The sequence below is a fragment of the Diplotaxodon limnothrissa genome, linkage group LG7 (assembly GCF_057381915.1).
Source record: "Diplotaxodon limnothrissa isolate DT_005_m linkage group LG7, D_limnothrissa_male_GT1.1, whole genome shotgun sequence".
NCBI classification, from domain to species: Eukaryota; Metazoa; Chordata; class Actinopteri; order Cichliformes; family Cichlidae; genus Diplotaxodon; species Diplotaxodon limnothrissa.
Genome location: NC_140602.1, coordinates 24166753 through 24238841, shown reverse-complemented (window position 1 = coordinate 24238841; position 72089 = coordinate 24166753). Strand labels below are relative to the sequence as shown.

The 72089-nt window shown below is 39.9% G+C and overlaps 3 protein-coding genes across 3 annotated transcripts in view; 1 reads left to right on the top strand and 2 right to left on the bottom strand.

The window, feature by feature from the left end:
• Positions 1-3937: 3937 nt before the first annotated feature.
• On the bottom strand, positions 3938-7925 carry alx1 (ALX homeobox 1). Its single transcript, XM_085357745.1, has 4 exons — positions 7736-7925; positions 7092-7396; positions 6612-6740; positions 3938-4273 (listed from the first exon to the last, which is right to left on the bottom strand). Exons 1-4 carry the CDS (start codon positions 7923-7925, stop codon positions 3938-3940), a joined length of 960 nt encoding a protein of 319 aa, XP_085213871.1.
• Positions 7926-13073: 5148 nt separating this feature from the next.
• On the bottom strand, positions 13074-48905 carry lrriq1 (leucine-rich repeats and IQ motif containing 1). The gene is made up of 26 exons (XM_085357744.1): positions 48828-48905; positions 47919-48015; positions 47730-47812; positions 47517-47631; positions 45723-45898; positions 44091-44165; positions 42101-43753; positions 41794-41946; positions 41527-41677; positions 40517-40710; positions 39636-39763; positions 39271-39344; positions 38717-38810; positions 33495-33674; positions 29339-29728; positions 28629-28812; positions 26736-26861; positions 26436-26525; positions 25112-25203; positions 23671-23742; positions 23480-23568; positions 22522-22623; positions 16966-17074; positions 16493-16553; positions 15801-15921; positions 13074-13207 (listed from the first exon to the last, which is right to left on the bottom strand). The coding sequence occupies exons 1-26, from the start codon at positions 48903-48905 to the stop codon at positions 13074-13076; spliced, it is 4821 nt and encodes a 1606-aa protein (XP_085213870.1).
• A 20783-nt stretch (positions 48906-69688) lies between these two features.
• The window catches only part of slc6a15 (solute carrier family 6 member 15), a 14541-nt gene continuing 12140 nt past the window's right edge, over positions 69689-72089 (top strand). Inside the window, exon 1 of the mRNA XM_085357743.1 lies at positions 69689-69989. Within this exon, the coding sequence (XP_085213869.1) occupies positions 69689-69989 (301 nt within the window). The remainder of the gene's footprint in view (positions 69990-72089) is intronic.

Here is a 72089-nt window from a genome sequence, read left to right as displayed (position 1 = left end):
AAGTTTAGTAAGAAACGTCACTAGAAACACTACTAGAAAAAGTAGATGTATCTGTAAATACATAGTTCATGGTTATAGTCTACAGATAAGCACCACAAAGCAAAGACAGATTGTCGGTGATGGGATCACACAAGTGGCAATGTAATCAACACGGGGATGTTTTGATTCACAAGTACGAGGTCGTTACTACATAATTACACCAGTCATCATGAGTCACAGACCTTGAATGGGTGCATGAGGCGTGTATCAGAAGCTGCTCTGAGTGCTCGGGTAGAGTAGAGAAGCGCTATATAAGAATCAGTCCATTTAACATTTTCCGAGCTTGACTATGGGGGCGGTGTTCTTTGGGTTATACTCAGTGTTTCACTTTTTCCAAATACAGCAGATCGAATTAATGCCATTAAGCTTGGTTTCAGTTTCATCAGACCACAGCACTTTCTCTCAAGCCTTCTTTAAATGTTCACTGGCAAACTTAAGATGGGCCTGTATCTGTGCCTTCTTAAGCAGGGAGACCTTGCAAGCGCTGCAGGATTTCAATCCAATATGGCATAGTGTGTTACCAATGGTGTTCTTGGTTACTGTGGTTCCACCAGCCTTTAGATCATTAGCAAGATTTTCTCAACTAGTTTTGGGGGATCCACCACCTATCTCATGCTCATCCTCACCTCATGAGTGTGATTTTTGGAGTTCTAGACCTTCCATTTCCATATAATCATATCAACAACTGTCACTTTCTCACCAAGCTTCTTGGTGATGGTCTTGTAGCCATATTGTGCAGGTCTACACTTGTTCCTGACATCTGTTGTCCTCGGAGGTAGAGAGGATGGGATCAAAGAAACAGACTGTGTGACAGATGTGCTTTATACGCATAACGAGTTGAGATCACAAGTATCTGTAATTGATTGACTGACTTATTACTGACTCCTTGTAATTTTAGTGACTTGCAAATCAATTTATAACGTTCATGTAATGTCCTTTTTCTTGATTTTTGATTCATATTCTCTGAGCAAACTAACAAATAAAGCAGAGGTTCAAATAATTTCCCCCACTGGATGGATGGATGGATGGATGGATGGATGGATGGATGGATGGATGGATGACTAACTTTTGAACATTTGACACAATATTATCATTAAGAATTACAACAATCAAACATTAAGTACTTAATAGAAGATATGATTTGGTGACAACAGCCATGATCCACTCAAAAATTGAAAGTGTATGTGCAACATTAAACTGCAGTTTTATTACAAATATCTTATCACAATACACGCAGTTGTGAAAAAGTGAAGACATACGTAAATTATTTGTTCACTATAAGAAGAGTCTCACTGCAACTTTTGGGAGTGTATGCAGCGCTCGTTCCATGAACACTTCAGCATCAAAGCTTGTGTGTTATAACGTGCGCCGATAAGGCACTTGGTGTTCTCAGAATGGCAGCAAGCAGGAAGTACCTCAAAAAAACAAACCTATTTCCAAACCGAGGCATCTGACACAAGTTACGGTCCTAATTGAATCAAGCCCGCTGTTCCTATAGACAGGGTTTCCCTGAAAACACAATTCACCGCTGGCTGGGATTTCAGAGCAAAACAAAGCGATGATGTCAGTAAAAAAAACAGCAGAGAAAGAACATGACATGCTCCTAATTACATGACAGCATGATAGACTACAAGACTTTATTTTTTTTACATACTGTGGTGTTGGTGAATAAATAGATTAACTGCATTTAATGAGCCGACTTGGACTCCACAGGAAAGGTCTGATTTTGGATAAGGTTCCAGATATATTTTCTTGTTGTAAACAAATCCCATGTAAGTACCACATTTTAAATCCAACAATTAATGTATGCTAGTACTCTTACATAAGAGTCATATATCTAATTCGTATATCCCTTATTCATATCTTGTTCCATTACTATAACCATAGAAACTGTAGTTTATCTTGAACCAAATCCCTTTGTCCTACTGCGTGAATACTAAAGCATTGTGTCACTCCACAGCTGAAAATAGGTCCCTTCTCAAGCGCTGTTAACTTCTCTTTGAGTGACTTTTCTAGTGTCCATCTGTTTGACAAATCGCTAACATTTGTGACCATTTTTTAAAAATTACATGTTCAGTAGAAACTGAGCCACAAACAGGCCAGAGAAGTAAGATAAAAAGTATTCAAAGACAGTGGATACAGTTTGTTACATACAGCTTGTTTGGTATTTTTCATTATCTTTATATCTCTCAGATAATATTTAAAACTTGCTTAAACTGCAGCGGCTAATGCCAAAATGATTCACTTTACAATCAATTTGTAAAGTGAAAGAATGCTGACAATTTGTTGTGCCATTTATCCAGCATTTTTTTTTTACTTTCTACCAACCACAGTAGGTTTTTTTTAAATCTTTGTTAAATGAAATGCTGAACTTATTAATATAATTCAATATTTCACAAAATTTCACAGACAAAATAACCAAGTCATCAAAAAATATTCAACGGAGAAAATAGGTATTTGTTGCAGCTCTTTGGCATAAACGTGATTCCGTGTGAAACAAAGAAATTCCTTGTAAAAGAACATAGTCATATCCTACGGCCAAAAAATGAATGAAGACGTTGATTTTTATCCAAATAGAGGTATTTAGTTAAACAAATCATTTTAAAAATCATGTATTCCAAACAAATACTTGACTTTGATGAACTGAGGTATGCATGACTTTAATTGTCTAATCTATTTTTCCCATAATAAACCAGTTGTGCAACTATGGAACAGCATAATTAAAAACAACTTAATTTCCAAATGTAATTATTTAAAATGTCTAAATCATTTCTTAAGCAATCTCTCAAAGTGGAGTAAAGAGTGAATTTGCTAGAAATAGTCAGCTGCAGATTAATATAGATGTGGGTGTTCTGTGAGATACAGACTAAAGAAACATTTGCAGCACTAATATTAATAATGATGGAAACCATCACCCAGTAAAACTGTTTGACACTCTCATGTTTTTAATATTTCTTAACTTATATTAAAACTCTGCTGCACAAAAGAAGAAATAATAAAAGATCTTGGATGTAAAGGTTCTTCCATGGTTTGTCGACACCTGCCGTACATCTCAGTGTAATCTTTTTTTAAAAAATGCAGCCATACCAGAATCAAGTAAAATCCATTTATTATGATTCCATCAAATAAATTTATAGCACAAACATGATTAAAAAACAACAACACCTGCCTCTTTTGATACAGAACAAAGGCAGAAAACAGAGATTACAGCTTTGCTGCAAAGCACACAGACACGTTAATACGCCAAGTAGGTTTTTCCTCTGCTCTGCTCATCTTCAGTCCTGAGACAGGGAGAAATATGAAAGGTAAAAGAAAGCTATTCACAGTGCTTGGAAATACTGAAGTGGTTTTGGACCCCTCTCTCTGGATCCAAGTGTGCACAAAGTGGTACTAAATCCCACGGTAGCCTTTGGTTTTTGTTATTGTCTCTGTCGAGAGGAAATGGTGATAGGAAAAGAAAAACAACAACGACAAAGCTTATACACATCACAGCTTTCATCTCCACCGATCACAAAGGTTCATTAAATGTCTCTTCTCACCAGAGTGACAATATTTGCTGGGACCATTACCTTGATATGAATGTATTGGTTCCGTTTGATGACAACTTTCAATTAGTTCAAACAGGCTTCAGCCAGAAACACAGCTGATTGTCATACACTTTCATTCCTAGTTCAATTTTATGGTCCGAGCTTGAGTGTATTATTTTTTGAATAAGCACAGAACCATAAGTAGTAGGAGAGTGAACTCGAGTCCACCGAGCAAAGAAAGGCTTGTTAGAGCTTCACTGTGAGTGACATAGAGCTTTTTTTTCAGAACAGTTCACTTTTTTGTGTAAAAAGTGATAATTGAAAAAGATAATAAATTCCCACACAGTATCCGGGCTTTCTGGGAACCCTGATCACATGGCCCACGAGATGTTGGCTGTGTGCTCCTTGGCCTTCATGCGCAGCACGGCGATGCTGGATGACCGCCTCTCAAACTCAGGTTTGGTGTCAAAAGCTGGGTTACTTGCCGGCGTGAGAAGCGAGTCTGCGCTGAAGAGGTTATTGAGAGACACGTGGCCAAATTGGTTCTGCTGATTTGGGAAGCCCATGTAGCCATGGTCAGCAGCAGTGGCGGCCGAACGAGGGGAGTGGGAGTAAGAAGTGACACAAGGAGGGGAACCTCGGGGCAGCATGCAAGAGGAGACCACAGAGCTGCCAGGAGCTGGGCTCGGCCACAGATTGTTGGTGATCTGTTGGGTGAAGAGGCTGTTAGATACTACAGGGAATGGCTTCAATTCATCCCAGCATACAGTACAAATTAGTTTATATGGATTAATAACTGGGCTTGTAAAGACACTGTACGCTGACCTGTTATCTGTAACTTACCATTTGAAAAAATTTAAGAGAATTGTAAATACAGGGTTACAGACATGATCTTGTAAAGTAAACTATGATGTATCCTGGGTACAATTATTGCCTTTCGAACTGTCTATATGGAACATAAAATACAGAGAATACAGTGTATGTAGTTAACAAGCATCTAGTTTACAAAAGTATTTTTCACTAAAAAATGTTGTTGTTGTTGTTTTTAAAATGTCCTCTGTTATTTATATATATGTTATCTCATGCAACTGGAAAGTTGCAAGTGATTTTAAACTTTTACTGTAGCACTAAAGTTTTCTAACAATTACCTAAAAAAAGAGAGGAGAATAGCAATGAATATTACATAGTTTTGACACTGACAGCGCTATAATACAAAGTTTGAGTGATGCCCAACTGAGCCCAGGTAAGAATAAAAATTCACAGTGAGTGCTTGGGCATCCCACATGTTGTATGCTTGAAAGGTCAACTTCAGAAAATATCCGGACCTGATTATCCAAAGCGTGTAAAAACTACTTACAGGAATCTTAAATGGTTGCATATTAATAATACAATAAATGTAAATGTGGACAAAAATATTTTTATACAAAGCGTGAAAACTTAAAATTATTGTTTAAAGGGTTGTGTTTGTAATGCATCTTTCCATGAAATTTTAAGTGAACATTTTTCAGTGAACTGCTGATATGATTACGTTTGATGGTGATGTGTATGATTATCAGTCGTAGTGACTCCGGAGTAGTTTAAAATGTCCTAAATTCACTCTAAAAGGTCATGTGGCCAAAATTTAGTCAGGGAGTAGTAGGATAACACAAGAGATACACTCATGTGATAAGCTACAGCAAACACTACATGACCGATTTTTAATAAACTTCACCTTACAGAAGGATGACTGTCTAACTTATAAGCTCAGAGTCTACTGACTGCTTGATCACATCCAAACAATTTGATCCTGACACAGTGCGAAATTTCCAATAAACTGAGAGGACAGGCCAATGTAACTAAGGAGCATGCAAATTTCCTCGGTCAAAAAACAGTGACTGAAATATGTCTGCCTCTTCAAAAGACTCTGCAAATTGCACATCAACAGTAACCAAACTGGTAGAGCTCATTTTGCTGAAGCATGGCTTTCTGAAAATCAAATGACAAAATGCCAAATACGTTTTGACTGACTAAGGTTGTTTTGGGAGTCAGATGAACATCCTTAAGTTAAACTAGCATAAGAATCGACTGGTGCCCTTTTGACCACATGCATCATTGTTAAGCATGACTTCAACTTTTGCACAGAAATCAACGACAACCGAAAACCTCGCTGACAGAAAAAAAAAGAAAAGAAAGTTCTCTAAAAGCCACAGCAATGCAACTCATGTCCAGTGTGTTTCAGCAGACCGAAACAGCCAGTGCCAACAGGGTTACAAGTAGGTTTGTCCGTTTATTGATAGTAATGGGGATCAGCTGTATGAGCAGGCATGGCTCATATCCAGGAGAATCTATCAGAAACATATGTGAGGAAAAAATGTGAGACAGTCCAACAGAATTCTAACCTGGTGTTCGGCCAGGGTATAGCAGAGCTGTGACTCTGCCTTTTACTACATTTTATTATTTTTGCCTCTTGGAATCAAACACGTCAGCTGTTTTGTTTTTGTTTTTCTCAAACTCAGAGTGTAAATGCGAATCTCTCTACAGAGCTGCTGTGTGCATATTTACATCTCTGAAAACCTAAAAGTCTCCACAACACTTGAAGGCCAGATGTCCGTTTTTAATGTAACACCTAACAAAAGGAGAAAAAGACACAAAAAACACTGACATTCTGCATCTCTTCTCTTCTCACCTCCTCTCATCTTGTAACTGACCTTTGTCCAAACAGCAAGACAAATGCTCAGCCAACATGCAATCTGATATAAGCTCATTCATTCAGACATGACGCCTCACAGCGACTCGAATCAGTGTTCAGGCTCCTATCTGAAGATGGGTTTCATAATTAGTGATTTATCGAGCAATCGTGGCCGAAGCACTAATTTAAGTTTGAAGTGACCTACATAACTGAGATGCTTAGAAAGGAGTGAGAGTAAAGAGTTCATATTCTTTATAAAGCACAGTACTGCCTCCAGCCCATGCAGCTGACAAAGAAACTCATTTTCTTTTGACGCTGAGAATAAAGTCCATGAATGCTTAAAATGAATAAAATAAAATAAAATTCTCAATACTTGCCTGTGTGTAGCTGTCTGTCCTCGGTAGCACGGATAAATCGTAGGCGGCTGCAAAGTGACTTTTGGCTTGCTGGATTTGCCCGTAGCGCTCTCTTTTCCTCCACTTTGCCCTTCTGTTTTGAAACCACACCTTTTAAGTAAAAGAAAAAAGACAGAAATATAAAATATGTTTACATTTATTAATATTATTTTTCCCAAAGGCTCAGAAAGACAGAAAAGTAGCCAATCTATTTAAAAAAAAAAAACAAAAAAAACGGGACAACAGAAAATAACAAAGTTGCAACATTCAAACAAAAAATTAAAAGAAACATGAAAATGTATTTCAACTATCAAAACCTTTATGCTTATATATTCACGTATACATAGGCTGTATGGGTTTGGATATTAACGCCCGCTGCCGTACTAGGCTACGCCTTTCAGCGCTTAAAGGCTCCTGTTCTCATTATGTTTAAGCAAAAACGAGTCGGTCCGTAAACTCTACCTGCACTCTAGCCTCTGTTAATTCTGTCCTCATTGCCAGCTGTTCCCTCACATAAACATCTGGATAGTGTGTCTTCTGAAACACTTTCTCCAACTCCTCGAGCTGCGCGCTGGTGAAGGTCGTCCGGTGTCTCCTCTTCTTGCTGCTGGACACGTTACTGTCGCACTTGTCTCCCATGTCATCCAAATCGGTTTTCTCCGAGCCGGTGGTCACCGGAGACGCCCGCAGAGTGCAACAACCGTCCATGGGCCTCCCGAGGTCAGAGTGCAAGGTGTCTTCATCTGTTTTTGGCACACTGTAACTGGCTACAATACAGATAAGTTAACAACAACAGTCTCAATTTGCTAGTCACTGCACCAAAATATGTAACCTACTAGCCTGTATTGGAGATTAAATTAAATTATTTTACATATCAGATAATGTTAAAAAAAAAATAGATTCGATTTAAAAAATTAAAATAAAAATCCAAAAGAAATTGTAATTAATAAGTAGGAGAATAAAACTAAACGTCATTGAAAAGATCGACTTCGGGGAATGTAAGCTTCCCCCCCCCCCCCCCCCCCTCTCTCTCTCTCGCTTAACTCGTTTAACTCGCGCACACATTTGCGGGATAACTTTGACTTTGCAAAAATGAGCGTACTCACGGGTTTGATCCCCGCAGGGAGAGGAACGGTGCTCGCCGCTCTGCAGCCCGAAGGCCTGCACACATTTTGGGGGAGACTTGGTGAAGTACTGCGCGCTGTCCAGGCTCTCCATGACTTGATCCATGTAGTAATCGCTGGCCTTCATCGCTTGGCTTTTCAAGGCAAACTTATCCTCCATGTATTCCATCATCTTCACCGAAAACCGCTCGCTCTAATCAAATGTCACTAAAAAAAAAAAAGAAAAAAGAGAAACTAATCGCTTCGCGCACCGACGAGTAGAGACGACTTGTAAAGCAATAATTCGCCGATGAAGATAATTTGCTCTGTCTTGAAGGCACAACGTCTTTATAGCCCCAAAGAGAACGAGATCCTTAAAGAGCACCCCCTCTCTGAATATGAAAAAGCGCCCTCCTCCCACTCCTCCTACGCCCTGAATCCAAACCAAACAGCAGTTTAAAGTGATTGGAGACCCACAACGAATTCGAGGAAACAATCAAAAGTGACTTTAATTTACAGCATGTTTAGACGTCCAAAATGAGGCAATAATTTTTCTACAGCTAAACCTTTCAGCTGAAAATGGGATTTAATTCGTGTCTTTGGAAATGTTGTAAGAACTCTGCTCGTGATTTATTTATTTGGAGGGATATTTTAACCTGTAGGCAGCAGAAGGAAGTCAACAGTCAGATGTTCTCAAAATGAGGAGATTTCATTGGCGTGAACATATAAATAAGTTTGTTATATTTTGCAGTAAGTCATTTAAGTTCGGAGGATTGATTTATTACCATTTTAAAGAAAAGATCATTTCTGAAACTTCAAACTAGTAAAAACGATATAAAGCAGATTTGACATTTGCGAATCTGTCATGTGACGAAGTAAAATAATCAATCATATTTAATTATTAAAACAGGAAGGTGGAAAATGCGTTCGTCCTTGTCGGGTAAATTGTTATTATTATTTATTTATTTATTTTTTTAATCTGCTTATTTCAAATCCTTCTGAAAACCCAATGCAAGATTTCTCTTCTTTTTTTCATTTATTTGCACCCAAAAACAGATCTTTATTAACACCGTGGCACATTCCAGACTTTCTCTTTTACGTGATCAAAATATGGATTTTAAGAAGTGGTTTTATTATTATTATTATTCTAACACGATAATAATGTAAATGTCATATCTGGTGGCTTTAGAGTAAGTTTTATTTTTAGCTAAACTTTAAATTACATTTCGAGCTGCGCGGAGGATCTTGTGCACTTCATTGCTTTGTAATAAGAATCTAATATTACGGCTGCAAACCTGCATGAAGCTGCTGCTTGATGCTTGCAAAACTAACTGAAAACTTTTTAAAAGCATAAGACGAGAAATTCTTTTCAGTTGGACTAAAAGCCTAAAACTATGCTCTCTAATTAGAGTAGGATGCCACTGTTGTCTGCTGGGTGAAAAGAGGATTTTATGAACTTTAGCAATAAACTTAAAAAGTTCCATTACTGGAATATTGATCATTCACACACACACACACACACACACACACACACACACACACACACACACACACACACACACACACACACACAGGACCCAGCTGCGAGTTTTTCACCAAAAAAAAAAAGAACAGGAAGAGTTGTTCTTCTGTATTTTCTTATTGTAAGAATTATATTACCACTAACCAAAGCCCATCTTCCACCTCCACATCTCCACCCTGAGCTACACCACCTGCGATGCACACCATGCATAGCTTTGGTTCGCTCGAGGGTCAGTGGCAGTTACCTGGGGCTGCATGGTGCCACAGGAGAAAAAATAAAAATAAATAGGTGTGCTCCTAAGTAGCAGGGGGTGTCTTAGCCTTCCTACGATGACCTTGCACACTGGCTCATGCTGTGGAGAAAATGTTAAAAGTTCACTGTGGTTTGGTGGGCTTTCTGCTGGAAATTCCAGCCACAATAGCTCCTGCATGGTTCTGCAAAAGTGGAGAAGCTGGTCATGAGTTGATCAGTCAGGCTAATTCTATAAGTACTGCTGCCAATGTCATGTGAGCAACCTTGAAAGACCTACAACTTGACTTTAAAAAAAGACAATTCTAAAATATATGATTGAATTGAACTAATTCTCAACCTTTTGAGCCTTAATGTGACTGAACATGATCAAACACACAAAAAAGCTGAAACTGAACAGGCCAAAATCTGCCACTTCAGAAGGCATAAACATGACATCATGATGCCCAAAGCTACCCTTGGGTATAATTCAATTTAACGAAATGTCTTCAAACTTTGGCTGCATGAAACACATACAGAAAAAGACCAAAGTTTATTTTCCCCAAAAGCACAAACTGTGAGCTTATTGATGCCACTCGAGTCTGCAGAACATTTGGCTGAATTTCAGAAAGTGAAAGCAGTGCATCAGCGTCACGAAAGTTTGTTTTCATTTTGTTTGCCATTTGCTTTTCCATAGTCAGGCATTCCTGAGCACTAACAAGCTTCAAGTCTCAGTGAGTTCATGTTAACATGTTGCACAGGCCCCCTATACGACTGAAACCACTGCAAACCGTCCAGTTAAGTAATCGAATGCTATGGTACAGTACAAGGGTAAAGGAAATGTTAAATACATTGTTTATAATAGTGTATGCTTTTTTATATATCAGGGAAATTATAAATGGGAAATTCATTCTTCTTCGTCTTGTCATTGTGAAGGTTTTTTTTTTGTAGACTATAAATTTCGCATATGATTAATCAATTAATACATTAATAAATTAATATATTTTTCCTAATACTTGAAACATATCTAAAAGGTTTAGGCTTAACAAAAAAAATAATCAGTGAACAGCAAAACAGTCTCTATGACCTCTGTGTCATGGGAGATGCTAAAAGACATCAAGTACTTATAAAAGCACAAAACACCACATAAACCATTATTATTGTAGTAAACTGCTGAAACCAGCAGCAAAGGAAAAGGCAGTTTAGGCATTATCAAACCAAATTTAACAAACAAAATCATATCACATCAATTATTATTACAATACAAAAATTGTGTTTCTTATTTACTTCTTCATAAAACACATCTTATATTTCGAGTCATCATAAAAAAACAGACATAAAAAGTGTGTCTAAACGTTCATTTAATGATACATTTGATAATGAAAACATTTCCATTTTCTTTTTTAGAGGGCAGCTTGCACAATATGTTCTTACTCTGACAGAGTTACTAATAAAGTAGAAATAAATAGAATCCAACTCCTCTGTCATTTTTATCAATAAGGGTTTTACATTCTAAAGCATTTTTAAGTAGCGCAATATATCTCTGCAAAATTAAGGTCCCTTTTAAAGAATGTACATACAATTCAAACTCTTTAAGATTTAATATTGACTAAAAAAAATGTAATCACTTCAGAATATATATTATTTTCTTGCAACACACAAATTTGATGTCAAGGTCACGCCACACCCTTATCCTGCATTACCTCACCACAGCTTTCTTTATTTGCATTAGTTGGACCACCAAAAACCTCCTACACATTTAAAGGCCTGTGTGTTTCTCATGTTTTAACTATTTTAACATCACAGTGAATTATTCTGCAAGTACACCAGTGTTCTTGAGAAATCTTTCCAGATAGCCACTGCTTTCTTTAAATTGAAACCACTGGCCAAAGTTAACATTTCACGTGTCTGTTAATTCATTTTCAAATATTCAGAAATGCATAGGAACCTAAAAGCTGCCAGGAATTGGTTATAACTCCACAGCACACTTCAAAAATGTTCAGCAAAAATGTGCAAAATTTGCAAATTGTAGTGAAAACATGGAAATGTGGTTTTATGGACTTCAATGCATTTAAAGAGAGCACTTGGAGAGATCTGGATGCAGAGTCCCATTGACATGGCAGACGAGGCTGAGAGGGACATTCTTGGTCTTATCTAAATGTGCAGTGGAGCTCTCATTTTACAAGGCAATGGGTTTTGGATCTCTTAGGTTACATATAATTTACCCATAATCCAAACGTAAACAAATGAAATGAAAAGTGGTAGATTACAGCTTAACAACATCCCTTCAGAATAGGAAGCTGCAGAAAACAGCTCTAATGGCAAATCTGAACTTGTGTCAAGTAATACTAGTGACAAGACATAGGCACAGATAGGCCACGCACACCTGTCTGTAAAGCAAAGCATCAGATTTGACTTATGCAGTACTGGTATGATCACAGTCTACAAAAAAGCAACTAGAAGAATCAGTCTCCCCGCTGCAGGAGAACAGTGCTCTCCAGTTTCACAACAGCCCCCAAGTGGGCAGGACCACCACATCTCTGGCATGCGCCACTCTCCAAGACAAAAATCCCCATCAGATCGTGTACAGTCAAAACACAGCCTCAAGCCATGCTTAAGTGAAAGACAGAAGGAAAATAAACAGGCCGACATGCATTTCCTTCCAGGGAGCCACTCTGCAACTCTGACTATTTGTTTTGACATTCATTAACTTATCATTTTCAGCAAGGAACCTTCAAGCCTGATGTTCACTGCCTTCAGTAGGGCTTGTGTTTGTGGACGGACGCCTTGGCTCTCCAAATTCAAATACACAGAAAAGGCCATTACGATCCACAGCAGAAGATAAAGAAAACAGTGTTGCAAATCTAACACCAACGTTTATGCTGAGAACATAAATGCAGTCATTTCACGTGCACTTTTGGTTAGCAAGTGTTAAACGCAAATACAGGGCAGTCAAACTAAAATTCTGCACTTTCATAAAGTCTGCTCTGAGAAAGCAACAGAAAATTGGAAAAGGGTAAGACTGATCTCATAGCTACAATCTGTATTTAAAATCTGCATGGAGGCAAAATGACAGCATCCTAAGAAACAGGCATTAAAAGTCCTGGTTCTTATTTCCTGCCATCATTTGCATATGAAGCATGTCATCCACTCAACATTTGTGACTTTGTTCCATGTGTTTTGGTGCTAGTTGGATGCAGTGAGGTTTGGGCAATGATACTTGAGAACACAGCATTTGATACTTGAATGAACATAATAGAACCGCCTGCAGATATTTGGGCTGGTCTGAGTCCTGTTGGCCTTAATTAATTTACAGAAAAGGGAGTCTTGAGTTTTCATCTGCTTTTCCATCTTAGTGCAGGCAATAAAACAGCATTAAAAATCAAGCTGACCGGCAAAGGAAAATCACATCGAATTTTAATAGCTAAAAATTTTCTAAAGTATCCACGTGAGCTCTTCCAACGCATATTTTAATAATCTTTTGACGCGAAATGCATCGAAGTACATATAAGAAAGCTGCAACTGCATCTATTAGAGGCTGCAGAGCAAGGGCAGGAAAAGTGGTGACCTCTGGAAGGAGGCTTTGTGTTTTTACTTGCGCACTCTGTCCCTTTTCTTGCCTCCTCCCCAGCCACCGCTCAGCTGAACCGGGTTGTCACGGAAGGAGATACGCTCCTTTTTTGACGGGGCAGACGTGACTCGCGCGGGAGATGGGACTTCTTTTCCTGGAGACAAAATGGAAGAAGACGGCATCAGTATTTAACATTCAAAACAAGCAGAGTGAATTTACTTTGCTGACTCATACTATATGTGTTTTTAAACAACAGTTGACACCGAGAACTCATTTTGTACTTCTGTGTCTGCTCACATATTTTATAGAATTTATTAACATGGGTTATTATTAATTTCATAACATAGTTTTCTAGAGGGAAGGCTATCTTTGCAACACACAACGTCATGTTAGTTTGCCAGGGTCACATTATAGAAATTGTTAAGTACTTAAAAATGCATGGCATAAAAGTAAATATAAAAGCTTTAACTAATGATGCAGTGTTAAGTAGGTTAAAATATGAGGATTTGTAATATGTACTTAATATACATGTTTTGAAAATTGAGCGTCAATTTTGTGTGACTCAAAATACTCGAGATGGTGCTGCATTAAATCTCACACTAAAGACTTAAGTGTGAGCAGGCGGGTTGTTCGGTGCCTCTCGGGAGCAGTGTGTGTGCTGTATCACAGGCCGTTCCACTTTCACCTGGGGATCAGTACAAAGCTTTTCAAACATACAGAACAAAGGCAGCGCTTCTACAGGGTATGATGCATTCCACGTGTAGAGCGCAAACCCACAGTCAGCACGGCTGCCTCACACAGGGAGTCCAACAGCATGAAGCGCTCTTTAGGTGGGAGGGCTGGGATGCATCGCACGTTCTATGCTAGCCCCAAATATCCGCACAGCTGGCAAACTGTATAGAATAACCATCCGCTCACAAGTCACACATAATCACACATCTCTAAGTTTTGATTTTGTTCAAGTCTGTTGGGCTAACACTGCGATTTTCCTTTCCTCGTGGTCTCTCTTAATACACAGTGTTTTGGTGTTTATTTCCAGGTCAGCTTTGGTGGCTCAGTATATTAAGGAACTTTGTGCAGTAATGCGTTTGAAATCAGAAGCATTACTGCACTAAAAGTTCAGTGTAATAAACACTGAACTTTTGCTGCATGTTTTCCTAATAGCACTGCTAGTTGTGCATTCTGTTATTAACAGTACAGAGTTTTATTTTTGTTTAAACTGCTCATTTTAACAAACCACTGTGACCAAACAAATTGTTTTAGGTCATCTTACTCCTATTAGGGTTGCAAGAGGAGCTTAACTTAAGTAGTTTCCTCTGCACACGTAATGAAAATATTGTGTGAGCCGAGAAATGCATTTTATGGTACTGTCCCGGCAAGAGGTGAGTATCGCATTGCAACAGGTTATAGACTATTTATGTAGTCTTTACTGCTATACCAAACTAAGTGAACCCTCTAACTTTAAACCCCCACCTTGATGATGTATGCCCCTTTACAGGCGAAGGCGATTGTTAGTCACACTTTTTTGCAGGATCACGTAGGCTCAGTATGAAGATTTACATCAAAGAAGCTGCGTTCCCTGATTTTACTCCATAAGGAATTTCCAAGCCATGACTTTTTGATGACCACTGGGACCATTAGATACCCTTTCCAAGTTTATAAAATATCTAATTGGCTTTTCAAGAAATATTCTTTCCTTACACATACATCCATATTTCAATTTGTCCTTCACAATTTTGATAATGGATGTTTTGATCAGTGCGGACAAAGAGGCTTTCTTTCTCCCGGCCACACTCCCCGTAGAGTCTGCCTGCCTAACAGGGAAATGCTCGTTCCTGCTGCTGCACCTCGTGGATATCATTTTGAAATCATCATCGGAATCCAATTTGGCTTCGTTAACATGGACAGGGCTCTCCTTCACTCAGATTCCTGGGCTTGTTTAATGTGGTCATCTGCTTGTCAGCCTGTCAGTAGCATCTTTGTCACTCAAACTCCTGAGCCCCACTACTCCTGACAGAAGGGCCAGTCATTCTTCACTGAAAGGACTGATTTTTTTTCTCTCCCTCGCTGCCTGTTTCCTGTCAGAGGAAAATTTCACGACACTCTGTCCCCAGCCCGACCTTGTGGCTCCCCTCCCCTCCCGCAGCAGACGACCAGCGGACTCGGTCTAGGCTGAATAAGCAGCGGTCTTTATCCCTGGCTCTGCGCACTCAGATCTGTGTGGCCCAGTAGTCATAGGTGCAACTATGCAAACCTAAAGAGATCACATGTAATAAACACACAGTTATGTGCACCCCTGCCAAAAGATTTTGAAGAGTTTGAATTTGAGCCTGTGCTTTTCTCTCTGTGACTGCTAACAGGAGAATATAGAGATATATGTGACAGTGAGCTCATATGTTTATTGGTCCTTTTCTTAATTGTTATTTTTAAGTCAGAACTTGGTTTCAAGTTAAGGGCAACTTTCTAGAATTGTAATAATTAACACATTTGCATAAAAATACATTTTGCATACATAATGAGTTTTAAATATATATACATCTCTAAATTTGCTATAAATTATATGTGTTAAAAATTATATGTGTTAAAAAAAAAAAAAAACTAAGGGAAACACTTCTGTAAGGAGAGTTGGGTTTTTTACTTCACATACATACAGATATTTTTTACACTCTGCTGAAAGACCAGTTCATTATTCCCAGTATCACTGTGATGTTGTGGAGAAAAGCAGTTTACAAGTTTACAAGACTCACTTGCATGACTGGAGGAGGTTCTACGGGTATAACTGTTCACTTTGCAACCCTGGCCAACCAAATTGCTGTTCGTCCACAGTCCACTGGTGTGATTTAGACAATCTGCATATGCTGGGTTAGCCTGCATGCACCACACACAGAAACAGACACACACACACACACACACACACACACACACACAAATGAGGCCCAAAATGAAACATCTCACGCAAGTAGTCGAACATTCTGAAAATCAACAACCCAGCAGCTCTGCAGTCAGAGGATATATCTAAGAAACTGGAGGAAAGGGGCGGCCCCTCTTGCCAGTAAACATAAGTCACACTGCTCCATAATGGCACGAGGAGACCTGTGGTTTGTGACTTCAAAGACTTCACAACCATCAGCATCGTTCTCAGGTCTAAACAAACTGCTCCAATGTGACACTGGGATTTCAACAAGTGAAATTAAGAAATCGCGCCCACTTGATCCAATTGAAAGTGTCACTACAGAGCTAAACCTCAGACTCCCCCCGCCCCTTCCTCCTTTAAATCAAAGTTGATGAGACAGACTCCAAGGAAGAGGACCTACGGTGTGGGATGTGACTCTGACTGGTAAATGTAAATACTACATAGCTTTACATGCATGCAACTGCGCCACAAAAAAGATTCAAATCAAGGGGGGGAAACAGCATGGCTGGGGGGACCGATACTCACTACGAGCTGCACTCTGCCTCCGTTCAGAATGGATGAGTTTATGTCCGGTAAGAAATGATCACTGAGGACAAAACACAAAATGCTTAGATGATTAGTGTTCTGCATGCTTCACACCAATTCAGTGATTAACTCTCTATTGCAGGCTCCATTTCCAAGCAAAAAACTCATATTAAATTTTAAAAAAAGAAACAAATTATATGGATTATGTCTGTTTTTTTTAAATAGGGCAGGGATAGCACAGGCCTACACACTGACTTATTTCTGTCATCTCCCTGATTCAGCAGAATCAGAATACTTTATTGATCCCTGGGGGAAATTATTTAATAAGTTAATCAATTAAGTTAATATGTCATTCTCAGTGCACTGGAATATTTTATTTTAGAATGATACAGCGCAGGTCTTAAGGTGAATCGATACAGATAGATGCATAAACACCACCTTCATCACCTTATGATCTACATTAAATAGCTCACCTGTCTGAATGCCCATGAGTGGCCTGGGTATGGAGCCACTGCTGAGTTTGATCTTGTTTAACTTGCTCTGTCCTCTCTGCCTGCTGATGGCCCGTCTTAGCCCCACCAGCTGCACTCAACAGAAGAAATGAAATAAAGGGTCACAGGCTGTTCTTTTTTCAGTTTGTTGGTTAGGTAACATTTTTGACAACAGTGGCAATAAAGAAATAACTGCCTCATCACCGTGTGCTGTGGAGAAGATAGCATGAGTCTAAATGAAAGGACAAGGCTTGTGTTAACAGATGCTTACAAATGTTCAAGCTGAACAAATAAACAACTGCAGGGCCTGTTCTGTGGCAAAGTTTGACACGTTTTACTGCCATTACAGCGTGCCAGCTTTCCCTCAACGGGACAGATTAGTGGTCAAAGTCATGTTAGGGCAGAAGGTGGTGTAATAATTCATGTAGCACTGCTGAAAGTTGCAACAGGAAAGGCCTCATTTTGTTCCAACAATGGCAGTGACTTGTTGTTTTTTTTTGTAAAATTGAATCCAAGCAATGTTTCAAAAGTTTGTGAAAGTGAAAAATCCAAGAGGCCGGTGATTTACGGGTTATGCTGAAATCCCATAATAAGGTTGTAATTCAAAATAAACATTTAGGTTGTACTGACAGTAATGCTGCCTTAGATGGGTGTAAACTGATAATTTATTTTGACAGGCCAGTGCTGGAACTAATGACGCATTTATTTAAGCCATTCACTTGCTTTTGCTGAGCTGTAAAAAGAAGAAAAGAGCTTTACAGTTTTCATGGGTTAATTGAGAAGCCACACTAAAAACGTCAAGTGATAGATGCCTCCCCTGGGGCAGCAAAGGGCAGGATATGGCTACTTGCACTTCCCGAAGTTGAGAGAGAAAGAGGGAGAGATGGTGCATGAGAAGTCCAGATATCAGTTTTCAAACACCAGCCTGCTCGCGTAGAGTAAATACAGTGATTACAAAGGGTAGGTAAACACATGCACAGAAATCTGTACACACTGATGCAAGATAAGAACCACGAAAAAAAATCATTTAGTTTGATGTACTTGAGCAGCATGGAGAGATTTCTTCTCTCCATTTCCCCCTCAGAACCCCCTACTAGAGCTTCCTCCTGACCTCCTTCAACCTCCTCAATCCCCCTTGAGTACTCCTCCAGGACATCATGAGGGGGGCCTGTAAAAGTCATGCCTGTTAAGGGGGGCTTTTAACCACATTAGGGGATCTCGTCAATATCAGAGCGCCGGGGAGGAGGAGTAGCATTCAGGTTTTGGCCTGCAGCAAAGCAGAGATGAAGGAGAGATGATGTTGTCACTAAGTAGTCTCCTCTCCTCGAACCTCACTAAAGGAACAAAAAACACTGAGTCCTGCAAAGAGTCAGTACCAGTACCAATAACAAGTAGAAAAAAAAACAAAAAACTCCTAAACAAATGATAGTGACCTTAAAGGACAGTTGTGTCAAGAGTAAAACTGTGCACGTGCACAAATATAGCAAGTTTAACAACCAAGTCACTTTATAACAGACATATTTTAAAGTCAGAGGATTCTTGATTTGTCCTTCAGGCATAAACCATAGATAAAAGATGCCCATAGTTTGTGGATGACTTGGCAATCTTGGTTTTTTGAAGCCAACTAAAGACACTGTAGTGATTTATCAATCAAGCGGGAGGCCCACACTGAAGAATACGTTGCATTATATTCCTTTTATAAAAATGGACATCAAGTTGTACTCAGTCAGACTCAAACTAGCATTTGAGACCATATACTCATTAAGAAACCCTTCACTGAGGTCATGAATCAAGTAAGTAGTAGATTTTTTAGAAATCTTTTATCGATTTTTTATAAATTCTGGAGCAGCCAGAAGAGTCCCTCTCCTTTTGGCAATGAGAAAAAAAAATGCATGTTTAAAGCCGTTTTAGGTCGAAAACCTGAATCTTCATCTTTTCTACACATGCTGTGTCACAAAACAAATCTAAATGTAAAAGTGTGAGATGGAATAACAGTGCACATCTGTGGATTAGAACATCTATCCACCAGAGATGTAAAGCTTTTCTAACCCCTAAAACTTGGTTTCATGCATTAGGCGACTTGACTCTAAATGATTCTACAAACATGTCACTGAAGTTAATCTGAATCACAATAAGGTCTGTAAAATGAAGTTGTCTCTTGCAAACATATTGGCTGGTTTTGGTCTGCTAAAACATGAAAATAAAGACCACAGTAGGATGGAGCAATTCATACACGCTAATCATCTTTTGATCTAAAAGCATTCTAAGATCCATTTGTTAACTTTGTAAAAACACTGGAACACTGACAGGAAAATGTTTGTGACGATACTTGAAGAGAACCAGTTCAAATTGCATATTATCCAAACACATTAGAAATTAAAAATGTAAATGTTTAGTTCCCACATTTTCAGGCACTGCTCCTGAAAGGACTTCTAACTTGACAGATTAATGTGTTTCTCGATTACTGGAGACTTGTAAGGGACCTTCTGTAAGTAACATGAATTTAAATTAATAAGACGGCTAAAGTGCATACGTTTTCTGTTTTGTGCAGATGGCTAATGTTGGAAAATGTAGGAAAAAAATGAAAAAGAAATATAGAAAAGTATTTTATAATCCTTTTTTTTTAGGCATTTGCTAAGTGAAATGTGTGACATTTTAGCAACTCGGTGGTTTTAGTTAGATGTCTGACTCTGTGAATGACTGATGGCCCAATGCACATTGGCTCAGCTCGTTTCTGAAGTGTGCCAATGCGCCTCAGTCATGTAGTATGAGGAGAGAGGCTCCACTGCACGAGATAAATAGAAGCTTAGAGATTACGGGGCTGAAATTGGATGCATATGAATGGTGGGGAACAGCCTAAGCTATTTTGACTGATCAATGATAAACAAAATGATTGTGTTTCAGTTTGACTTTGTTGATGACATCAAGTGTGAAATCAAGTTAAATGCTCAGGAGGTAGGGGAACCAGGCTGAAACAAAAATATATATCATTGTGTCCCTGAGACACGAGGACGGATGTTTGGTGGGGTTGGATCTCAGTTTGGATGGAAGAGGATGATTAGAACTCTGTGTGTATATGTATGGATATGTATGTGTGTGTGTGTGTGTGTGTGTGTGTGTGTGTGTGTGTGTGTATCTGTGCGTGCATCTGGAGGGGTTGAGTGGTAATTAAGAGTAGAAATTAGGAGAATTCCTTAGAGGCACACCACACTGTCAACATCTGCAGCACCCCAGACACATGCAAAAGATGCAAATAATAAGGAAAAGGTATATTTATATTCTCTTTTAAACTTTTAGAAGAAAATTTGTTGTGGCTCTGCACTATTCTCTCCCTCTGTCTCCGTGTCTGGGTATGTAAACTGATACCCATTTCAAGTGGGTTACTCATGTCCAGCACATCCACACAAAGAGCCCGGATAAAATAAACACGCAGCGTCAGATATCTTGGAAAGAATCTGTCATGGGTTTGAGGCTAATCACCTCCAGAAGGAGCTTGACTCGAGGCCTGAAACGTTAGCCCCTGTCGGGGAGCGCTGGCTGGGCCAGTCTGGGGCTGGGCTGGCCAGGCCCCGGGCACTGGTGATGAATCCGGAGGAGGGGGTGTCTTACACAGGTCAGGACCAGGGGGGCGAGGATGTAGTCAAACCTGGACCCTTTTACAGAGACCCAGCTTCACAGCACCACAAGTTAATAACTGACACAGCACCTCACTCGCCAGCCTTATAGCAATGCTGTAAAAAGACAGTAGGAATCGTTTCCCCTAGACTGAAGCTGGATAGAGTTACACATTTCTGTCAGATCAGAAAACTGACTGAGGATACAGAATATAAACCGGAAAGAAAGAGAATGCCCTAACCAGAGATCCTTCCATTACTTTATCAGTTGTATTAGCTCAAAAGCATCAGTCCCGTTTGATAAACTGTCAATAAGAGGGTGGGGAGGAGCGATGAAGCTATGGGAAAAAACAGAGCTGGAAATATTGTTGTAATTTAATATGTTATCGGGATACAGCTATTCCTCGATTGCCAGTTAGCTGACAGTTTATCCACAGCAGTATTATGCTCACACATAATTCCAGTGTCAGCAATCACAATGTTGGAAAGTTGACATAATACACCTGCAATTCAAATAAACAATAGATAACATAATGATGCTGTCACGCAGCTGAGATAGCTCCAGCTCCCCCCATGACCCTGAGCTGGATAAGAGGAAGAAAATGGATGGATGATGCTGTCATAGTCAAGCTCCATTTTTCATGCATTTTATAAATTGTCAATGGAAAATAATTATTGGAAAAGAATGTTGTGCCACCTACTCCAAAAGGGAACATTTGTTAGTCCGTCACTGTCCTGATGAAAATGCCTTGTAATGCTGGCAAAACAGTGTCTGCTGACAGAAGAACTTCAGAATTAATGAAAATAAGAGAACTCATTCACATATAAATCGCCACATTTTTACGCTAAAAAGATCATGGTTGTTCTATTTTTTAAGACTGCAACATAAAATGACAGGCAAATCTGCTCTTCGTCTTCACAGCTAATTCTTTAGTATGTTAGTCTTATAACTGATCGCTTCACTTTCTGCTGGCAAATGCTGCTGTTCCAGCATCCCTCTGACTGCTGGATGACCGTGAGACTATTACTCCATGGATGTGAGGCCTTCACCCTGGTACGTGGTGGTGGGGTCCAAAAGAAAGACGGAGACAGTCCCTCATGATAAAAACAGACTCCCCCCCCCCCCCCCCCCCCCCCCCCCCCCCCCCAACTCTCCCTTATGCTCTCCCTCCAGCGCTTCCCTTCCTTTTAAGTCTGTCTGCGTGTGTCACAATGCCAAATCCTCTCTGCACCTCAGGGCAGGGCACCAGGCCACAGCAGAATATGGATGAAGGTGGAGGGAGGCTTTTGACTTTTCTCAACCAATCACACTATCCCACATATAATCAATCCATAGCCTTTTTTTGACACTGTATTTCCATAACACTGAAAACTCTTTGGAAAAAAGTTGTGCCATACAGTCCTGTGAAAAGTACACCCTGACCGTCATGACAGTACAATTAGAAAAAGGTTGGAAAAATATGGCTTTGAGGGGTTGCCAAAAGAAAGCTTCTTCTCTTTTAAAAGAATGTGGACATTTGAGCCATCCAGAAGACATCTTTCACCTTTAGACTGATGAGACCAAAGCGGAGATGTTGGGTCATAAAGCGCAGTGGCCCAACAGGCAAAAACCAAACACAACATATCAGCACAAAAACCTCTCACCAACTGTTAAGCACGGCGGTGGACGGGTGGTGATTTGGGCTTGTTTTGTAGTTGCAGGACCTTTGAAAATTGCAATCACTGAGTTGATCATGAGTGTCTCTATATATCACAGTATTTTAGAGACAAATGTGAGGCCATCTACCCCTTCTGCTTTGCAATAGTCCAGTCTAAGACCAGACCAGACTTAAATAGTTTAAATTTAAATTAAAAATTCTTAAAAATAATCCAAGCATTTGAAATACTACTGGGTTAGAAAATATGCATAGATCTCTTTTCTTACCTTTTGCATAATTTCTGTTGTATCGTGCTGTTGTGTTTTGTGCCTCCGCTGGACCAAGCTGGTAATTACAATTTCTGAACAAGTCAAGTCGGACGGAGGGATCTAACACAGCAAGAAAGAGAAGGTCAAAGCAGGACACACCAGGCTTTAAACCAGAAGCAGAAAACCAGGATCAAACAGTCAGAAAATATTAGTGCATATGTAATACAGCGCTGTGGTTCAGCTGAGGCAGATGCCATTAGGAGTTAAAGCCGACAAAGACCTGTGTGTCGATGGAGCAAGATGACAAGAGCACCACTAATGCAATCATGCATTTGAAAGTCTGATCAAAGACCAACCTCCCATTACATGACCATGACATGATACCCATGGCAGAACTACTGTTTCTTGGAACAGAGCAGAGGTGAGGTCACCTTTCACTACAGTTACACTAAACCACTACAATGAAATGGAATGAAAGTCGCCACAAGACGACTTGTCATGAGCTTTCTTGGCAATAGTTATTTCCTTTGCAGGCTCGTAAATAAGTCCAATGAGAGGTGACAGCCCTGGCTTCTGCTGTCTGTTATGGCTCATTAACATACATGCGGCGGAAAGGTTCACTGCTACTAAAGCACGGCTGAAGAATGAGAATGAAGAGAGATCTTTCTCCTTTTTAGACAACAGATTTATGTCTTAACAGGAGTTATCTCCATTTTGTGAACTATATAAAGACAGAAACATCAGCTGAGGTGTAGAAGGATTAATGAATGAAGGAAGCATTGCATATGAGGTGACTGAAGAAGGAAACCACAACAGTGTTTAATCTCCAATCACAGCATTCAAATTCTATGGGGAATTTTCTAAAAACATACAAAAATGGTTTTTTTAAACCTGAACTACTGCATAAAAAGCACACATGCAAACACAAAGGGTCCAAATCTCAAATTTCCACCTATCCCACTTTAAACACACTAACCCCTTTGCTTCTTTTGCAGTTGTCTCTTTGACTTCATCTTCCGAGCTCTCCTCAGCAGCAGAAGTGCTGTGTGGCTGTCAGTAAAGCCCCTGCAGATGGCAAGGAAAGAAAAGACAAATAGAAAGTGCCGTTCTGCCATTTACTAACAACACACAGTTGCAGCAAGCAGTGAGGAGGAGATGATGATTTACCATTCTTCTAGAATCTTTTCTGATCTTTCAGAGAGACCACTAAGCGCTGAGGTGGAAGTAGGAGATGTGTTTCTGGAATCATAAAGAAATTATTGTCCTTAAAAACATAACTTGAGATGCAGAAATTCACAACAGGACTACAGATATTTAAATCTTTCGGGATTGAATTATGGCTGATCTTTAAGTCAAGGTTGTCCTGTATTTTTTCCTGCATGGCTGCTAATATTATTATGCTCAGTGGACGTGCAATAAAGATGTGCAAAATGGAAACCCATTTCATTTAAGGAAAAAGGGAGCTAAACTGGGCGAGTAGGGCTAGTGGTGATTGAAGATTGTGTTTGTGTGTCCAAACACAATCTTTATTGGGGCCAAAAACACATTTTCAGTGCACTCTGATGGTGGCATGCTCCACAGCTGTGGTCTTTAGTAGCAACTGTTCTCTCAGATGCCTTGGGATCTTACAGTAAAAACATGCATTAAACATTTGATTGTTTAAAAGTCTCAGTCCTCTAAAAGTTCATTTAAAAAAGGAAAAGCACACTCCTGCTCCAGCTCTTGAACTGAAGCTTGATCAAACTCTTAAACTGAAAACTGTTGTCTGGTCTGTAGCAAAAGATGCACCTGTCATCCACATAACTGTAACCAACATAACAAGCATGCTGGAAGTGGAGCAGTGCTGCCTTGTTTTCCTTTCCATTTCATTTTTTTCCTCAATGGAAGCCATTGAATTTTATGATTTGTATGCCACCAAGTAAAAAAGTAAACGAAAACAAATATTACCACTTTATAGATTACCAGTGACATCAGCTGAACATCATAGAGAGGAGAACTGAACAGTCATTCAGTGAACCTGCTTATTTGAGTGTTTTGCTAGCTGAATATGTGGATACATTTTGTGGATCACAACCATAACAAAAATATAAATGTGATTTAGTGTGTGTGTCATCCTCCTTTATATCCAGAAAGTGAAATTTCAACATCTGTATCATCATTTTTTCTATGCTATACTAAAATCTTATGACATTAAAATCTTGCATTATTAGGACCAGTTTGATTATTGTTCCTTGCATTTTTAATATCAGATTTATATTTTGCTATCCATGAAACACTTAAACACATACTTCAGGTTTTCTGTATTTTGTTCCAAGAGCAAACGCCATATCATGAGCTTCATATGTGAAAAAGTAAACCCAGTTAAAATCTCTAACTTCTAAGATACATCCGACTCTTTAATGTGCTTAGCAAAGATTGTATTTTTCTACTTGGAGTTGCATTAACGAAAAATATTAATGTCACAAATCAACACTGTTTGCTATATGTCCTATTATGAAAATTATTTATCTTCTTTTTCCCTATATAACTTTGTACAATAATTATGAAAATCTATATAAAGCTTAAAATAAACAGCTTTTTCAAATGCTGTGGCTGTGGGTTGTTGTACCTGTTAGAACCGTCCACATGTTCCCCAGCCATCCAGGCGTGCTTTGGTAGGGGGAGTATGTCCTGGGAGGGATCAAGACAGGGCCCAGGAGGCTGAAATACATATATCAATTAATGACAGGCCTAAGTTACTTTTCTTTTTTTTTTGTTACCTTGAAATGTTACCAAAACACACTTGTTGTAATTTTCCTAATGAATTACCAGAATACACATAAAACATCTGGGATACCAGTGTGTGTTTTTATTTCTGTTATTCTGCATCACAGACATTAAATCGGAGCGGCTTTGCTTTTTCAGTTTCTAAATGTTTCATTATTATACTGTTCATCAAACTCAAAGCTGGTTGGAGATAAAACCACGCTGAACAAAGGCAGGATTTTAGCTTTAGACTGTGACACTTGGAGTTTATGCAAAATTGATTTGGTTGCAGTTTTTTAAAAAATTGAATGTGTTTTTCAGGCTGGAAAAACTAATGTAGCTTTCTCCTGTATTTATGAACTTGAGCACACTCAAAAATCCTAGGAAAAAAATAGACATAGATTACTAGTGGAAAACTTCAACTGACATCTGTGTACTTAAAGGACCTGTAACAAAGGTAAAATTGTGCATGCTTTCATTATAGTTACAAAAATCTGAGCAGTCTGTTGTGGCATACTAATTAATTTTTCATGGAATAACACTACAGTTATCTGTAACTCTTGGGGGAAGTGATTACATTCTACACTATTATATCCAGTGACACTTAACTCAGGGGCCTATTTTTGTTGTAGGTATGTGGCTGACCGAGTGAACGGTTCACAATCATGGAATTCTCATATTTAAGTCAAAGTAACAGCTTAATTACTCTCCAGATTCTATTTTCTCTTGGTTAAAGTGCTAAATTGTTCATCCCCTGCCTTTGATCTGTGCCTCAGTGTCAACATATTGAGGCTGACCACGCTAGCAGCTGCACCACATCAGCTTGCTTAAACTGGCTACCATGATGTACAGCGCTGAGCACGCTCCAAAGAAAAGATCCAACAAGAGGTAAATGAAGAAAAAAAACAGGACGACAGTCCAGCCAGCATGAAAAATGACATCTGCTGGTGCTGTGCAACTTTCAGCCCTCCAGGAAATAATCCTGTTTTTCCAAGTGAATAAATTTAGAGATCAATAAGGGAGGGTGAGACAATTCCTGGAGGGGAGGTAGACAAGCAAGAAAATAACTCCAACACTGACATAACACAAGATGGTAAATCCCAAAATTCACAATTTGCATAGCAGGTTTCAAAGTATTAGAGAATATCATGTCAGGACTACCAGGTTTTAAGAATATCAAACTTTACCTTCGTAGATAATTGCTGCTCTGACACAAGTTGGTGTCTGGTAGACGAGTCCTGAGAAAGCATCAGTGTGCAGTGTTCCTCCAAAGCTGCCTTTATGAAAATGAAAAATACTTGAATTTCTGGACGGCAATGACAAACAAACCACAAATAAAGTGTCTTTGGAGTGAAGTATACAGTACTATATTTATGTGTTACATTTATGTGTTAGCCTCTGTGCAGGTTTTTTGGTCTGATGGGGTGCGAGATGGGGAACAACTGCCGAATCGTGAAAGTGAAGAACATACAGGCTTGTGCAGATACCTCATCAAAGACAAATTCATCTATGTCCACCTCCTCAAAGGTGTCATCCTCTCCAACACTGGGGCATGTCACAGCAGCAAGAGCAGATGTGAGCCTCCTCCTCAGAGAGTAGCCCCTCCAGAATGCCTGGAGGTACCCAGAAAAAGAAATGGTAGTTGCTCAATGAATCATGGAGCAAACGTAAATATTGCATGTTATCCCATTAGGAAGATAAAACATGTTAACCCCTCTTTTAATTGCTGAGTGTTCTGCTGTCTGAACTCTGTGTGACTCCAGGCTGCTCTGAGACAAATAGAGCTCCAGTGCGCCTCTAAATCCTGCAATTCCCAATGGGCAGAGGGGGGGGGCACACTTCACTTCAAGTTGAGCCGCACAGGAATTTTAGAACTCTTACTACCGCACGTCTTTGGAATCTGATTAATCACTCTATACCCCCCTGACATGCACAAAACACACACTTACACTTACACAGTGCTGTAGTGCACGGTACACGGCAACTCCCAGCCTCTACCTAGCCCTCAAGGAGTCATCAAACACTTTGTGTGTTGAAAAGGGATTTGAGAGGGGTGATGAGTAGCATGTTTTTCAGAAGAGCAGCTTACACCTCTGTGCAGAGGATTAGCCGAATAAGCCTCAAGAACGTATGAGGCCTGAAGTTCAGTTTTTAAGGATGAAAATTGGCATTTTCAGATATCCACAAAGAGGAAGTGACTTCAGGCACACTTTCTACATGCAGAAGTAAGATCCTTAATTACACAATAAAAGGTTAATGTGAGCAGTTTCTTCTCAACGCATAATCTTAAGCTATGACAAACTCTGATGGGGGTTTTTCCTACTCTTTTTTATCAAATTTTTATAAACTCACTAATTAATGAACCCAAAATAGAACAAATCAACTATTTGCTATCTGTGATATTCAGCAGTTTCTGCTATCCTCTAGGAGCAACAGCCGATCTTTCAGGGATTTTAGTGTAGCCAGGCTACGTTCAAAGCAAATGCAAAGCATCAAGCAATGCATCTGGGCTACACACATAAATCTCAGGCCACAAGAAGGAACCTAAAAGCTTTTGCTACCAAAAATCCTCTGCCTTTGAATTCTGCAACTGCGAAATGAAAATAGACGTCATAGCCACAGTGGCCCAGTGGATAGATGGATATAAATCTCAACAACAATACCCTCAAGGTGCTTAATACTGTAAGCTAAAAATCCTAAAATAATAAAGAGAAAATTGCGAACAATAAGACAACCGCCTATGAGCAAGCATTTGGCGACAGTGGGAAAAAAAACTTTAACAGGAAGAAACCTCCAGCAGAACCAAGCGCATGGAGGGGCAGCCATCTGCTGTCACAAGTTGTGGGTGTGGGGAGGAACACAGGACAAAGGACGCAGAGAGAGACAGAGTTTAACAATAACTAATGATTAAATGCAGAGAGGTGTGTAAACACATAGTGAGTGAAAAAAGGTGAATGAAAAAGAAAGTGCGCCTTGGGAAGCCCCCAGCAGCCTAGGCCTATTGCAGCATAAAAATGGAGGATTTAGTACTACAACATTTCCAATTCAAAAAAGAAAGATTTAAGCCTAATTTTCAAAGTAGCGAGGGTGTCTATCTCCTACTTCCAAATGGTAGCTGGTTCCACAGAAGGCGGGCCTGGACGCTGAAGGCTCTGCCTCCTGTTTTACTTTAAAACATCCTAGGTAAGCAAGCCAGCAGTCTCAGAGCAAAGTGCTCTGTTGGGGTGATATGGTGCTATGAGGTCTATTACAAGTAAACAGTTTGACTGACTGAATTCATATGAACTCGCCTGGATAACCGTTCTAAGTTGTTACCCAGAAATCTTCAGAGGGAAATTGTTCTAGGACGCTACAAATGCTACAAGCTACAAATGTTTTACCTGGATGACAGTTGCCGCACAGTGTTTGCCAGCAGTGCTCCTATTAATATAGAAAAGTCTTGACTCTGGCTTTCCTCCATCTCCTCCTCTTTCTCCTCCTTTCTCTGTGATGGGGGGAGCATTAATGTTCCCACATATCTGCTTGTATTTCCTCCAACATTGCTGAATCACAACTGCTGCTGTGCTGCTCAAAAAAGAACACACACACACACAGGCATTTAAATACACACAAAGTGAGGGATATATTGCACATGATATCATAGCACCTTCATCTTTCAAAACATGAATTTATATGTGAGCAGACATCTGGAGAGCAGTACTCTGGAGAGTTTAAGCCTGTCTAAAGCCACCCTTCAAATCAAAGATGTATTGTCCTCCCGAAGATAGCACAGTGTTAATGATAAAGCTGCGTGTTAAAATGAATAAAATCTTCAACGTCTTCTGGTGTAAATCAAGTAGAGGAGGCTCCAATGATGACAAATGCTTTGCAGCAGAAACTAATAAAAGGCTGAGCTCTGTTAAAAGAATTACATAAAAACAGAGTGTTTGCTTTAAGTCGGCAGCATCCAGTTGTATACCACGAATGAATTTGGAGGTTTTCATCGCATGCATTTTTATCAGCTGATCTTTCATCGAATACAAAGGTTTTATTAGAGTGAATATACAAACATACACACGAGTGACTCAGATAAAAGCAGAGAGTGAATTACTTTTTGAGGTTTAAGTCTTGATGGCTGGAGACAGATGCTTTTTCATCACTGAAGAAGGTCGCTGGACCCTGTTTTGGGCCAAATGTGTCATAGTGACTCTCTGTAGCTGGAGTCTCATCAAAATTCCAATAGCTGCATCTCATGATGTCTCTATTTGGAAAGACTGGTGGTAATTTGTTAGTGGACTCTATATCTCGGCAATCCATAAGCTCTTCACCAATGACACTATCCAGTGTTTTCTCAGGCGCTGTTTGACTTGCAGCCCAGTGTTCATCAGACACAGTGGTCTCACCATATTCATGGGCAAATCTCTGGTCCTCAGCCAGCTTCAGAGTCATACTGAAGTGCCGGCAGAAGCTTTGCACATCATTAAAGGGAAATGCAAGTCTGCTGTAAACAAACACATACAAAAATATTTCACGTTACATTATTAACTGGCAATACAGACCAGTTTTGACAACAGGGCAATAGTCCTAATCAATGCAAATACCTGACCTGACCTGACCTACATAACTGATTTTATTTTTGCACATATATTTTTATCGCTGCCCATTTCATTTCTGCATTTCAAGTACACCTTACTCTGCATATATCTTATTTATCATGATTACTGTTCGCCTTTCTTTTAGTACCGATGAAGGAAGGAACCCCAGTTTCATTGTACAACACAAAGTATGACTGTGCAATGGCAATAAAGTGAATGACATTAAAGTTAATCTTAGTCCACATGGTTCCCAATCAAATTTATTTAATAGGTTTACTGTAAGCAGTAATTGTAGCATATTGTTCTGAGCTCAGGAGAAGCAGTTATCCACTTTTAGGGTTGTCTGTGAAGGTTCTCAGTCATCCAGGTCATCGTAGTCAAAGGAGCTTGCAAAGAAAAGCGTCTGGACTTCTTTAAGTTACTTGAAGACGTTTCACCTCTCATCCGAGAAGCTTCTTCAGAAGCAGAACTGAAGAAGCTTCTCGGATGAGAGGTGAAACGTCTTCAAGTAACTTAAATAAATCTTTCTTTGAGAGTTTTGGTTATAGACTAGTAGTATAATCCTCATTGTGATTAGAATGTATGTGAATCTATTCTGGAAACAGAACAATTTTTTTCTTATCACCAGTATAATTAAATCTGACCTGCATAAAAGTCAAAGTTATAGCTTATCTGCTTTTACAGTATCAGAGCAATCCTCTCCACGGAGTTCACCTCACAGGACATAGAGAAGACATATTTAAAGAATCTCATTCTTGCATTAAACAACCCTAAAAGTGGTCAAAGGAGCTTGCAAAGAAAAGCGTCTGGACTTCTTTAAAAACACACAGTGATCGGTGGTGTTAGAAAATTAAATCATTCAAAAAGGATCAAAGCCATTCCATTTTGAGTTAAATATCACATATATATCCATTTTTAGCTCTTATTCTTGGCCAGCCTGTGATAGGTGTGGTCAGTGTGTGTCCTTATATTTATGTGAGGGTAGGGGTGGTGAGGGGGCGAGAGAGAAAGAGCTGTCTGCCTGCTCTGTGGGTGCCCTAATACCATATAATGTCTCTTTCATTGAGGGGATAAACTGACAACAAAGCTACCTCAATGGAAACTTAATTAATCTATTAGCTATGCTCCGCTCCTTGTCTTAAACCCCGAGGGGCCAGAGACGCTTGGCCAGTCTGGAAGGCCAGTAGCCACAAGTAGTGCAACTCCTTCTCTACAAAGACCTCGCTCTTCACTCTCAGTGGGATAAGAAAGAGAAGAGTCAGAAGGTCTTAAAGGATTGTGACACCAGTGACCCTCCCTCCCTCTACCTGCTGGTTCACTCCAGGGTCACCATAACACGGGTAAAAGAAAGCTTCAGTATACAATGTTCATGACAGGAAAATGAAAAGTTATTCACTGATTAATGCTCGCCTGTGAACATATCCAACCATGTATGTAGATGCTAAAAGCTCTCAGTGGTTATTTGTCTTCTGACTTGCAATACAGGAAATTTAGAGATATTTGGTGTTGCTTTATCACATGGGTGTCCCCAGGAGGCCACTCAACAAAAAACTGAGGTCGAGAGCTGCAAGAAATTCCTGAGCCAGCAGCAAACCCTATACTAGTTATATTATAGAGGCGTTTACTGTCCTTTTGAAAATTCAATTTGTGTCTGTCGCAACTGTCAGACAACTATGAACAGAACATAGAAGACCTCACAGCTCCAGAAATGATATGTATACTTAACACAACAAAAGTCTTGTGTAACTGTTTCACTTCTATGTTCACTTTTTCTACATTGTGGGTGAAAAATGTGGTTTGGTGATAACAATAAAATTGATAAAAACAGAGAGAAAATCCCAACAATCAGACGACCCCTAAGAGCAAGCACTAGGCAACAGTGGGGATGAAAACCTCCGGCAGGGCCAACTATCTCACATGACTGGCTGGGGTGAGTGGTGGGAGAAAGGATAAAAGACATAATGCTAAAATGTTGATGAAAACAAACACAAAAAAACATATAGGTTGCTGTAGTTGCTTCTGCTGTTCACACTACCCTTTGCAAGATGCTCAGGGCACATTTAGCTAATGCTAAAATGAGGCTTCAGCAATCTGAAATGGACTAATACTGGTGTATTCTTCAAAGCTTTGGCTTTTTGCCTTAGCAGTTTTTCTTTACCATACTGTGTGATGGTACCACAAACAGAAGGCACAATGAGTGGAAAGTACTCATTTCATTTGTTTAACTCAGACTGCTCACACATTAGCTTTAGCAAAACTCTATAACCCATCTTTTTCCACATGACATAGAAACATAATTTTTGATTCGCTTCTTTTACATTACAACCACATAAGGAGCAATTCAAACCTAAAAAATACTGAGTGCCATAGAACACAGTGGAAAAAGTGGGGAGATTGCGGTAGTAGATGGGTTTATTGGTCTTTTTCCCACCACATCCAAAAAATGTTTTGATTTAATGGCATACAGGACTGGATTGTAAGGCATGCTCATTTATGGGTGAAACAGAGGCACTTTGGTAGAATCCCTACACCTTGTAAAAGAGAGTAATAGCCCTAATACGCCACAGTACCTCACCTTACAGTCACCAGTTGACTGGCGTGTGGCACTCTTCTCAACTCCCCTAAAAACTCAGTCTGACACAAGGTCAGGCCAGGGGTTAAATGGCTGTGTTGGCTCTTGCAAAGCCCCCAAAATGGCTCATTGTCCAGAGGCCAGAAGGGTAGAGGGCACTCAGTGAGGGGCGAAGCAAGGGGAGGGCCACGCTAACCTCCCCCAAGCCATAGGAGTCCTCGATGTGACCCATACAAGAAGCCGCCACCATGTTTCATCTTTTGTACTGTGTAATTTGAAAAGGTCAGGAAGATAAGCAGAAAGTTGACCACTGTTTTAAGTGCTGGTGGTCCTCCTTGTATAGGAGTGTCAATATGTGCAGAGGCCAGTGACATTGAAGGACTTGTGAAAATAGATGGACGTTGTCTTTAGGCTCACTACGCCCTATGTATCAGACATAACAAGAGGATAGCTAACATTCCTCACTGCTTGATGGCGGTATCTCTGACAGGTTCAGCAGTACACGACAAAAAAAGTGTAATATAACCTCTGGTGCATTGGTTTTGGGTTATTTTTGTTGTTTTGCCCTGTTCTTTATTATTCCCTTTTACTATTTGATTCTTCTTTTCTTTTCAACCTGTTCTCGGTTTGACCTCATGCCTTCATCCTATCTCTTTATATCTTAAGTCAAACATAACTTGATTTTTATGCATACAGTAGAAGAGACGAGAATTCTGCAGTACAGTATTCGTTTTCTATTACCATAACCAATTTTTTTTTATTATTTGAAGCTGAACATTTCGCACCTCTTCCCCATGATCTGCTTTCAAGCTTCTTCAGAAATCTGCAGCTTACCTGCAATATTTTAGTTTACAAATACAGATCATATAAGATGAGTGTGAGTATGAAATCTGACAATATGGAAATTGTGTAAACTGAGTTCACAATAAGCACTTGTATCTGCAGATTGTTTTCTCTTCCACAATGTGGATAACTTAAGAAAGTGTTAGCAGTAACTTCTGGGGTCAAACACACATCCTACCACCGGCAAAACCTGCAGTTATCCACACTAAACACATAGCACACTGCAAGCACATTGACACAGGCAGCCTGTCTCTTACCTGTGCTCCCTGCTGTGATGCTGCTGTAAATTCTGAGTCTGCTGAAGCTGAGCCTGGCAGAAAGTTAGGAAGCAGTCTGAGGCCGAGCTGACCTGCTGAACAGCTGGAGGCAAGAAAAAGGAATCTGTCTCCTGGCTATCAATGACTCTAAGGCCAGGCACTGATTTCTGTAGTGTGGATCTGAAAAGGAAAGTAAAATCAGCAAAACCTGAGCTGTGCAGAAGTGATTTTACTAATATTTTTAAATGCATTATTTATACCATTTTACAGTTTTTCTCAGTTGCTTTGGTGCATTTCTCACAACAGAATTAAACTTTGCACAATAGTTAGTTCAACCTCCACAACATGTAGTTGTTTTGGCACAACCTTGTGGCGGTGTCCAAAGGCAAATGCCTTTGGACATGAAGCAGTTGAGTAAGTACAAATATCTAAAGAATGGTCACTTTTGACTTGCTATTCATCACTATCTCCTTGCTTTTATCATGAATGTCACAATTATTTATACTTGTACCGGCTTAATAGTCATTGTCCTTACAACTAATAGTCTTCATTTCATTGCTTGTGTCAGTGCACTCAAAATTGTTGAACATCTTGTCAAACAATTTGTACACCCATTTTGAAAACCCTATTTTTAAGGAGTTTCCATGAAAATCTCCATAAATTACTTTTCTCAGGTGAACCTTATCTCACACTAATGTGTGAGATAAGGTGGTGTGTGTTACTCTTACTTGCAACCAATGAAAAGCCTCTTCTACCCAGTCACAGGTGACGAGTGAAGGAGCTCCGTCACCAGTATGTACAGGTAAAACATGTTTGCATATGTACCTCTGTTTACTGTAAAAGTTTAGGCCATGTACTGCACTTACATTTATGCATGTTACTGTAATCCTATTAACAATTCAAACTGTACAATCTGTTGTGCCAAATGCACCATTACAGACTTTTTCATTCTCATCCTTTGTATAGTGTATCCTGGAATTGGAAGCCAGGGAACCCCTGCACACGTTTGTATATCTTGACGAAGCGGGATTCAATCTCGCAAAAGGCAGATGGCGTGGACGAAATCACATTGGAGAAAGAGCCACCATTGATGTCCCAGGCCAACGAGGAGGAAATATTACAATGTGTGCAGCAATCTCAGAAAATGTCGTCCACACCCATATTCCTCGTATTGGTGCATACAATACACAACACCTGTTGGCTTTTCTGGACGCTCTTTATAGGGACCTAATCCCACAAAATGAAAGGGATGATCCTGGTGACAATCGGACAATGTATGTAGCGGTTTGGGATAATGTTAGCTTCCATCACTCTGCTGTAGTCAGGCAGTGGTTTGCAGCACACGACAGGATGCTTATGGAGTTTCTTCCTCCTTACACTCCATTCCTAAATCCAATTGAGGAGTTTTTCTCTTCCTGGAGGTGGAAGGTATATGACAGGCATCCACATACCCAAATGACCCTGCTAGCAGCTATGGATGCAGCTTGTGATGACATCACAGCAGAGTCCTGCAGAGGGTGGATTCAACACTCCAGAAGATACTTTCCCCGATGCGTCGATAGAGCTGACATTCGCTGTGATGTTGATGCAAATATGTGGGCAGACAGACGGGAGCGTCTAGATATCAATGATTGATATGCAGCAGTGTCTGTTTTTCAGTGTTTCATAACTACTGCAGTAAGGTTTACTGTCTAAGTGAGTTTATGTTTGCTGTAAAATGTTTGATTTGCTGTATTTCCCCAGTTGCACAATGCTGTGAACAGTTTCAATTAAATATTATCAAGAGTGCATATGAAGTGTCTTGATTTTCCTTTACAATTTATGGTTTTCAACATGCCATGGATGCTGTCCAGACTTGACATGTCATTGGGGAGCACCTACAAAGAAATCCGTCACAATGAGAACATGTTCAAACCATTTGATTTTGTGACCAAAGGTGCTGGTGTAATGACTTGTAATTGTGACAGCCCTGACACTTTGATATAAGTACTTGCTTTTGATGAATATATTATCTGTTTTGATTAAGGGACTTGCTTTTGAAGCATTGACTACTTATTTTGAACAACTGACTTTTCTTTTTGATGAAGTGACTCACTTTTGCAAGTTATCCACCATGTTTTGCAGTTTGCACTAATTGTTTTGAGAAGAGCCTTAGTAGTGGTGCAGAGATCAATTCTGTTGTGAGAAATGCACCAAAGCAACTGAGAAAAATTGTAACTGCTACTGGTATTATGTATATCTGTATTTTTGTATGAACTCATTACCTCTGCATTAAAGGCAAACAGCTTGGTGATTTTTTTAAAGTTTATAATAAACAACACTATTAACAGGTAACAAAGACAATGAGGGCAACTTGAACGGAACTCAGGTTGAGGTTGCACAGAGGTGTCAGGGCTATGAAACAGGACACTTATTTTACTCAACAGATTTTGTAGATCACAAAATAGTTTTGCCAAATAGACGTAGTTTAATTTGAGTTCTATATTTGTTTCCAGTTATTTACTTACTAATACGACTCATAACTGTCAAATTACAATCACTGCCTGACTAAGAAAATAATATTCACAGCCAACAGAAAGCTTCTCTAAAGCTGGCAGAACCATTCTCTGTTTAGACCGTAGTGTTTTGAGGAAACCGTTTAACTTTCCTCTCACAGTATATGTTGTTTTGTACACAGTACATTTTGTTCTCTGAACTAATTAAAGGACCATATGTACAGTGATTTAGTCATCCCCTGGTATTAATGGTTGTCTGAGTCTACAATCTGAACCTGTTTGAACTCATTACTATTAATCTTGTGCCGTTTTCTAAAAGTGTAGTTACACAGCCACTTTGGATAGAAATCCTTTCCAAAGTGCATATGTTAGGTAGTGTGAGCATTCAGCTGGAGGAGCGCCCTGAATGGCTGTGATACAGGGGGAGAGGTAACCACTGCCCGAGGCTAAGGATGTGCAAGCAGAGGAATCTCAAATATCTGCCAGAGAAACAGACTAAGAGCATCTACTAGTGGAGCACTGGCCAAATGTGGTCTCTGTGCAGTGGGAAAATGTGGAGCTGGAAACTCTACAGGGCACTAGGGAACAGCAACAATAAAATTTGCAAAAATAAAAGCCTTTGGGCTGCGAAGTCAGTTTTTAAAACATTAAGAACTGGGTTTTCTAAAATCGATTCCCAGAGTACTGTATGCTCTTAAATCTGTCCCACGACTTCACCAGAGAGAACAAAACATGTGTTGAGGTCATTTACTGCTTCAGATGCATTCATAAATGGTTTATATGAAAATGTCTTTCTTTATAATGTGAAGTACTTTACATGTACTTATATATTCACAATAGATAGATAGATAGATAGATAGATAGATAGATAGATAGATAGATAGATAGATAGATAGATAGATAGATAGATAGATAGATAGATAGATAGATAGATAGATAGATAGATAGATAGATAGATTGATTGATTGATTGATTGATTGATTTGATGTGGATCACTGGGTCTCTCAAACACAGATTAGAATTGGATTCCAACCCTAAATAGGATGCCTGACTCGCTGTCTTTAAATGAAGCTCCAAACCCGAATTAGACAAAATTGGATAAATAGCAGCAACTTATTACCTTTTTAATATAAGGGCTTCATTATTCACAGCTATATCTACAGTACACTGAAGATACTCAAACTTCAACTTGAGTCTTACTAAACTGTTATAAATTTTATCCTCCTTTTCTTTTAAAACACTTTTTTGGATCCTTCATCCTGATTCTCCAGTTCCTATGAGCATAACTCCGTATTTCATTTAGTGAAGACTTCCTCCAAAACATAGGCTCTTTAAGCGGCTCTGATTAATCAGGGCCAGTATTTTCTTCATCTATTTCTCCTGGATCAGGGGGTGCCTACAGGGATTGTAATTCTTAGCGCTTGCCTTTTGGTGCTTTTATTTAGCCAGTGTTATCACTGGCTGAGGATGAAAGGGCAAGGGCATGAGTGTGGAAATACTGAGGGTTAATTCTACTGTTGGCACTGGGGGTTAAGTAAAGTTCAGTGAAAAATTAAGGTAATGTTTCAGTTATGGCTTAAGGAAGAAAGTGTTCACAAGTAACTCATAGTTTTACACCTATTCCAGCAAAGAATCCTCTAAAAACTCAATCTAAAGATAAAAAAAATAGATTTTATGTTCATATTGTCAGCACAATAAAAATCATTAAAAAAATATGGTACAATGTACCATTTTAAAATGAATATAAATTTTTAAAGGCTTTTTTTCCTGTATTTTTTTAATCACACGTTAAATTTTGCCATTTACCATTTATGGAAACCAACATTGGCAGTGGTACTGGCAAAAATTTAACAGAACATTTGTTTTGTTTTGTTTTTTTATTGATGTTTTTATTGAACCTGCTGGGCAGTAACTCCAACATATGAACAATGATAAAAATCTGACTATTAAATAAGCAAAAAGTTTCCAAAACTAGTATAGTTTTTCATATTTTGGTTATTTTGCTGGGTGTAACTGACTCTGAGGAGCCAAATAACTTTGCAAACCTGTAACAGCTGACATCACCGCTCATGACATCCCAGTAGAACCTCAAAGAATATAAGTGCTCATTGCATATTTTTCATATAAACTCATTGCAACTGCCTTAACACTGGTAAAATATTTAAGCAATGTAAGTGAATGAGCAAATTGACAATGAAAAGATAATTGATTTTTCTGCTGTATCAATATTTTGGAAATTATGACCACTTAGTGTGGCATACACACATACAGATGTTGGTAATCTAATAGGCAATGCAGATCAGAGCGGTAATCCTGGAAGTGGACAGGGAGACCAGTGTTCAGCTGGAATGTTTAGACTACCTGAGCCCACAGACTAAATTTTGGATAGGCAAATACTGACTTTGCAGTGGTATTTTCCTTTGATCACCCATCATATCAAGTTATATTTAAGAGCAAAAGAGGCAGAAACTGGAACTTCTATCCAAATAATTTCCAAAAAGAACAGAAATTTCTAATTACTATATCTTGATTTGAAACTGTGGAGCAGGTGAGGAAAATGTGTCTCAACGAGAGGCAGCCAGAAAATTCAAGATTCCTGAAACTAGCGCAATGCACTATCACTGCATGATGGGTCGTGAAAGCAGATACATACAGATAACAACATATTTAGTTCTAAAAAGACAGTATATCATGTCATTTTCTTACTCTGTCCAGTGCTTACCCTACCTCCAGCCACTCTCCTGCTGAAGAGGATTCCCTGTGAGGTGGATTTCACGCAGGAACTGACATCCCTCAAGATTTTCACACACATTCTGCAGGTCTGAAAGAGAGCATGACACGTTTTTCAATATATTCTTCAGTTTCAATATAACTCCAACTTACAAACTATATCAACCTACATGAAATAAGCAGAGGTGTGTAGTGAACTTATATCAAAGTTACAAAGTTACAAAATTTTACACAAGGCACCGAAATAAGATCAACAAAATATAAAAGCAATAGTTCAAGTACGGTGAGCTGAAAGAAGAAGAAAAACCACAGGTTTTAAACTGGCTTAGGTGGTAAAACAGGTTGACCACTAATCACAGGATTAGCAGCTCTATACTCAGGCTGTCCTGAGCAAAACAATGAAGGCCAAGCTGCTCCTAACAGAGCAGGCGATGCTCTATTAGGAGTAGCGCTTGCATAACAGTGAACAAGAGACGTTTGCTGAACCACTAAGGTAAAACAGCGCTAAACAAGCACAGCCCATTCACCATTTTATAAAGAAAACATGTTACCTGACAGGCAGTTGTATCTAAGATCCAGATTTTCAAGGGACACAAAATTAGACATGGAGGGCAGCTGAGTAATTCTAGGAAAATAAGAGACAAATTACATTAGAAGCTAGACCACATCTCAATGCATCGCTCATGTCACCGTTAAACACAGAAGCATTTTGAATTTATGCGACTGTGTGGCTTTGACTCGTCGTGGTTTTACAGAACCTACTGATTGCAATTTTTTATATCAAGTTACATTTTCAAAAGAAAGAAAAGCCAGAAAAAATTGTGGCACGTGTGTTATTTTCTACTTTGAATATATATCACATAACAAAACTTAGGCGAAGACAGATGGCAAGTAGTATTGGATGAATACTGGATACCCGTTTTGAGCTGCAGAGAGGTGCTGCATTAGAGGAAGCCAGCAGGCAGCGAGGCCGTGAAGGGAGGAGACGCTGTTGTCATCCAGATATAGCTCTCTGAGGAGGACCTGGTTGTTCAGACTCGGGGGCTGATGAAGCAACAGGACAAAGTCGTCAGTTAACACCCATCACACTGTGAGGTTAGACTAACTTCACACTGCTGCTCCTGCTGTAGCAACGAAACGACCTCATCCATCAATGTCAGTTGTTTTAGCCCTGCTATGCCTACTGCTATGAGTGCCTGCCACAAGCGAAGCTCGTCAGGTTCATTTTCACACTGCTTGTGAAGCACTGTGATAAAACTTTCAGGCTTGGCAAACACAAGCATAGTTAATCTGTGACTGAAAGATTACTGAGGATAGAGTGGGCCATTATCACATGTGTGCAATAATATACATTTTTAACAGCACATCTGCTGGACTGGAGAAAATTTGAAATTTGGCCAGGTAAAATTTATTTTCACAGCTGAGAAATGCGAATTAGCAAACAACAGCATGTGTTTGACTGAGGTACTTCTTGGATTAGATCTGATGGATCAGCTTCCTTTTTTTTTTAATTGAAATTAAGCACCTTATTTATATTTGTCATACTTGCCTGGTTTTAATTTTATTTTTTGAAGGTTTGACAATCATTTATCACTAAACGTAACTTCTGGAATAAGGGGAACTGTTTCTCAATTAAAAGGGCACGTAGTAGATAAAAGCAAAAGGATTTTAGGCTTAATTCAAGCCCATCACCTGTCTCAAACACCCACACCACTTTCTCTGCAGCTCTCGCAAAATTGCAACAGTGAACAGTGATATTAGATTTAGTGCTTCCAGTCATCTGCCGTGAGTTTTTACCTCAGTAAGGCCGTTTCCTCTTAGATCCAGTGTGTGAAGCAGAGCACTGTTCTCCAGACCCTCCACGTTGGCCAGGTGGTTGTGAGAGCAATCCAGGTGGAGCAGTGTATATACATCTCTCATCCCTTTGGTGTTGATCAGCTGGTTGTGGTTCACTGACAACCTCTGTAGCCTCCTTACAGACTCCAGACCAGCTAGGAAGCAGACAGAATATATGCAGAAAGCAGAGCATGAGTCTTAAAAGTTGACATGATACAGTCTAAAAAAAAAGTACAGTCTGTACATGGAGTCAAAATTGCAGTTTTCACTGCAGAGTGAATGGTGTGAAGTCCTCAGCAGGAAAGAAGAGAGATGCTGCCCTCTTGTGTTACATTACATTACATTGATTTTTTTGACCAGAAGAGGAAGTTTAGTTAAACCTGGAGGGAAACTTGGAATTCCTGATGTCCATCTATGATAGTCCTTTAGCATGTGAGGTAATAAGTAAAATGTTGCATGAAAGATTTTAGATACTGTTTGTTTGTTTTTTTCCATTTTCACGTTTATTTCTCAGGTTTGATAAGCTCTGAATGTAGTCCTTTAGAATTTCAAATGAAATATATGTAAGAAATGTATTGTAACTGCAGCATGTCTTTTACCAGGATTCTGATGTTAAGAGCCATAACTTTCATTCATTTTGTTAAACATAAAGAAGTCCAAATGCATTTGACATACTCCATAGACTCTTTTTATTTTGAAGTTTCACACTCATACTACTTTCTGTGTTTACATGGAACACGATGGCATCGTGCCTGTTCTCAGGTTAAGTGAATGCTGCTCTTTTTTGAGGATTTTAGACTTACCAGGTGTTCGGATCAGTCACGCGTTATCTCAAGCTGCTACACACACATTGTTAGCAAATAAGTATTTAAAACACAAACACTTTCAGACATTATACTGACGAAAAAATTAATCCGTTTTTCTTTTTTGGGGCTTTTTTCAATAGCTGTCAGTGTTTCATGAGTTCTCACCAATACGGGTGATGGAGTTATGCGAGAGATCAAGAATATCCAAATTCTCAGCACCATTTAAACCATGGATGGAAGTCAGCTTGTTGTGGGCAAGTTGAAGAACTCGTAAGCTGCTCATGTTTTCACAATCCACAAATGAGATGTCATTTTCCTAAAACAAAACAAAAGCAAAGCTGTTGTGACTGAAATGACTGAAACAACATGAAAAAAAATCACAGTAATGACTAGTTTTTTGTTATTTTTGTTATTTTTTAACTATATAATCACCTGTAGGTCAATGTACCAGAGCTCTTGTAAGTGGTTGATACCTTCCAATGATTTCAGTCCACAGCGTCTGAGGGTGAGCGACTGAAGTTGAGTACACTGGGCAAGGGTAAAAAGGCTACAGCCAGGTAAGTCCTCCAAGGTCACGCTGGTAACCTGAAAGAGAGCCAAACATATTTCAGCGCTTCTGGATCTCAAATGAAAATAATGGGTTCTATGTGTGAATATTCTTTCCGAACACAACAAACATTTAAGTACAAAACATTTTCATCAGTGTTCCTGGATCACAGCTAAGCACACAGTATGTTACCTCCTGCAGGGATCTCCATCCTGTGGACTGAAGCAGAGTGTGTGGGCACAGAGGGGGCAGACTGCTACCCTCTGCCACCCTCCTTGGCCCTGTCCTACTCCGGACTGATCCTTTCTGCTTCCTCCTGTTCTGGCAGGACAGATTAGACCAACGGATGCATTCCTTCATCCACAACAGCCTCTTCTGCTCTGTGTGCTCTGGAAGGCCTGCAGGCAAAAAGCAAGAAGAAGTGCCAGGCTTTGCAGGATCTTGCCGGTTACTGGTTTTATACACAGGGATCTGACTGATGTTCTTGTTTAGGTTCTGTTGTTTTGCAGTTTCAGAGCTGACGGGGTCAGCTGTAGATTCACTCTGCAGTGAATTAGCACTTGAGGTCCGCGTGGTGTTGCCTCCTGGGTGTGAGATCCTGCCAGTATTATGAGATTGCATGCTGCTATTTTCTCTTTCCTTGTCTCGCAGCTCATTCTTACTTATGACTCGTTCTTTCAACTCTTCTTCTACTTTCCTTTCTTCTGCTTGTATGTTTTCCTTCACCTCATTTCCATAATCCTTTGCATCTTCCTTGTTTCCCGTCCCATCCTTCTTTTTTCCTATACTAAGCCCCTCTTGGTGTTTCTGCAACTCTTCTTGCTTCTTTTCTTTATCTTTTTTCCTCTCATGTTCCATTTTTGTGTTCTGGTCTTTATTCTCACAAATCTCTGGCTTGAGTTTTATTACTTCATCTGTGTTTCTGTGTTCTTGTTCTTCATTCTGTTTCATTTCTTCCATTCTCATTGTAATCAGCTCTTCTTTGTTTGTTTTAGTCTTTTCCTCCTTCCTCATCATATCTTGATTTTCCAAACTCTCCTCATCGTTCTTTTTCTTTTCCTCACTTTCCGTGAGTTGCATTTTGTCATCTATTCTTTTATTCTCATCTTTTCCCCTGATGTCTTCATTCAACAGCTTTTTCTTCATCTCGGGCTTTTCTCTTTGCTCTACCTCATTTCTTTCCATTTTATGCTCTGTAGTTTTTCTTACAATTTCCTTTCTTGTCGTCTCTTCCTCACCTCCGTTATCTATTCTCTTTTCTTCCTTAATACTTCTTATTTCTTTATTTTTTGTCTTTTGATCTTCAGTCATCTTCCTTCCAGAAACCTCTGTCACATTGTTTTTGACATCCATTATTCTTGTTTCCTCGTCCTCACTTTTCCTGTTTTTCTTTCTCTCCTTCTGCTTTTGCTTTATCTCCTCCACCTCTTGTATCTCTCTTCTCCTCTCCTCATCCTTGATTTCTTCAATTTTTCTCTCTTCCTCTTTCTTTCTAATCTCTTCTTCTTCCATTTTCTTCTTTACCTCCTCCCTTTCCCACAGCTCCTTTTGCTTCTTTTCTTCTTTATGTCTTAATTTTATCATGTTTTTCTTTTCCTCTTCATCCAATCTTTTCCTCTCTTCCAGTTTCTTCCTTTTCTGTTCTTCTTCACTCTTAATTTTCTCTTCTTCCTCCTTCATTTTCCTTCTGTCTTCCTCTTCCTGCTTCTTTTTCGCTTGCATGTCTTCATTTTTCCTTTTCTCTTCTTCATTTTTCCTTTTCTTCTCTTTGTTTTTCTTTCTCTGCTCTTCCTCAATCATCCTCCTCTCTTGCTCCACTTGTTTTTGTAAGTTACCAATCAGTTCCTAATTAGAGATGATATTTATAGAGTTACAAAAAAACTAGTTGCCTCATTTCTTTAATCTATTCTTTGAAATATATTAAGCAAACTACATGGAATTTACAAACATCACAAAAAGTATTCAATCAAAATGGAAAAAAGCATCTATAAGTACTAAATTTAAGGTGTGTTTTTGAGGACCACTGATTTATAAATCCAGTATGTTCAGTAAATTGATTCTACCAAATGCTGCGCTGATAACAAATACCCAAAAGTATATCAAATGTCTAAAAATACAATGGTGAGCCTGTGCTCTACGTCACACTGCACACAAATTTGAAAAAAATAAAAAAATTAATTACCTGCTGAAGCAGCATCTCCTGCTCAAGTTTTTCCTGGGCTCTTTTCGCCATCAATTCCAGTTCCTTTTCATGCAGCTGGAACCAGAATAAATAAAACACAACAGGGTTAATTAATACAGCCATTTTTGCTGCATTCTGTATTTTCTCTGTGACAGTTTGCCCTCCGTACCCTTGTCTGGGGGTATGAAACATCTAATCCTGAGGCATCTAAATGAATACATTTATTTTCCCCACTCCTTAAGAACACAGTAAAACAACAGGTCCCTTGACTTTAGTGATGAATGCTGTACATACCAGCCTGTACCACACCATACCAGCCCATCATATTATCATAATACAAATGTTTGTCCTGAGAATCAGAACAGAACTGAGGGGGAAAAGGCTTTTAAATATGCTGGCCTGGTTTTCTGGAATAATCTACAGAAGGGATAGAAATTGTCAAAAATGGTTACGATGCAGGAGTTTAAGTTCATTTTAAAGGAGCGAGAGAATAACTCAAGCACCAATCTTGCTCCTGCCACAGTTACTGTAGAAGCACAGGACTGCAATCACAATACACTGCACTAATTACCAAAATGCTGCAGTACTCTACAGCTTACACAATAATAATCTGCAATCTATCCTAATTATTATTTTTTCTGTTCTCAAACTGTTCTCCCATTAGGAGCTCACTCTGCGTGGAGTTCGTTTTTCTCCTCCTCTCACCTCATGTTGTGTATTTTCGTTGTTCTTCTTATCAGTTTCTGACCTGTCTTCCCAATGTGATCTTTGTGTAAACTATGTTTGGTTGGAGGGTTCCTTTGTTACTACGCTCAAATCAGTGTTCCTCCATGTGCCAGTGAAAGCGTGACCACTGCTTTAATGCTGTAAATAGACTGTAGAGTCCAGGCTAGACAAGCTATCTCTTATGTGTTGTGCCATTTCTTAAGCTTGAGGTTGTTTAGTTTACCTACATAATTCATCTCAATGTTCTTGGTCCTTAACTGCGTACACAATATTACTCTGTTTAAGGCAGAGGACACAATCCTCGGGGTGGACAAACTTTTGAGAGTTTTGTTTGGAATTTGAAAGCCACAGAGACACAATGTTATGAAAACATGTGTCACTGTTGTTCCGACACTCCAGACACATAAGGAATCACCAGTGGTCTTCACTTTAGATGACACTTTAGCACTGCTTAGTTGTCTTCCCAGCGTAGTCAAATACCCAGCTGGATAACCACATTTACTCAGGCTCTTCTTGATATGATGATCTTCTGCTTCTCTGCCCACTGTGTCTTTGGGGATGGTGTTCTCAGTGTGTCAGTGTCCTAAAGACACACAATTTTTGCTCCAGTGGACAATTACAGTCAAACCTTTCATATCCTCTGTGGTGAGCTTGATCGGTCTGTGGACTAAGTCTGTGTACTTACTAAGTAAGGTATCAGCCATAAACATAAACAATGGCTCTGTGGTGCACCAGGCTATCAGAGGCCTCTTTTCCACTTCCTCCATATCCAAGTAAGGCTGGGTTATGTAATTACCCTTAAGACCAGCTTATTGTTTATTCGTAGCAATTATGGGATAGCTGCTCTACCACCTGGATCCAAAAGTACTATGTCGAGGAGAGAAAAAAAAGTCAGAAGTAACTTACTTTCTCTGCCTCCATTATCTTCCTCAGCTCCTCCTGGAAGTTAATTTCTCTTTTTTGCCTTTCCTCGTTTTTATGCATCTCCTCATCACAGTGTTTCTCTGGTGCTATGTCATGTTTGCTAAAGTCCCGGGCCAAATATTTCTCAGTCTCCCAACATCGATCTGTTCCAGCTCCATCTAAGACAAATACAAAAATGTAAGGCTTCAATAGTTCAGTAAGCAAGAAAGGAAAGCCATGCATATGTAGTTCAAATCAGGCTCAAAGTAAGACATGCCTTGCCTCTCCATTGATTGTTATGCACTAATAACAAATAACAACCAAATTTCCTGCATAAAGAATGATCCAAATCGAATCTTTTTTCTAAATTTACATCAGTGACGTGGCAGTGATTTTGAGTCCATCTACATTATATATGATTTAACTAAAATATACCTCCAGGAAGCTTGATCACCATTAGCTTTATGCTTTCAGTTGCAAATTTAAAAGTCTATTCACAAGACAGGATTATCTACCTTTTCATGTTACTGAAGTCGTGAGTGACAGCAAATTCTATGAAAGTAGTGACGTCTTGTGGCAAACTATGTTACCTTTTACCTTTATTTCGAGTGTATTATGGCTGTATTATGCAACATCAGAACTTCAGTAACCTCAAAGTTGTTCACTTTTCTGGCCATTTCTAAAGTTTTGGCTGTCTCTCTGATAGTTTTTTTTTCTTCACTTTTTTCACTCACTTCCACTAACATCTCTTTTGGCCTGATATTATAAATAATTGAAATTACAGTATAAAGCTATAAAAACAAAAATTAAACACATTGAATTGAATTGACTTGAATTGAATTGACTTGAGATATTATATCTCCTTCATTTAAAATTTAAAAAAAATGATCAGGCCTCACATGGCCACTGCTTGTCAATCAATTATCCCATTAAATTTGAACCTGGGGGAAATAAGGGACTGAAGCAAAAAAGAAAGTCTGTGTCAGGATCTGGAGGTTTGACTGGAAAGTTCCACCAGGCACCTGAGTCCCTTGGTCTCCACCCCTGGGCGGAGCCATCATCTCTCCTGCAGTCCTGCACACCTGAGGCTGATTCTGGGTAATCAGGCTGAGGATTTAAGCTCCACTCAGACTCTCCTTTGCTGCCAGTTTGTCAATGACCTCACGTTGGTATTGGTGCTAAGGTTTTGCCCCATGCTCTTGCCACTTGTTTTGTTGCCTACTTTGGTTTCCTGTGCTACAGTTTTCCTGGACCTTCTTTGCCATTGCCTTCAACCTCAGCTCTCCTTGGATTATCTTCGCATTCTGGAAAAATACAAAGAACCTCACCTGCCTGCCCTCCAGCCACCACTCACCACCTCGGCACTCAGGTCAGCCAGCCTTTTTCAGTACTCGCCTGGATTCTCTTCGCCTCTCCCTCAAAGCCAAGCTCACCCTGACTATCAGTAAGCATTGTCAGTCATTACCACCTCCGCTAAATACCCTGCGTCTGGCGCCTTCTTAACCTTGTTCTCCTTTCTTCCCAGATGCACCCGCTCCATCCCCGTCGCAACCTGCCAATTCCCCCTTCACCCCCACTGACCCACGCCCGCATCATTAGTAACACTTTGCCACAAATTCACCTGTTGACTTCATAATAAAACACTGTAAAAACGTTTGAGTCCAGTTTAGCTATTGGCCTGTGTACTTCAAGCACATGCTGGTTGTTTGATCTACAATCAATTGTGGTGATGTACAGAAGCAAAACTACAACAATGGTGTCTTTGTCCCAAACAATACACATGTACATGTTATCTACCTTCATTATTAGGCCACATGGACATATTGTGAGTCAAAGGATTTTGTGTCACTATTCGTGTTTGAAGAAGGGACCCATCAGCCTTTTTTTCCTCATTTTCTGTTTCACCACCCACCTGTATCAGTAAAAAGAAATCATTTTTAAAAATTAGGCCACGTGACATATTTTAGATGTAATAAAACAACCAAGATTAGACCGTTAAGACCAATTTACCTGTTCATTCACTTTCACCATATCTTTGCTGACTTCATTTGATAGCCTCATCATATTATCAGTGGAATCTGATGGTGTGAAGTCTGACATGGAATTCAAAGACAGTGCAGACAAAATCCAGAATGGTGAGGAGATAATCTCAGCTTTATCACCGTACACATTAGTTAAATGCTGTAAGTTATTACTTACCTTCAAGTTCCTCAAGGATAAGTTTCTCACAAACTGCTGCTCTAGTTTTTGATGTTTCAAAGTAGCTTAGAAGAGCTGGTGGGAAATTATCTGAAGCCTGCGGTCAGAAAATAGGTTAATTATTATTTCTGCTTTCGCCACAAAAGGAAAATGTTAATATAAGCAAGCAATATTAACAATATTAGCAAGCATTGTGGGGACAAAAGTGAAGCAATAACTCTTACTGATACTAAATCCATTGTCTATTCTGCTTATGGGTCAATCGGTTTCCTTATTGATTTCTGATTAATTTTAAAGTAGGCCAGCAGACGTTCAGGGAGAATGCAAAAGTAGAAAAACAAAGTAAGGAAAAAAGGGTCTGCACTGTATGTGACCCACACATACAAAAGCTCAAAGGTTTTGGGGTCACTGTGTTGCAATTATCATTTTGTTTTCTAAGCAGCATTCATAAATGGCATTACTACACTTAAAGAGATATTAGTCCAATGAACTGGACAATTTGGTACCATTTATTTTTATTTGGAAGAATTTCTTAAATCCCATCCATACTCACTATATGAAAAAGCAATAGTTGGGATGTATAAGTCATAAGGCAGTAAGTGGATTTACGGAGGGTCAGCTTATGTTGTGCATAATTTATCTTCTATCCATTATCCGTTTAGCTTCGCTGTCCTGTTCAGTGTCACTCTAAGCTCATGTGTGGCTCTCAAACGAATCATCCTGATGCTTTTGTGGTAGAGATATAAATTAAGGTGTCTACCCTGACAAATAGCTGTTAATTTCCAGCTCTCCGGGTGATAGAATGTATGCAGAATTGGACAAAAAATAGTAAATGAAGAGAATATTTTGGAGAATAGCGGAAACATACATGCATGTGCTGTATTTTTAGAACGAGGCCCACACCATTACCTCTTCTTCATGACATGAAACATTTTCCTGTTCTTCTTCAGTTTCGTCAGAGGTGAATGGCTCATCCAGCTCCAGCATGACGATTTACTTATCTGTCAGAGCAGTGAAAATGAAGGCATGATTAGACGGTCTGCTAAGTTTCAGTTGCTGAAACCATTTACTGTAACACGTTTATCCAAAGTACTCATATTTACCGTTAAGTTATACGTAATTATTTAAAATGTCCTACCTGGATACAGCACTAGTGCTATACTCGCTTAGAAGCTTAGAAGAACTTGGCTGAAAGATCCTCTTGCGTCTAGACGAAGTTCTGTCTCTATGGAAACAACGCTGTGAACTACGAAGTCTCGAAAGGGACTTACCGAACAAAACGCAAAAGAAAAACTAATTCATATTTTAAATGGAAAAAGGCGGCTTACATTTTGTTTTTAATTTTTTTAGACTGCATTTGTTGTATTGACGTCAGTATTTTTATCTTCATTTTTCATGTAAACACGATTAGAAAAGGAGTCCTTTTCTAATGGTGTTTACATGAAGAATGAAGAGGGCGCTAATTTAGGCATTTTTATGTGTGGCACATACATTGTGTCCTTAAAAAAGGAAGAAGAAAAAAGAAAATCACGTGTTGCTTGCTATAAAAATGAAATGATTTCAAAATGCCTCAAACGTTGGCTGCAATTTAATAATTCTATTCTTGAATTATTTTGATCCTTGGAAACTTCCTAACGCACGAGACAAAGAAAAAAGAGTAAATAAGCAGGCATTTATTTAATTTTTTACATCATCAGTTTAAATTTCCCGTTGATCAACAGTCGACCAGAACAAAGGAAAAAACTACCACAAGATGGCGATCACAGGCAATGGCTTAGTGCACATCACAAAGGTACACAGCTCTAGAAGAAGCCCCTTATAATGCGTGACAATAACTAGAGAGACAATACACCAAAAGTTTCATCTTTTAATATCAAATTCTATCAAATTACAGAAAAATGATCTGAATAAAAATGCTTTAATTTTCAATACACTTATAGCATAACAATTGTAGATCTGTCTGGTGAAGTCCAACTAGAAAACATTGAAACAATAATTCATATTGTTGCACAGTTATTGAAAAAAGTTGCACAGAAGTTACAGAAGCAAAATTATGAATCTGAGGTCAGCAAAGCTATTTGGCTACTTAGTGTGAAGAAAATGTAGTGTCACTGACTTGTGTGGGCATTCTAACAGCCAGCAGGGGGGGGGTCAGTGAGCCCGAGACCTTGTAGGTGAATCACACGACCAGAGGGACAAAATCTGTTGGGCTGCTAACAATGCGCACTTTTTCCATGGCATTTCTGATCACAAAGACCAGTTCCTCTCTCCCGTGGTGAGGGCTTTGCACTTGTCCTATAGTCTTCTCTTTGAGGAGATTCCAGTGGCCCACACAGGTTTCCCATACACATTCCTGATAGCTTTCTAAAAGGAACCCAGTCTCCTTCCTGATAACTTTCAAACGAAGAACAGCTTGTCCTTCATCCAAAACTGTTTGGTCAGGAGACACAGTGAGGCCTGTTCTCTATTCTAATACATGAAAACAAAACAGTGGAATGGCGCCAGGTCCTTTAAAAAGCAAAGCTGAATTACACAATAACAATGAAACACGGCCCATCTACAGCCCTACTGTGGCACAAGATCAACACCTTCACCGTTTTGTACTTTGATAAAAAGTCATTATGGGTCATAGCCCAACTTCAGTGCTTAGGCTGACGGGGAGCTACAGGACAGTTTGGTGCTACTGCCGTTGTTGGAGTCAAACTGCCTGTCCCTTATGTTGTATTAGGTCCCCTAAGATTCATTGACCAAGTTCAATTGCTTAAAAAGGCTCCATCAGCAAGCCTTGTCTACTCCAATTAGGGCTAGGCCCTTTGTCAGTGGGCAAGGTGTCCGGCGCTTTTGTCCAAGTGCACGGAACCCAGACAGCAGCCAGACAGGGCCAAGCTGTAGATTTATGCAGCAGATTACACCAGTCAATAGCGGCTCCGGCCCAAACGCAGCAGAGGTTTAGATAGCACCCATGTGTTTACACTGTCAAGGGTTTTCTGTTACTCGTCTGTAGCCATTATCTTGGCAGCCATTGAGCAAATCGAGCCTATCATTTCCATCTGAGGGATTTGACGAAAGAGGGATTGGAGGAAAAAAGTTGCCAGTATCCCAACTAACCTTTAACTTAACTTAGTGCACATCACAAAGGTACAATTTGCAATATCCGTGTGTATTTATTAGTGATTAATGCAATTGATCTGAAGAATTAGACGTCATGCCTGAAAACATACATTTTATCTATTTTGCAGACTTGAACATTCAGGTTACTGCTTCAGTGAGATGATAAAGGAACTCGACCTGATGGTAATATACTATGTGCATGTGATGGGGAAAATGTTAAGCAAGCTAATCCTGCACAAATACCTCTGCAAGCTTAACGCCTTGTGTTGCGTTCTTGCAAGTATCTACTGTCATATCACGTCTTGCTTGTGCAATCATTACCTGCGGTACATTTTCAAAGCTGTTTCTACACAAGAGTGGCTCAGATTTGAGAAGTTCAACCAGGTCATCCCAGCATCCTCCTAACCAAGCTTTTCTTCTTCTCAGTAGACTGACAACACAAGTGAACTAGTTAGACTTCAAGGCAGATTTGGATTCTCTTTCAAAGTTAACATTATGCTGCCATTGTGAGTTTTAGTACATCTAAATCAGCTTCAAATGACTGTGGGATTATTGTTGCAATCATAAGTCCACCTAAGAGGGTTTGGTGAGGGTTAATTTGGGATTAGCTTAGTCCATTACAAGTGACTTAAAGTAATAGTTGTGCTTTTTTCATTTAATACTTAAACAACTCATCTCTCTTGTTTGAACTGTAAATTCCAGGCTTTCCAAAAAACTCCAAACATGTTCCCCGCGTAAGTTTAACATTCACACTTCGAAGAACAGCCTGTATCAATGGTCATGCTGACAGCCATGGAGCAAAATGAAATATAGCTCTTTTGTTAATTCCACAAAAGAGTTGAAAATTCTGTATCTACTGAGAATGTCCCGAGCTAAACTATTCTGTATCAGCCTACAGCATGTAGTGTACAAAAATCCACTGTGTAGAGACAGAATGAACAGTGGCAAACTGTAAAGGACACTAACTGCTATAGTTCTTCCAGAAAATAGTACTTTTCTGCATACAAGAAATTCAGAATAGAGGAAGAGGGCATGAGACAAAAAGCTGTGATTATTGGTCACTTACATCTTGTCCAAACAGAAAACTTGTTACAATTTTGAAATGTACAAAAATATAGAAGCAAAGGCATGAGTGCTTTCATTTTCAGTTATATACACTAAAAGTAACTTGCCTACCTTTTTATCGACTACTAGTCTTCATTTTAATCTTCAAGGTATTCATTTATTAAATAAGTTGTAAACATCTACTGTTTGGATAGTTTTTCAATCCACTTTGGAGAATTTGAGTTTTGTATGTCTTGAGATTAAAAGATCTCTACCTACTATTGGAATCATTTTTTATCCTTTGCACCTATTTGAATTACCAAATGGACTAAATTACAGCACGTCACTGACTTTGATATTACAAAATCGGCAACCACATGTGCCTTGGAGGGATTTTTAAAAAAGAAAAAAAAACATGATGAGAGCACTTGGCTCAGGTCTGATATGTTCTGTAAGTCCCATGACTTGTTCTTGGCCTTGAGCACAGGACAGTTCCAAGGAAAGAGAAAAGAGCTGTTAATCCTCACTTTGAAAGAGCATCAAATCCAGCCAACACGCCTCGTGTATCCGTGTGTGTGTGTCTGTGTTTAGTTGTTTCATGTGTAATTCTTAAATGAGCAGGGTTTTTTCAAATGCAGTTTCATCTGCTATAGGAAGTTAGAGCCAAACCTTAAATTCCTAAGACTTGAATGTGGGGTATAAGGCATGATTTATCTGGGCAGCGTATCACATGAAAAATTTGTCGTTTTTATTTAAGTGAATGCCAGTTTTCCATAATAAAAAAATGTAATTAATTCTGCATCCAGAAACCTACATGACCGACATGATTTTAACTATTTTGTTATTTCCCAGTATAAGCTTTATTGGAAAGTTGAATGGAAAAAATCACTAATGTAAGAACTCTTTGTTTTGTGCCTTGAAAATATGTCGCTGAGATAATCACAATTGTAGCTGAACTGATACACTACACAAAGGATGCTTCTTCACCCAAGGGCAGGAAGACGCTGCCTTATCTTGGTCTGTACTGGTTTAAACTGATAAATCTGCTGTCTCATGAATTTTACCCTCTATATAAACTGTTGTACTTGTGAATAAAGTTGAGTCAATTTGGGAAGACAACCTGAAGCAGTCTCTGTTTTCTTGTTCTCCCAAGCTGCTCCCGAGCTCGTACTAACACGCTGAATGGCATGCTTGAATATTACTTGAGAATATATTTGACTGTGTTACAGACTAAGGGACATTCTCTGCTGATAGGTGAAGGGACATTCTCTGCTGATAGGTGAAGGTACATTCTCTGCTGATAGACGTCCACGCCTCGAAGGAAGTCGATCCACGGATTAGGCCCTGGAAACAGTTTCCTTCACAGATGAAATACATAATCATGCTACACGATTCTCAACTAACCACAATTAAGTAACTCCTCGAGTTAAAAGTAACTTTTTGAAAAACTCTGTTATATTTAGAGCATCTTTTCAGTGGAATAAGTTGCCTTATGCAATTAGAGAATTGGCTTCTATTCATAATTTTAAAAATCACTTAAAAGCCTATTTGGGCAGTTTTTAATTTATTTGTAAATATTGTAAGAGGGTAATGTCACTTGTAATGGAAATTGTGTATTTTGTTTGAGTGTTTTTTTATCATTTTTAATATTTACATGCTTATATTTTCAGAATTGTCAAACCTTATTGTGGATGTAAGAACCAAATTATGTGGATATTTTGCATCCAACTCATTGTGTAACATTTTATTCGGTGGTATTTGATGGTTTGGGCCCCAGGAAGACTAGCAACCACTGCTGTGGAAGCTAATGGGGTTCCTTATAAATAAACAAATAAACAAACATAAAGGCAAAAAAGAGTGGCATATGAACAAGTAGTAACACTAGTGGTACCATTTTTCTACAAGCAGGTTCTATTTTTTGTGTTAAATGTGTTAAACCCATAAACAAAGCAGCTAATCGCAATTGATATCCAGGTGAGGTGCAAAAAGAAAGAACAACAAACTGTTGCTCGGCTATATGTAGCCTGGTGTGAAAAACTTTCCCCACCTGCTCCTTAGTTTTTTTATTTTTTGTCACACTCAAATATTTCAGGTCATCAAACAAATTTGAATATGAGACAAAGGTACTGCAACTAAACCCAAAATGCATTTTCATCTGTTAAGGGAAAAGCTATCTAAACCTACATGGATGGCCCAGTGTGAAAAAGTTAAGTGCCCCCTAAACCTCAAAAAAACGGTTGTGCCAAGAACTGCAATAACTGGCAATGAATATTTCACATCACTGTGGAGAGATTTTGGTCAACTCCTCTTTGCCCACTTGTTTTAATTCAGTTATACTGGAGGGTTTTTGTTTGTTTGTTTGTTTTGAATTAACAGCCTGTTTAAGGTTGTGCCAAAGCATTTCAGTTAGATTTAAGTCTGATCTTTGACTAGGACACTCATTTTGGCTGAACATAGGTGGATTATCTGGTGTCTTTCAGATCATCGTCCTGCTGCAAAATTTTCATTTGGGCAAAAAGACAACAACTGTCCCATATAGCTTTGAGCAACTGGTTGTGTGTTTTTTGCAACTTGACAATGTTCCCATGCCTGACACCAGTGAGCTGCCTCAGCAGACATACCTGGCCAGTAGCACCATGAACGTCTAGTCCTTTCCAGACCTTTATGGTCGTGGTCCTGATGAACTTGAGTCAGCACCTCCTAATTAGTACATGAGGCAGCAAAAGTTGGAGCACCACCTCAGCACCTTTGGGGCAATGAACTTAAACAATTAAACAAACAAACCTAAGCTAAAACACCAGGATTTCATTTTATCACAGAATCGGCCTGCTGGAGGGCATAGTGGTGTTGGTGATGTTCTTGTCAGTATAAAAATTACACTTGTAGCCCAACAAGAATTTTTCAGTCACGGTCCACTTATGTGCCAAAAACTCCAACTTCATTGAACTATAATTTAGCCTCAAACCTCGGCTAGCATAGCCTGTTAGTCTCACTTTACCTCCTCCCTACTGGGAAGGCCCAGGCCGAAATTACTTGCATCCACCTCTAAAATAAAAGGCACACAGAAATCTGTAAAAGGAAAGCACTGGTGCTATTGTGAGCTTAGTTTTTAATGGCTTAAAGCTTTGGTGACACTCTTCAGTCCAGTTCCCAATGACACCATGCTCTGCCCCAAGACTGTGCCACCAGTCTATGCAGAGAGACAGCAAACTTCGCAAAGCCAAGAGAGGACCATATTCCTGAAACTGTTTTAGGAGGCTGCCAGTTAGCTACTACCTTAACATTGCTGGGACCTGTGGAGACACCCTGATAAGAAATGGCATGGCCCAAGTAATGAAACTCTGGCTGGAAACAGGCACATTTGGAAAGCTTTGTCTTCAAGCCCTCCTGCTGAAGCCACAGGGGTTTTCACATTGGATGGATGGATGCCATTCTTACCCAGTCACTTTCTCATAATTGAATCATGATCCTTGAAACAAATGAGGCCTGTAGTCTTTAGATGTTGCCCTGGAATCTTATGTGATCTCCTGGATTAGTTGTCAGTGTGGTCTTGGAGTAATATTGGTAGGCTGATCATTCTTGGGAATGTTCACCACTGTTCCAAGCTTTCTCCATAATGGCAGCTAGCATTGTTCACTGGAGTCCCAAACAGTGTTGGTCAAGTTACTTGAAAAAAGTAATCAGTAACTAATTACTGATTACGTCCCCAAAAAGTAATCCCATTACTTTACTGATTACTTATTTTCAAAAGTAATTAATTACTTAGTTACTTTTTAAAAACACGATTTACAACCTGAAGAGGTGATAAAGTGATAGATCTTTCAGCCCAATTCTACTTTTTCTGCATAATCCATCATACAAAATGTAATCAAATGAAAAAGTCTCTTTTTTAACTTGTTTTATCAGTTTTAATCTTTTAACTTTATGCATCAAGTAAAAATTAAATTATATGCAACATTCTCTGACTTGAATAAATTAGTTTAACATTTAAACCTATTTTCTGCACATTCCAGCACATAAAATAAAATATTTTTTGTGTTTACACTCACTCTTTCAAATAGATGCAAGTAAAACACAGCAGAAAATAAATAAAGTCAAAGACTCAGCGGTCCTGTTGCTCTATTTTCACCTGTAAAGCAGGAGTAGGGTAGGCGGAGGTTTACCCTGGTGCAGGTGTGCCGCAGCGGTCAGTTGAAGAATCCGCGAGTTTCTCTGTGAGTTTCCCATTACGTCGTTGCGCACTCGGTGCTTGTTTGGAAGTTTAGGGGTTTTTTTCGCTGTAAAAAGAAGTTTTCTTCCCACGCACAGCGGACGCTAATGTTTTTGTCACTTTTTATGGAATCAAACTCAAAGTAAGGTCAGTACTTCCACGCTTTAAACGCTGCACGCTCACACTCTCTCCCACAATCGATATATTATCTATTGTTGATCTGCACACAGCTGTTGTCATGAACGTCGCACTCGCTTACGTCACTGTCATGAGACATTCTCGCAAAAAAAATCATGGTTTTAGTAACGCAGTAACGCAGCGTTCCTACAGGAAAGTAACAGTAATCTAATTACCGTTTTTGCGATAGTAATTCCTTACTTTACTTGTTACTTTAAAAGTAATCAGATTACAGTAACACATTACAAGTAATGCATTACTGCCCATCTCTGGTCCCAAAGCCTCAAGCGTTTGAAACCCAGACTGATGACAGATGTCAGTGACTTTGTTTCTCATCTGTTCTTGAGTTTCTTTAGATAATTTCATGATGTGTTGATCTTTTAGCTTGCTTCACTTTGTCAGACTGATCTATTTAAGTGATTTGAAACACTGCAGCAAGAGTCCTGACAGGGACTAGAAAGAGAGAGCATAATTCTCCTATATCGGCTTCTCTTCATTGGCTCCCTATTAAATCCAGAATGAAATTTAAAATCCTGCTCCTCACATGAATAATCAGGCCCCATCTTATCTTAATAACCTTATAGTACCATATCACCCCATTAGAGCACTTCACTCAGCCTGCAGGCTCACTTGTGGTTCCCAGAGTATTTACAAGCAGAATCGAAGGCAGACCCTTCAGCTTTCAGGCCCCTCTGCTGTGGACCAAGCTTCCAGTTTGGATTCAGGAGACAGACGCCCTCTCTACTTTTTAAGTTGAGGCTTAAAACTTTACTTTTGCTAAAGCATATACTGGACTTAGGACTAAATTGATTTCTTGATTAATCAGGACTGGATGTGACTAGTGACATGAAACTCAGCTTTCCTGGTTACTCAATGAAATCAGTGAAATCATAATTTAAAAACTGCATTTTGTATTTACTCAAGTTGTCTTTGTCTAAGATTAGAATTTGTTTGATCATCTAGAAACATGTGAGTGTGACAAATATCCAAAAAAGTAAGAAATCAGGAAGGGGTCAAAAACTTTTTATCCACAATGTATCCAAAACTCTTTAGTCCTTTTTTTTCCCCTGGAAAAACAAAAATGGGACATTTTGAAAACAAATCCATGGAGGGTTTTTTTTTTATTATTTTTTAATATCCTCGAGTAACCACCTGGAACACTTTGACTCAAGAAGACACAACATAGTGGAAGCAGATTGTATTTATCATCAGTACCTTATTTTTCGTTTCTATTCTCCAATCATCACAACTTCTCATGACCTTGTGACCTCAATGTTCAGGTGGTGGTAGTGGTGGTGGGGAGGGGGAGGGGGCTTACCAAGGCTGATACAGTGAAGTCTCATCACTGGCTGTTTTCTTTTGTTTTATCAAATTAGGATCGAGCTGCCAATCACAGAACACAGGCTTTTCAAAGCAGCTCGCAGAGAGCACATCAAGTACATGTTCTGTTCCTTCCCAAGGCAAAATCAGATCTTTTTGAGACAACAGCACACATTTAAGGTAGAAATAACTATTCTATGTAACAATAAAAATAAAAATATATATCATAGGACTGGATAATGGGTCTAGAATGCTCTTTATTTTATATTAAATTGAAAGCTAGTGCACTTATGAACTTACTTTATTTCACAGTTTTCATTTAAGAAATCATGCTTTACTTGTTCAGTCCTTTGATTGCTCGTTATTAATTAATTACTCATTTAAAGAAAAATCAGGGAATTAAATAACACTATTCAAAATAAAATACATTTAAACATTGTAAAAGTGACCTCACTGTCTGCAAGATTTGTTTCCTCAAACTAAGAAACCTGGAAATTCATGTCCACCATCAAGTCCCCAGTTCATTTATTTATGCCACCTCTGTGTGATTCCCATTGGCTGACAACCTACGTATCTGTGACACAGTGAAAACCAATCCGCCATAACTTTCCATCAGAGGTCCGGGAGGGGAAAACTCATGACAACCAAATGGCATAATGTTACCAAAGTCAGAGGCAGTTCATGAAGTATTCAGCAGGTAACCAGTGTAAGCTGCCATCTGTGACCAGTTCTGTGTTTACCATCACAAAAACAAAACAGCATCACGGGATGGGGAACACCTCGTACTTAACCACATGTTTTATACCTTGTTACAAACAAACAACCGATATCTGGGACACACATAAAAGAACTGCAAATAAATGCAGAGAATTAATTCAAGTCTTATTTAATTTGGCCAATACATAAAGACAAAAAAGACAAAATGGCTAAGTCCCAGTGCAGTACGAGTTTAATAATTAATTGCAACAAATCATAACTGAACATTTAGTATCTTATGAATGTGGGCTTTCCAACACTTTGGTAAAAGCTCATTTTGCTCTTATATTACTTTCTGACTTGGCTTGTCTTTTCTATTTTTGCCCAAATTTCAATCCTACATTTGAATCCCTGCAGCTCATAATGTCTGCATCCTGCAGCATCGTCTCTGTAATTCTGCTGTTCGAGTCTTCTACATAATAACACCTGCTTTCTCGAGACTGGTACTGACGTCACTGACATTTGTTTTGGGGTTCTTTTTCACAGCTTGAAGGATTTGTCTGTCATCAGCTGCAGCTGTTTTCCATGGGAGACCTGCCCTTTGTGTATTTTGTCCACAAGCGTTTTCTTTCCACTCTGCTGTACTTGTTATATCAGTTTCCTGTGTTGTGGTTCTTAATGATTTTGGTTTTTGCATCTTACAGATTAGCTGTTTTTCTGCCACCATTCACTGTTTATTGTCTTCTCTCGCCTCCATTTTCCTTCTACTGGCTCCAGTCAGCTGTCAGTCAGTGGTTAAATTACTGTAGCACAGGGTCTGATCAGCACAGCTAATTGATTGCAGTGAAACGATAAGAGATAAGTGTGAGGACCATTTTATGTAATTTCACCCTCAATTTCTGATTTCATATCCCAAAACACTTTATTAAAGGTTTACACTTTACTGATATCATTTTGCTAGTCGCTTTTTTTGCAAAGAGAGACAAAGTATTTCCCCCTAAAAATATATTATATCCCTCACTGCATAGTTGTTGTTTTTTTGTTAACCACCCTTACTGTTACTACAAAGAGATCTTTATTGCATTACCACATGAGGATCAGCTCATTTTGCAACATGTGGAGTCACACTCACAGCCACAGACGCAGTGTGACGTGTGACTCCACGCTGAGTTACACTCTTCATCAAGCAGGAGCATGCAGGGCCAGACTGGAATTGTTTAAACACTTTTTATGGGTCAACAAAACATTGAACGTTAGCATGCTTTTAACTCTTAAAAACCTTTACATAACCTTAACTACATTTTATTGTCACTATGGAGGTCCTTTAATTTTGACCAAAAAATATTAATAATAACGCAATGTTCATTAAGGTTTATTATTGGAACTAAAGTTTTTTGTTTGTTTGTTTGTTTTTGTTTGGGGGTTTTTATCTGTAGCATGTTGCTTCCACTTGCTTCCATAGATCATATTGTGGAGGAGGAACCAATGACCAGATTGGCCAGTGACAAAATAAGTGGTCTCACAGTGACTAGTTACTGGTTGTTGGCCTATGTTCATAACTTCTTAAAGACGCAATGATCTTGAATACAAGGAAATTAAAGGAGAAATGAGAAGGATCTGCAGAAGATACACAGCTATGTGATTATCATGAGTCGTAAAGTTGATGGCTGCTGATCATGGCCAGCCTATAGGTAACCAGACCACAAAACTTCCTCCAAACCATCAACGTGTCTTTTAGACCCCATTCTTACAAGTCTGCTCAAAGATGTCCTGCCATTAATAAATGCTTCTGTAACCGGTGTGATTCTGCGTTGTGTCTGATAAAAAAGGTAAAAGAAAGAAAGACCTCCAAGTAAATAATTTGCCCACTCCAGCTCCTCTCCCACAGGGGAATTGTAGAAAAAGGGCTGGCATTTATTTTTACATTAAACATAAAATATGCATTTACACGTAACATATTTGACATAAGATAAAACAAAAACAAAATGAAATCTGACATACCTGATAAAAAAGGTAAAAGAAAGAAAGACCTCCAAGTAAATAATTTGCCCACTCCAGCTCCTACGACCAAATACAGACAGTGGGGAAGAGGATTAGCTCAACCCACCACAGCTCCCAAGCTAGCAAGGAATACATATTCATGCTATCATTTATGGCGCCTAAAACACATTTATGACACACACATACTACACACTTATAACATCTTACAAAAACAGGCTCAATAATGACAATAACTGAATTAAAATCGCAATCATAAACATCAGGGTGGTTAAATATGAATTATGTGTGCTGGAAAGAAATGACACCCACCTCTCCCACAGGGGAATTGTAGAAAAAGGGGAGAGGCAAAAGGGGTACACTGTATTTATAGTATTGCACCAAAGAAGAAGAAAAGAATGAGGAGGGGCTCTAACTGATAATGAACACAACTACAGGCTTGGAGGTCCTAAAAGTCAGGTATAAAAGGAGAAGTTTGGGGGTTTAGAACACATTTTGTGTAATTATAACAATGTTATTTATGACTCTGTTACACTTCAATCTTAATATGATAAAGGAAGGAAGATGGCGCCGGTGAGGTCGGCTGCCGTCACGACTGCTCCGACCACTTTTTCTTTGTCTTTGTTTTTTAAGTTAGTTTTCAGCGTTTCTAAATCGGCAAAATCATCACCATTGGGTACATTAGGTATGACAGTGACACTCTTGTTTCTATTGGTATACAATGTACTCACAATTCGAAGTTTTTAACTCCGGATCCGAGCTGGCCGAGTGAGATCTCGAGGGAGAACAAAGGGAAGCGGCGGCGGCCTAGAGGGAAGCGAGCCGGCGTCAGGAACAGGCTGAGAGCTCGTGCACACCGCACACCTCTGCCTAGCATCCTGCTCGCCAACGTCCAGTCACTGGAGAACAAGCTTGACGACCTCAGGGCCAGGATAAAGTTCCAGAGAGACATTCGGGACTGCAATCTCCTCTGCTTCACCGAGACATGGCTGAACCCAGCGGTGCCGGACCACGCCATCCAGCCGGCCGAGTTCTTCTCGGTTCACCGCATGGACAGGACACGGGACTCGGGGAAGTCAAGGGGAGGCGGCGTGTGTTTAATGGTGAACAACAACTGGTGCAACAGTGCGAACGTTGTTCCTCTCACACGCTCCTGCACACCAAATCTGGAACTACTGTCCATCATGTGTCGTCCTTTTTATCTACCTCGGGAATTTACATCGGTCATTGTAAGTGCCGTTTATATTCCACCACAAGCGGACACGGTCACCGCCTTATGCGAGCTGCATGAGGCACTCACACAGCACCAGACACAACACCGGGACGCTGCGCTTATTGTGACGGGGGACTTTAATAGCGCCAACCTCAAACGCGCAGCGCCGAACTTTTATCAACACATCACCTGCCCCACCAGGGGTGAAAGGACACTGGACCACTGCTACACTACGGTCAAGGACGGCTACAAGCCACAATCCCGCCCCCCGTTTGGCAAATCTGATCACGCCGCCATCTTCCTCATGCCAAAATACAAACAAAGGCTGAAACAGGAAGTTCCGGTTCAGAGGAAGGTCGCGCGCTGGACGGATCAATCGGTGGCCGCGTTACAGGACGCACTCGATGACGCAGACTGGGGCATGTTCAGAAACAGCTCCGACGATGACGTCAACGTGTTTACGGAAGCGGTTGTGGGATTCATCGGGAAACTAGCGGATGATACCGTGGAGACAAAGACTATCACAACGTTTCCCAACCAGAAGCCGTGGGTGGATAAAACCATCCGCGACGCTCTGAGATCCCGCACCGCTGCCTACAACACGGGACTCATGACGGGGGACATGGACCCGTACAAAGCCGCGTCATATAACGTGCGGAGGGCGGTGAAAGAGGCGAAGCAGCGCTACGGGAGGAAACTAGAGTCACAACTCCAACAGAGTGACTCTAGGAGCCTGTGGCGGGGACTAAGGACAATAACGGACTATAAAGCACCAACAACCGGTATGACGAACGCGGCCGTGACTCTGGCAGACGAGCTGAACACTTTCTATGCTCGCTTCGAGGCTGCAGCTAAGGTCTCCAACAATGCTAGTGTTAGCGGCGCTAACGGCTGCAGACAGGAAGATACTGCCAGCACCGGAAACGTGCTCGTCATCTCCGAGCATGAAGTAAGGAGAGCCTTCAAGAGAGTGAACACCAGGAAAGCAGCAGGACCAGACGGCATCCCAGGTCGTATCCTAAGAGACTGCGCATACCAGCTAGCTCCTGTGTTCACTGAGATATTCAACATCTCTTTATCTCAGTCGGTGATCCCCACATGCTTCAAAGAGTCCATCATTGTTCCTGTCCCGAAGAAACCCCACCCTGCTTCTCTCAATGACTATCGCCCTGTAGCCCTCACCTCAGTAGTGATGAAGTGCTTTGAACGCCTGGTCAGAGACTTCATCATTTCTTCACTACCAGACACACTGGACCCACTACAGTTTGCTTACCGTCCAAATCGTTCCACAGACGATGCCATCTCTCATCTCCTCCACACATCACTCACTCACTTGGACACTAGAAGGGGGAATTATGTTAAAATGCTCCTCATAGACTACAGCTCTGCATTTAACACCATAATTCCCTCCACACTCACCACCAAGCTGGAGCATCTGGGACTCAGCTCATCTATGTGTCAGTGGATCTCCAACTTCCTAACTGGCAGACCACAGGCAGTAAGGATGGGCGGACATGTCTCAGCCTCCACCACTCTCAGCACTGGAGCCCCCCAGGGGTGTGTTCTGAGCCCCCTGCTGTACTCTTTGTACACATATGACTGTGTGGCCACTACCAGCTCCACCACCATCATCAAGTTTGCTGACGACACCGTCGTGGTGGGCCTGATCTCTGATAACAACGAGACGGCCTACCTGAAGGAGATTAGGAATCTGGAGAACTGGTGCCAGAGGAACAACCTCCTTCTAAACGTCAGTAAGACAAAGGAGCTGATAGTGGACTTCAGCACTAAGCAGGAGAGGAACTACCAGACCCCCGTCATCAACGAGTGCCCAGTGGAGAGAGTGGACAGCTTCAAATACCTCGGAGTTCACATCACGCAGGACCTGTCATGGTCCTGTCACATCAACACCGTGGTGAAAAAGGCCCGACAGCGTCTCTACCACCTCAGACGCTTGAGAGACTTCCAACTGCCCTCCAAGGTGCTCAGGAACTTTTACTCGTGCACCATAGAGAGCATCCTGGCGGGAAACATCTTAACCTGGTTCGGGAACAGCACCATGCAGGACAGACGAGCTCTACAGAGGGTTGTGCGGTCAGCTGAGCGCACCATCCGCTCCGAGCTCCCTGACCTGCACTCAATCTACAGCAGGCGGTGCTGGACCAAGGCCAGGAAGATCGTGAAGGACCTCAGCCATCCCAACAACAGACTGTTCTCTCTGCTGAGGTCAGGAAAGCGATTCCGCTCCCTGAAGACCAACACAGAGAGACTGAGGAGGAGCTTCTTCCCGCAGGCGATACGGTCTCTCAATCACACCACCACACAGTACTGACCCACACATATGGTTCTTACACACACACTGGACTTTCTGGACTTTGGTTTTGCACAACACTGGTCACTATATTCTTCATTTCCGGTTAATACTTGTACAGCTGCTGTTATTGTGTATATATTTATTTATATTTAGATTTCTTCATACATTCTTATATAGTTCTATATTGTGTATTGTGTATTTTGTTGTACAGTTATTTTATTTTCAACTTTAATTTATATATTTATCTTTATCTTATTCTTCCCAGTTAAATTTACCCTTCATTCTAATTTGTGTTGTACAGTTATTTCATTTTTAACCTTAATTTATATTTTATTCCTTCCTAGTTAAATTTACCCTTTTTAATTTTTCATATTTATTTCCTATCTTATTCATAGCCTTTTCCTTTTTTGTTCTCTTTAGGTCACGAGCAGTTGTCCAAGCATTTCACTACATATCGTACTGTGTATGACTGTGTACGTGACAAATAAAAATTTGAATTCGAATTTGAATTTGAATTCGAACCTGTTTCTAACAATCACTTATTTACCATAGGCATTCAAGCTGGCTGTGGTTAAACCTTTACTTAAAAATTCATCACTAGACCCAGCGGTCTTAGTTAATTATAGGCCAATCTCTAACCTTCCTTTCATATCAAAAATCCTTGAAAGAGTGGTTGTCAAACAGCTAACAGATCATCTGCAGAGGAATGGTTTATTTGAAGAGTTTCAGTCAGGTTTCAGAGCTCATCACAGCACAGAAACAGCTTTAGTGAAGGTTACAAATGATCTTCTTATGGCCTCTGACAGTGGACTCATCTCTGTGCTTATCCTGCTAGACCTCAGTGCAGCGTTCGATACTGTTGAGTATAATATCCTTTTAGAGCAATTAGAGCATACTGTAGGTATTACAGATACTGCACTGCAGTGGGCTGTATCACATCTATCTAATAGACTCCAATTTGTTCATGTAAATGGAGAGTCTTCTTCACACACTAAGGTTAATTTTGGAGTTCCACAGGGTTCAGTGCTAGGACCAATTCTGTTTACATTATACATGCTTCCCATATCATTAGAAGACATAGTATACATTTTTACTGCTATGCAGATGACACCAGCTCTATCTGTCCATGAAGCCAGGTAACACACACCAATTAATTAAACTTCAGGAATGTCTTAAAGACATAAAGACCTGGATGGCCGCTAACCTTCTGCTTCTAAATTCAGATAAAACTGAGGTTATTGTACTCGGCCCTGAAAAGCCTAGAAATATGGTATCTAACCAGATTCTTACTGTGGATGGCATTACCTTGGCTTCCAGTAACACTGTGAAGAACCTTGGAGTCATTTTTGACCAGGATATGTCCTTAAATGCACATATTAAACACATATGTGGGACTGCTTTCTTCCATTTGCACAGTATCTCTAAAATTAGAAATATCCTGTCTCAGAGTGATGCTGAAAAACTAGTTCATGCATTTATTACTTCCAGGCTGGACTACTGTAATTCATTATTATCAGGATGTCCAAAAAACTCACTGAAAAGCCTTCAGCTAATCCAAAATGCTGCAGCAAGAGTGCTGACAGGGACCAGAAAGAGAGAGCAGATTTCTCCTGTTTTGGCTTCCCTTCATTGGCTTCCTGTTAAATCCAGAATTGAATTCAAAATCCTGCTCCTCACATACAAGGTCTTAAATAATCAGGCTCCATCTTATCTTAATGACCTTGTAGTACCATATCACCCTACTAGAGCACTTCGCTCTCGCTCTGCAGGCCTACTTGTTGTTCCTAGAGTATTTAAAAGTAGAATGGGAGGCAGAGCCTTCAGTTTTCAGGCCCCTCTTCTGTGGAACCAGCTTCCAGTTTGGATTCAGGAGACAGACACTATCTCTACTTTTAAGATTAGACTTAAAACTTTCCTTTTTGCTAAAGCATATAGTTAGGGCTGGACCAGGTGATCCTGAATCTCACTTCTCACTGTCGCCAAAGTGCTTGCTCATAGGGGATCATTTGATTGTTGGGTTTTTCTCTGTATGTATTATTGTGGGGTCGACCGTACAATATAAAGCGCCTCGAGGCGATTGTTGTTCTGATTTGGCGCTGTATAAATAAAATTGAATTGAATTGAACTGAATTCAATTTAGAGGTCTTCCTTTTACTCAGCACACAAATCATCATCATTATCTTTGGATCTGTAGACTGAGCAGCCAACTGTTTCCACCCCCTGAAGCTACTTTGCTATTCCATTGAATAATGTTTATACAGTAGTCATCAAGAACCAGTGTAATCCTCTGCTGTTGCTGTCATAAAGTCATAAAGTGAAAAGAAGTGCTTCTTTTCACTTTATGACTTACCTAACTAGAAAAAGCTGAATCAGTGACATTTACCATAACACATAACACCACAAATCCACTGCACCCAATCCCCAGAAGGTTAACCCAGACTTATCAGCTCTGTTAATTAGCCTCAGGTGCTAGTTCTTTGTATTCTGTACTTATGTATTTTTTAATGTATTTTTTGTGAAATGTAGATCTACATAACCACTCTGAAAAAAATCAACCAGTGGAAAAACTTTTTAAAAGATCAATTTCCTCTAGAAAAAAAATCAAAAACAAAATCTCCCAGTCCTTTAATCACCTTTCTATAATCCTCTGATTTGCAGTAGCCTACATCAGCAGATCAACTGGGGTGACAACTACTGAGTTCTGTGATGATGCACCTGAAATACTGTGGGTGGATTTCACACTAGCCACCAGGGCAACACAGGACATAAACGTGGGTGGTGTTTCCAAGTGCATGATTTTCTTCTCAGAGAATAGAACAACTTTATAGAGAAAAAAGAAAGGGAAAAAACGAAGGCAACGGTAAACCTATCATCTCCGAGATAACGCCCGAATTTCAGGTTATGCAACCTTAAACCACATATTTCCTCTTAGTCGCTCAAACTTCTCCTACATTCTGACAAGTTAATACTTGGTCTGAAATATTCTGCAAACAGTCAAAGTGAAAATCTTTGAGACCACATTTCAGAAAATGACATTTTATGCCACCTCCGTGTAATAGGAAAATAAATGTGAGTATCCAGATGACTGCCTTTATACCTGTTTTTAGTCGTCATGCTTTTAGGTATGAAGCTCAATTCACTTCATGGACGACATACAGTTTAGTTTGATCTCAAGATTCCAATTTAAATATATAATGAATCTCTGATCCATATTACACCTTGGCATACATTTACTGTAGACCTAACTGGACCCATGACGGCAGGTGTTACTCCCTGTAATATAATATTCATTGTTTTCATTCATTTAGTTTGCTGACATAATGGTATTATCTAAATATATCTTAAATAAAAGGCATGACAAAACAATATTTCTGTCTGATTTCTCTCTCGTCGAGGATGTATGTAAATTTCATCGCACCGCTCTGGGAGGTCGAATGGTGGATGTCGCTCAAAACGACGACCTTGAACCAGAAACCTTGCTATCTGCACGCCATGCCCCCTAAATTCAGTCTGTATTTTTTTTAAATAAATTGCAAAAAATAAAAAAATACATGTACGATCCAAATACATATCCAGTCAGAGAAAATCCGCGTTTATAAACAGAGGCACATTGCTTTTTTGTCCTTAAGCCAGCCCCTTTCTGCCGGATTAGTAGTAGTGGAGTGTACCAAGTGGCAAACGGGGGGAGGAAGAGGGTACAAATATGCTTATTTCAACTAAATAGGAACGGTGTAAGCATGCGTGGCGTGTAGTGTGACATAGATATGTGATATAAGCTATATAAAGTTAAATATTAAGTAAATAAAGAGTTGCCTACTGACGGTCACGAGTGAGTTGGAGGCGGAGAAACCCCCCCACCCATTCCGCCCCCCTCCTTTCCTTTCTGAGCGGCGCTCTACTGTGTGAGCCAGACAAGTGAAGCGCAGGAGACCGAAGCGCCGCTCTACACACCGGCTGAGATACAAACTGGTGATAATGTCTTCCCCGTGCATGTGCTCTCACAATTTCATTCCTTGAGACGAGTCATTTCAGAAGATTGCTATTCCGCGAAGGTGAGTACCATCCTCGGCATCTCCAGCAGGGATAAACAGGCTGATGGTAAAGGCAAGGCGTGATACATTGAGAGTATAGGGTGGATTGAGGTACCCTGATGTGGATGACCGATGAATGATGAAACACTCCTCAGCGATGACATGACGGCTGTGAGCGGGAGGGAGGAAATGAATTAACGAGGACAACGCCACATGGCACTAGTGACACCGGTTGGGTTGATAATACATTTTCTTCTATTTTTTAATCTATTGCTTCATCCGCTTTGGTGTGTCATGTTAACCCAACAGGCCGAGCCATGTGCATACAAAAAAAGATACCACAGAATGAGTCATTCTCCTTCTAGACGCACTCATATGTTTAATATTTGTAATAAGTGCTCTGCTATTAAACGATTAATATGAACAGAGGCGAGGCTTGCGCAGCATCGTTGCTCGTTTTTGGACGCCGCGTTGTGCTCACTGCATTATGAAACGATGGCCTTTGCCTCATTCAAACCAGGCTAATCTGGAAGCACTGAAAGAAATCTATTAATCTCTTAATCCTCTGTGTGGTGAAAGGCGGGAGACACGCAGTGCTTCGTGGTCGCAACGCCCCTCGTCGTGCTGGGGATATTTTTTGCGCCTCTGACAGTTTAAATGAAAATGTTCGAGGATGGATTTGAGCTTGATGTGAAGCCTCCCTGAAAGGATGCTCACATTTAGGAGTCAAGGATGCTGCGCACCTTAATCAGCCTTTAGGTGGTCGGCACACCCTTGATTCTCTTCCAGTGCTTCCGGTACTAAGCGTCATTAAATGTTAATGCACCGTGATGAAGCTCTTTTATAGGAGAGAAAAGTGTAATTTGGGAAGCTCATATGCTTTTATATTTGAGGGCTTTCCCCATCAGGTAAAAGGAGGGAATGTTTGGGTTTGTATGCAAATCGCTTTGCCTGTTCAATTATTCAGGGGGCTTGAAACGGGATAGCCTCTGTATCCCAGTGTGTCACTGTCCTAGGCAGCGTGCTCAACCAGCTAAATGCTCCAGGCCCATTTTTTTGGTCCAGAACAAGCACTGAGAATAAAATCCCATTCACTGATTTCGGTGCCCTTTCCAGTCATGTGATATCCATGTGAGGAATAAATCAGCATCCCTCAGATGGAGAAGTAATTCTCTCTACAGTGTAAATTCGAGTAAGATGCTGAGGGATAAGGAGTAAGGTTAAAAAAGTAGTTTATTTCGTGTGAAATATATAAATGGAGTCAAACTGAAATCAAATCACCCAAAGGTAAACCAAATAAAGGTTTACCTTTGGGTTTAGTTAGTTTAGTAAGTTCATTTCTGGTCATCTCTTGTCAAAGTTATTTTCGCATTTTAGGAAGGAAATAAGTACCTGAAACTATGTAAAAAATAAAGACAGGTTTTCACTTTCATTGGCTGTTTACCCTTTGCTGTGTTCCTATCTCTCCCCCGCAGATATATGGTGATAATGAGGAAATAAACCTCTACAAACTTTGTCAAAGCCCGCTGGCCGTTGAACCCAGAATACTTTCAAACTTGTGCCGTTGCGCAGAGTTCTTTTCACACGCCGGCTCTGTCCCACCAGCCCTCCAGCCAAGAAGACGTTCCACCCTTTCGCCCTTGTTTGCTTTATCAAATGCCCAAAAACAGCAAGGCCGTCAAGAGAGAGCTTGACGACGATGTCACGGAGTCTGTCAGAGATCTGCTTTCCAACGAGGACGCCTGTGATGATTCCTTCAAGAAGAGCTCGCTGATCGTCAACAACCATGAAGGCGAAGGGAAAGAGTGCGATGTGGAGGAAGGAGGGTCAGATGCCGAGGAGGAGGAACGACCGGCCTGGAACAGCAAGCTCCAGTACATCCTGGCCCAGGTTGGCTTCTCTGTAGGCCTGGGCAACGTCTGGAGATTCCCCTACCTGTGTCAGAAGAATGGGGGGGGTGAGTCTCAGCTAGCATCACACACACATAGTAAGAGCGTATAACTGATGGGTAGCACCATGTTAAGCATGATAACAAAAGGAACAAAGGCCAAGACACAAGGGGACAAAAGGAGTTCCGTGTTTTCCGTGGTAATTAAAAGTGTTCGTAGATCCGGGATGTGATATTCTTGGGTAGAAGCCAAGTCTAGCATCTACATGTGCATGTTTTTACAGAGGATAAAAAATAGTTAAAGAAGATGTGTTTGATTTGGTTGTTTTTTTGTTCATCCTTGCTGAGAAACCAGAAGTATCACCTTCCACTTTTGTTTCTTTGCAGACACTCCGAATGGGCTTTAAATGGCGTCATGACTTCATGAAATTACCATTTTACAGTGAACGTGTTGTACTCTGTGTTTACCATGTGGGTGCAGAGTCCCGTGATGTGTCCATCAAAACTAGACTCGGCTGTGAGCTTCACCGCAGACAGAATGTTAATGCGACTGCCTTGTTACGTCTGTGATTTCATAGAACATACAAGAGCAAATAACCAAACACAGAACCTCTGACACTGCTTTCAACATACAGGAAATAATTCTAAGAAGAGCGTGATGCTTCGGATTATAGTTTATGATAACCACGTTTCCTACAATGCGGTCTGCTCTACTTGATTGACTCCTCGCAGACAATTGTTGTGTCTCTAGTCTAACGTGTGTATGTGTGTGTGTCCTGATAAGGTGTTGCATGGAGATTATGTAAAGCTACTGAGTGTCTCTGGAAAGCTGATTAAATAAACAGGTTGGCCAGACAGGATAGAAACTCCGTCCAGGTTTATTACTACACTGAAGATCTGAATGATCTGTGTAGACTCGGGGCAAACAACATTTCCCCAAACTAGGAAAAGTAATCCTCATCATGATCATAAATGGCTATTAATATATAAGTTAATAAAAAATCATGTGTTAGGCAAATTACATTAGTTATTAATGTGCTATTATGTGAAAAACACCTCATAATTGCTTGCTTGTTAGGGACTATGATAACTTGTGAGTGCATGTAGAGTTAAAGAGTAATGACGTCCACTCTCTGAGTAGAAAGAAAGCGTTTTGCACAGGTCAAACCCAGGACTTTAACCTGGGAGACTGGGGTTTGTGCCCAACACTATACACAACTCCAGGTTTAAAAAAGAGGGGGAAATGTAAGTTTTCTGCAGTTTATTAAAAGGAAAATTTGAATATTAATTCCTCAAGTCGCTCCCACTTCTGAGTCACAGGTAGGTGGTTTAGGGGGAGGTCAGTAGATGCAGAATCTTTGAGAAATGTGTGGTTGATGAAGACGTGTCACTACAGTGCAGTCTGAAATACTCCACTGTAGTGACACGTCTTCAGAAAAAGAGGCCCGGCTCTTTATTGGTATAGAATACCACCTTGAATCATGTTCTTAGAAGTGTGTATATAATTGGCATGAGATAGTGTGCATGTGTGCTCAGGGACGTTCAGAAAAATTACCACCTCTCACAGACTGTCATGCTTTCAGGTCTGTTTTAAACGGCTCTGGTCACCCTGCTGTGTTCCACTGTAATTAGATTAAAATGGGGGCTGAAACCGGTGTGTGTGCGTGCGTGTGTGTGTGTGTTATATTGTTATGTCTGTGAGGACCAGTGAGTGAGTTTTGAACCCACTTGGGAGCAGAAGCTTTAGTAAAGGAAAGGGTCTTTTGCTCATCTTTCTCTTTTAGCTCTGAACATCAAATTTAGAGGACAACATTTTTTCTTTTATGTTCTGCACCAACCAAATGTGTATTATAAAATAGAACAGCTATCACCATCTTGTTTTTTGAGCCAGAACTAATCATAATTTGATTAGTAGGTGGAGTGCTAACTTAGCAGCTAACGCTAGCAAGTTTGGTTAGCAAGGTACATTCAGAGACTATATTTTTATGTATCTGCTAATTAGTGCTAATAAACAAATTACAGATGAAATTCTATCATTTTGTTTAGAAAGGTAAGGTGCCATTTGATTTCTGTGTCTACAGGCTGTTGGTAGAATTAGCTGAGCAGAAATCCAGAGTTGAATTAGCTTAGGTGACGCTAACTGACCATTAGCAAATGAGATGGTACCTA

Bases quoted from the DNA above. Each gene is read 5' to 3' on its own strand.
- alx1 (XM_085357745.1), bottom strand. From the start codon at position 7,925: ATGATGGAATACATGGAGGATAAGTTTGCCTTGAAAAGCCAAGCGATG. The intron at 7,397-7,735 runs GTGAGTACGCTC...TCTGTATTGTAG, and splicing joins TCCCTGCGGGGATCAAACCC to CCAGTTACAGTGTGCCAAAA. The intron at 6,741-7,091 runs GTAGAGTTTACG...TTTACTTAAAAG, and splicing joins TAACAGAGGCTAGAGTGCAG to GTGTGGTTTCAAAACAGAAG.
- lrriq1 (XM_085357744.1), bottom strand. From the start codon at position 48,905: ATGCTGGAGCTGGATGAGCCATTCACCTCTGACGAAACTGAAGAAGAA. The intron at 44,166-45,722 runs GTAAGTTACTTC...TTCTGGTTCCAG, and splicing joins AGATAATGGAGGCAGAGAAA to CTGCATGAAAAGGAACTGGA. The intron at 23,743-25,111 runs GTACAACAACCC...TTATGATTCCAG, and splicing joins CATGTGGACGGTTCTAACAG to AAACACATCTCCTACTTCCA.